Source organism: Ptychodera flava, chromosome 1 (assembly GCF_041260155.1).
Source record: "Ptychodera flava strain L36383 chromosome 1, AS_Pfla_20210202, whole genome shotgun sequence".
NCBI lineage: Eukaryota > Metazoa > Hemichordata > Enteropneusta > Ptychoderidae > Ptychodera > Ptychodera flava.
This window is the reverse complement of record NC_091928.1, coordinates 11,850,732-11,922,820: the sequence shown is the minus strand read 5'-3', so window position 1 is coordinate 11,922,820 and position 72,089 is coordinate 11,850,732. Positions and strand designations below refer to the sequence as shown.

The window sequence follows — 72,089 nt, the reverse complement described above, 5'->3', positions numbered from 1 at the left end:
TGCTTTCTTCAAAAATCAAAAAATGCAATTTTCCCAACAGAGTTAACAAAGGAATGGCAGCCATATTGAATTTTTTAATATTGGTAAATTGTGTTCGGTTACTCTTGGACACGAACTTTGTGAGGTGAACCCTGATTTTTAATCTCGGTGGGTACATGTATAAGAGAATGGTTGAAATTTTCATTGAGAAAACTTTTAACAAAAGTGTCAGTCTTTCACTTTCAAGGCGAATACTACCTTAATGGAATTGCTAACACCTACTCTGTACAGCCTGCACTCACAAAGTAGCAGAGGGACAAGACTTCTGAGGATATTATCATATTTCTATTTTAGATGTACGGATGCTCATGTACATCAGTCACAATCAATAGACCAGTACATCACCTCAACGTATCCTGTGTTTTTTGGAAATCTAGAGGGAACAGTGCAGAACTGCCGTTCATCCTTCAGTCGTCTAAATCCCGGCAGGTGATGCTGTCCTAGACTGTATGAACACTGGAGATGATGACCGGGTTCCGCTTCGTGAAGCGTCAGTGACATCACTTCATATGATGGCCTTGGAGGCAATTAACACAACATATTAACATGACTAGGCCTCACATAATGAAAGCCTACAATTTCATTATACATGCATTACATCAGATATTGTAAATGCAGTATCTGTGGCAGCAACATCTAAATATAGGGTGTTTCCTAAGCATGATAATACACCCACTGTTCTATTTTGTAAATCTACCGTATACGCTGGCCTTGGAAGCAATTAAACGTACACTAGCTGTAACTTTTTCTAATATTTTCACTATTTTTGTAGTGTATGAAAACAGCAAGTTCTTGTTCTACTCCCCAAAGCATGTTGGAAAACTTATAGACTACACAAATACACTGAGAAAGACACATAGTGAGACACTGCCACATACTGAGACACTGAGGCATTCAGACAGACACATACTGAGATACTGACACACTAAGACACATACATTTATGGAGACACTGACACACTCAGAGTGCCACAGACAAAGACACTGAGAGCATCAGAGGAGAAAGAAGAGACTTGAAGATAATTATACCATGCCAGGTCATATTGATGAAAACTATGTCAACTGTATCAGCTTACCTGGCTTTAGGGTCTGAACAGTTGATATTAACTATTCCAGGTCTGTTCCCAGAGGGTGATGGTCCAACATAATAAGCATTAACTAAAGCCTTGTCACCAGCCTCTATTCCCTGGACTCTGAAAAAAAAAATCATCAATATGTTTCCATCATGTTAGATTGGCACAGGATCTGATAACAATTGTGTGACATTCCTCTAGAAATGTTTTGAAAATTCAAACTCTGCATACACATGTATTGCTTATGGGAGAAAAACATTTGAAAATGGGCATGTTTTTCATTTTCAAACTATTTTTCTTATTGCAAAACATGTTGTTCAAGACTTCACGGAAATGCATAAAAGCACCATGACATCTTTGTGGAATCTGACAGGCATTAAGTTCTAACAAGTTGGAATTTTTTATACATTCTCATGAGACAGTGGACATAGTAAGAAAGAGTGTGGGAGTGTCTTCCCTTCTCGTTATTATTTTCTAAGATGAGAAAGTGTCATTCCAAACTCACTGAATTTTTTATGAGAAATGCACCCCAGTTCAAAATTCAGAAGAGCAAAGGTGTGAAACCTTGAACATCTGGAAAATTTACAATTCAAAATCTTTGAAGAAAGATGGAAATTACAACACCTGCAAAATTTCATGTTTTATGAAACACTGAATAATGCACTGCACAAAGTTTTAACCCTTTGAGTGCCGTATTTTTTCCCACCAAAATTTAAGTACAACATTTTACCAGTTTTTGCGAATTTTTCTTTAATTGTCTTGATAATTTTGGACCAAATAGACATATTTTATTTGCTACAGTTTTTTATCAAAATTTTGGCAAAAATCTGGAAAAAATTTACTACAAACTGTATATTTTAGAAAGATGACAAAAATTGACTTTGGCACTCAAAGAGTTAAACATCTGTCAACCCTCTCACCCCTATTTCCTAGTGTAAAGATCAAACTTTGCCATAGAGAATAATGGGATTTGACCAAACCATAGTGGTCAAGGGGTTAATAATATCAAGGTGTCAGTAGACTTGCCCACAGACATCTGCTGACATTCTGGCATTGTTTATGCAAAGTGCGAGATTTTAGTATATCATTTTTCTGATTCATGCCAAAAATTTGAAAGACAGAGAGTCAAATTCGCTGTTGCTGAAACTGGCCTTTGTCCAATTTGAAATCCTTCTAACCATTGATACATGTACGTGTTTCTATGCAAAGCGCAAATTACAGTGCTTTGTGATGAACGATCACCAACACCAGAAATGAGACAGAATGTCTAAAGTGAGGAGTTGCCAATACCGTAACTATCGTCTGGCAGTAACATCGTTCCATCACGAAGAAATCATCTCTGCTAAAGTTGAAACATTGTCTGGGACTTTCAGCAGGATGCGTGTGTTGTTTTGACTACCTTGTGACCTCCTTCCAGACAATGCTTCAACTTTGGAGAGTTGATTTCTTTGTTGTTGACTGATATTACCACCTAGACAACAGTTACACTTGACAGTGTTGTAACTCCTCAAGTCTGGTACTATGTCAATTTCCCGTATTGCCAATGGTTCAATGCAAACTACTGTTGATCTGGTTTTGCTTACCTACTGTATTATCCCACAACAAACCAATATCCAGGGTCCATACACTTAGCGTCACTTAAAGTTCAGGTACTTTCAAGGACTTTGTCAACATTTTCAAGGACTCTATGACATCATGAATACCATTTTCCAGATTACAATATTTAATGGTGACTGATCATCTTGTTGTTTTTGAAACTCATGGGCGGATTACATCAATTTTCCATGAATTTCCAGGATTCAATTTCATTTTCAAGGGCTTTGCCAGGACTTTCCCAGAGGCTTTAAAATTCTTCCAAAGGTCACTCAATTGCTTTCAAAGATTGTATAGACCCTGTATATTTCAATATATTTTCAATATACTGAGCGACGCGACTTATACCTGCGTAACTTAAAGCGTCAAAGCATGGGAGACTACAAAATGTTTGTTGTTTTCACAACATCGCATAAACACCTACGTGAAGTTTTCCAAATAGAAAAGCAGTTTCTTGAGAAACTTATACATTGTATATTAAAGGGCAAGTAATGCTAACTTTTGATAATTTTTTCACTATTTTTGTTTTTGACATTTAAAAAAAAATAATGCAAACATTATCAAAAAGATAGCATTAAAACTACAAATTATTACAGTTTCATAAGAAAAACTTCAGCACACATAAGGAATTAAACTGACTTACTGTAACTCTATTCTAGGTATGTTCTTAAAAAACTTTGGCAGCTGCTTGCGAATTCTTTCCAAGGCTTCCCTGAAACTGCCAAGATATTGCTCCTGTTTGCCATCATGTCATGAAAAAAGAGCAAATTCATAAAATTTAGAAGTCTGCTGTTGCTGTATTTCAAGTAGACAAGAGATAAATAACTACTAAAGAATTTGTAAGGATCTAGTAACTATTTCTTCAGACAATTTTCATTTCACCTAAACAAAACATAATACAAGTTCATGGTTGATTTTAAGAAAGTCGTGTATTATTTTCTTTGATATTATGAAATTCAAAAAAATCATTCAGATTTTTCCCTTTTACCGATAAATGATGTTTTCAGAAAGTGATAAAAACCTTAAAAGTTTATGCCTTACCTCATTGTCAAAATAGAACTGCTTATCCCTCTTTAGGTATTCATAGAATTCTTGAAGAGTGCCGTCAAAGCCAACCTCTTTCATTATCTTTGGGAAAAACAGCAGCAGTTTAAGATTTAAAATTTTACTGAAATATTTTGTTTGTTTGTTTGTTTGTTGTTTGTCTAGGCAACAACATACTGGTATAACAAACTCCAAGCTACAATGCAAATTCTAATGAAATGATGGGAAAATGAATATACTGGTAATTTTACAGCAATTAAAAAATATTTCAATATTGAATATTCTTGTCATTTTGAATGTTTTTGATGAAATTCCTTATACACAAGTCATACTATATAGGGCTACAGGAGTGATGTCATCTTCTAATGTGATATACAAGCCTTACCTTTTGCATTTCACTCTGTAACCTTTTGACCTCTCTGTGACCTATGTCATGCACCTTCTGAGGGGTGACATCACAGGTCAAATAAAACGTCAGAGCTGCCTGATAGTAGGCTGCGCCATTCGTGATGGAAGAGCGGGAAACGTCGCACTTGGCATTTGGAATATACTCCTGTGATTAAAAATGCAGAGATTTTTCGTCAGTCAATAATATGCATGTACATGTACGTATGATGGTGTCTAACACTGGGCATTTGGAATTGGGGAATTGAAGATACAGCATTTGGGTTAGTTGGAACATTGTATCATACAATTCATGTACAATGACATATCACACTGGGCACCCCTGCAGTAGGCATACATGTATGCTCTGTGGATGAAAAAGCAGAGATACCAAGCAAGTCAGTCAGTCAGTAACCACATAAGATACATGGATATGCAAAAATTGAAGTGATCATCCACCCTTATCCTTCATAAGGCTTGTCACTTTCCAATTTGTAGAGTCAGTAAAAAGCAGCATTGAGCCAAAACCTACATATACTTTGACTTACTAAGCATGGTATTTATTCAGGGCATGTTATGCTTCACTGACAGGTTTTAAGCAACTTGACCTGTTGATGGCATGTGAACTTGGCATAAACTTTTCAAAGTTGTTGGTCAAGCTATTCGATATCAGATCAATCAAGCACTGCTTCATGGAATCATTCACTAAAACCTGTCATAATAGTTTATATTTGCTGCTAAGTTTGTCAACTGAAATGAGGATAAAAAGTAGCACTCACTTCTTTCAGGAAGTGTACAAATTTTTGAAATGAAGCTTGGACATTATCCTTGATCAGCCGAACACCCGTCTTTTGGATTTCCAGTTTCCTGTCAGGGGGTCACAGAGGCAATATTAAGAAGTGAAATAAAGTACAGCAATTGTTTAGTCAATGAAACAGTAGAGCCTCAGCAATGCTAACTTTCAATGATTTTTTCATTATTTTTATTTTATAAATCAATTGCAACTTTGTATTCTACTCCTCAAAGAATGTTAAAACACCCAATATTTAGTTTCTCAACTTAATTATTGTACAAATGTGTGTAAAATGCAATTTTATTGTTTACATTTGAGTTGTAGTCCAGACCAGAAGTCAGTTTTCAACGATAACAATGCACTTTACAACCATAGGGGCTGAGTTGACAAGCTGGATACTGTGTACATCAACATTCTTTCGGGAGAAGAACAAGGAATTATGGTTCATATTCAAAACAAGCGACCTAGCGGCCGATATAGCTCCACTGCTGTGTTTACGTAGAGAATAACTATTTTTGACACATGTTGATGAAGAAGGTGGAAATCTCTGATAGCTCATTTCAGTGGCCAGGGAAAAGTGGCTAAAATAGCTGCAAAAATATACAAGTGAAGATTCATCATAATTTGAACATATCACATCGGATCATTCCTAAGAACATGTCCACAAAAGCTATCTGACGAGTAGTTTTTTGAGAATAAAATTTTCTGACCAAAAATGGCAATAACTGCCCCTAAAAATAAAAATAACGCAATTATACGGTGTCGCTCAAAGATCAACAATAATAAATGTTGTTTCTATCTGTTCAGTGCAGGAAAATTCTATGTTGATGTTATGACAATGATTTCTGCACAGTACAACCAGAAAAACAACAAGAAATATTTAAACAAGAAAAACAAGAATGACAAAAGTAAATAAGGTCTGAAACTTTAGGTACTGGAGGTCAACTTTAGCAACATGCATAGCAACATGCATAGCAACTTTAGCAACATGCATAGCAGAAAGGCAGCTAGCCCCTCTTAGTCTTCCCTCCTCTACTGTCTATGGTTTGAGCAGGTCTGTTAATATGTAACAGCTCGTAAACAATGACAGGAAATGACTCAAGGTCAGTAGAGTTAGCCTATTTAAAGTCACTGGCATGCCATCACTCCTGCACATTTGCAGGATTTCCCTTTTTCTTACCTCATTTGCATATTTTTGATACAGACATGTTCATTTTAACAACATCACATCTCAACCCCTGCATCTACCTGTACACCAAGTACTGAGATGGTAGCTTTGGCGGTAAGGGAGCCTTTGTGTGTGACGGACATACATCCGCACATACATACCCACATACATACATACAGACGCCACAGACTCATCATATAAGCCCTTTTTGGTATTTAAATACAAAACCAAATATGAGCTAAAAATTGCAGATTTCACCATAATTTCAATATATCATACATTACAATAATCCCCTGGAACCTGTATACCAAATATCAAAGCTATCGAATTGCAGTTTTTGAGAAACACATTTTTTGAACAAAAAAGGCAAAAATTGCCCCCAAAATACAAAATTGCAGATTTCATCATAATTTCAAAATATCAAATTTAGTTATTCTGTAGGAACCTGCATATTGAATTTCAAAGCTATCAGATCAGTACTTTTTGAGAAACACATTTTTGGACCAAAATTGGAAAAATTGCCCCAAAAATACAAAATTACAGATTTCGTCATTATTTCAATAAATATAATAGTCGCGCCAGCGGCTTACTGACTACGCATGCACATATTCATAATATACTATGCGAGTAACCGGAAGTGTACCCTACTTTCATGGGCGCTGCCATGTTTTTTTGAGTACTCGTAAATAAACAAATACGAAACATGCAAATTATTATTTTATAACATGCCATTTATAAAATGTATCTCTTTTATTGGCCAGTAAATGTTATTATCCACCTTGTCGCTGATACAAAATATCGTTAATATAACGCATAAAAACTGGAAAAAGGGAGAAAAAAATTGTCGTGCATATGAACGGGGGGGGGGGGGGGGGCATACGCAAAGAATGCTGGGATTGAATTTTAGAAAAGCGCCCCCTGTGTCAATATCTAGATTAGAAATTTGCCCGTTTTTGGGGGAACGCTATAGTTTTCAGCTTGCAAGTGGAAGGTGGGCAGTGCGGTTACCATTGCAATGATAATGATGGCATAATGCGTCCCTTGTTTAACACAATAGGCTGTTATCATGGTAAAAATTGCCAATTATTGTCTAACATTTTTACACATTAATACAGAAAATCTATACCTGCACTGCTGCAGGGTTTGACGTCGTGTACATATGTGAACTGCTTTCATCAGAGGGAAACTGGGCATAGTTGTCATACAAACGTATATAAAGTAAAAATTAATTCTATTTTATCATGAATCAATACAAATAACATTGCAAATCTTAACCCCTGGCGCGACACCAAGGGCTAAGCCCTATATAATATTTTAATTCATCTATAGAAAAATCTGTATACCAAATTTAAAAGGTATCAGATGAGTAGTTTTGGAAATACACATTTTTTTAACAAAAATGGCAAAAATTGCCCCAAAAATACGAAATTACAGATTTCATCAGAAATTCAATGTAACTATATTACTTAGTTCATCTATAGAAACAAATTTCAAAGCTATCAGACCAGTACTTTTTGAGAAACACATTTTTTGACCAAAAATGGCAATTTGCCTTAAAAATGCAAATTTGCATATTTCTGCACAATTTGAACAAACCTGAAATAGATCATCCCTAGGGACCTATGTACCAAATATCAAAGCTATCTGACTGGTAGTTTTGAAGAAGATTTTTAAAGATTTTTTTACCAAAAACAACAAAAATTACCTTAAAAATACAAATACGCAAATTTCACCACGATTTGAACAAATCTGACTATACGGTAGTCACCCTAAGTAAACTGCACATCAAATTTCAAAGCAATCGGACAAGTGGTTTCAGAGAAGATTTTTTTACCCAAAACAGCAAAAACTGCCCCCAAAATACAAATAAGCAAATTTCACCACGATTTGAACAAACTTATGTGAGGTCACCCCAAGTGAACTGCATATAAAATTTCAATGCAATCAGACTTGCGGTTTAAGAGGAGAAGGCAATTGACGAACGACGGAAAATCAATCTATCTGATAAGCTCCGCGTCGCTGACAGCGGAGCTAATAAAAATGGTGAAATTACCACCAAAAGTTGGCATTACTGGGGCTTTAATGTATAAACACTGATAATAGCTACTCATCCACCGTGCACACAGATGCAAGCAATTCAATGACAAGTAACCATGTAGTTGATAGTATATCTTAGAAATTGTAGCTCCATACAAGTAGAATCTGATGAGCAAAGAAACTTGGTGAGGCCATGGCTGAATTTTCTCCTTGAAAATTATCAATATTCTTGTCAGAATGACCCCATTTATGACTAAGGAAAATACTTATCCAAGTATTTTTGCAACCAGTGGAAATATTACCATACGCAATGAACTTTGTGACAAATTAAAGGGGCAGGGCTGTAAACTATTTTATACCGGTATTTACATTGTGTAGAACCACAGCTCCTGGAAAAACTAGATTCTGTGATGACGTTAACACAGGAGGCATGTCTCTCTCATACTTTGTCCTTGATAACTGTATTTGCGAATTACGTATACAGTATGTCTCCATTCTAAATGGTCAAGAAAAAGTGCTTTATGAGTGCCAGGTGATAATTATGGAATCAAAATGTCGCTGTATGTACATGAAATACACATCTCATTGATCAAGTAGAGATGAAATGCATTCAGCAGGGTGTAACTTTGCAATTTGCACGTGAGAATGTTCACCCCTTATTCCCTGCAAGTACCCCGGTAGGTCCACAATCATCATTGGTAATAACAGGTTTGGACCAAACCGTAGCAGTGAAAGTGTTGAACCATGGGAAACATGCCTCATTGAATGATTGCTCTTAAAGAACTGTGTTCATAAATTCTGACATCAGAAAATGTTGATCATATGCCTATGTGTGAGTGGGTGGGTGGGTGACTAGATAGGCAGGTAGGAATGAATGGTTGTCATGTTTGTATGAATACTGCATGAGTGTATGTATGTATGTATGTATGAATGTACAGTTGTGTTGTATGTATGTACAATATACTGTAGGTATGTATGTATGTATGTATTCCGTCCGCCTATCTGCCTTTCTGGTTGTCATGTATATATCGGTATGTATGAATGTATGTATGTCTGTCTGTCTGTCAGTCAGTCACTTCGTATGTACCGGTACATGTACGTATGTGTCCACATAAAAAACTTGAAGACTGCTGCAAGACGTGTCTTCACGTATTTAGTTATGTGTGGCTGACAAAAGTTGTGTGTGGTTAATGAAATGAAGACCAAATCAGCCACACTGAGAAAGTGTGGCTACTGATTTGAAATTCTACAGCTGACCCTTACTACAGTTACTAGAACACAAAGACAGAAACTGCGTACATACCTATCTTCAGATACACTGCGTAGGTCCTTTAGTCTCAGGAATGGCTTGTAGAAAGAAGTGGACTCCACACTTTTCTGTACAAACTCGCCAACACGTCTTGCACAAGGTTCCTTTAAATATTGATGATAATATCAATAATTCCATTGAATGACTTTTTTCTGAATTAATTTCCAAATGCAAACATGAAGAAAGAAATTTATTTGATATAGTTTTTGCCTTTTGTGCCCCTTTTCTGCTGAGCACACAAATAAAGATGTGCAATTTCTAGAAATTGAGACGCATGGAAGCTTTGAGGTTTTCCATTTATTGTCAGGTTTGACTCTGGCGACAACTCCATTGAGACCTACATGTACATACCGTATTCCTCCGATTCTAAGACCCCCTTTTCAGAACCAAAGATGACGAAAAACATATGGGGGGTCTATTAAACGGATGTCACCGCGAAATCGAACGTCGAAGTTAATTTATGCTAATTTATGCAATGTTATGCAAATTTTTATGCCAATGATTTTTTGATTCACGCTACAGACAACTCATACTTTGTGATATCGACTCATGGCCATGCTGCCTAGATACTGGCAGTCGAATCTGTACAAGTACAAATTAATGGAGATCCACAAGTCTTGAAATATAACGTATTTGCCATACCTTCTTTTACTAAACAATTCGATAGCAATAAATCTTTGTATTTCGTGAACAGATAATCACCACAAAACTTTGTACGACAAGTACGTTCCTCAGCAGCAGCTAGCTCCCCATAGCATGGCCACAAAGGTCAGACAATGAGTGAAGGGAAAGTCCCTGAAGTTCCGCTGGCTGTGATTGGTCAATTTACGCAATAGGTCAAAGGTGTCAGTGCATGAGGTCAAGGTAAAATTCTGTTCAGTGGGATGGTGTCTGTCCGATGTTTTCTATGTACGATTTTCATTTACTGTACTCCTTCAAATAAACAATCAATTACACGTCGTGAGTTTTATTATTTTGCTCCTAGTTTCAAAAAGTCTAACCGTATCTCGAAACGAAATGTGATCTTACGAACAGGCAGGCTCGAACAGGTAAAGTGTTGAGGCATCAGCTGGCCGAGACGAAAGATTGCTGCGCCAATCTGCTTTATATTTGATGTGTTGATTTTTTGGCAATACACCCTGAAGTTTTTTTATTACTTGTATCGATGACCGAAATGTCTCCTGATGTGGAATTCAGTCATCTATGATCAACTGTTCGGAATATGGTACGATCATGCACGTTTTTGTTCTAACTGTAAGTGTATAGGGCCGTTTAAGCTTATGAAGTTGGTTATTTTTCCCTCGCAAGACTTCGAAAGCGTGCATAATCTTGAAAATCTGTTACACTATCGTTCTACTCATTGCTGGGACTAGTTCAGGAAAGGACACAAACAAATGCCGTCCAAACAATAAATACCTTCATTATATGAGAAAAACTACAAAATTGATGAAACATAAACGGAATTCAAAGAATTCAAATTCAAAGAATTTTCAGTTCATGCGCGGAAGAAACTTTGGATATCGCGTTTCGTTTGTCAACACAATAATTGCCCTCTTCATCTAAGTCAAACCAGTCGAAGTCGATATCGTCGTCATTAAGTCTTTTTGAAAGATTTTACGATGCCAATGATATTTCTATTTTCACTGGTTGCTTATACGGTAAAGTTGAACGTAAGAGAAAACTTGCAGCGCTTCACAATGATCACAAAGGAAAACTTACGTGATAGAAATCTGTTGAATTTTTTTTTACTTTAATGGTAAATTTGAACGTAAGAGAAAACGTGCAGCTATTCACAATGATCACAAAAGATACCTTACCTGATAGAAAACTGTTGAAAAATCTTTATAAGCACACCATTTAAAGAGCAACTTTTTCATGTGCCGTAGTCTTTTGCCTCAGTAGTATGAAAACAAAAGTGTAAAAGTTGAGCGAAGCAAGTTCAAAGCTCGTGTCATTCACACGTCCCAAATTTTCTATTGATAACGGCAACATAAGGATTTCCCGACATCGTTACAAGATCCTATAAAAATGCGTCGATTTATCGTAGACTTTATTTTCTGAAAAGTCAAAAGACAGTGCACGGTCGTCATGGGCAAGAAAAAAAGTAATTATTAAAAACATTCTCGCTGTCGGCATGCCTAACTACCGTCGCAATCAGCTAGAACTTGGTTTGCCGTATGAACTTCGCCGAGATGCAGACAACATACACGATCGAAATGCTGTAGCCGTTGTTCAAGATGGTTGCAAAGTTGAAAGTTTGAAGCGAGATGCAGCACCCATACCGGGCACGGTTACTTTCGAATATCATCGATCGTGACGTGTCAGTCAACAAAAATACTACTTGAAGGCAAAGAAGAAAGCATTCATCCATTCTCCAAGAGTTGGCATGGCAGAGAAATGTCACGTCAGTGTTTTGGCAAATAATGCGGCTGTACCTCTGCTAAAGCAATCAGTCCGAGGTACTGTTTTCACCGTACATATTCAGTAAAATAAACCTGGGGGGTCTTATAAATGGGCGGGGTCTTAGAATCGGAGGAATACGGTATATATATGACAGTCTTGTACTCATTGGTGTGTATGCGTGTGTCTATCTTCATACAAGTGTTAAAACTCATACAGATTAGAGTGGGCTCAAAATGATGGTAATTGAGATGACATTTTACTCACAATGACCAGTGGATGGGCAGTTATTCCTTCTCGTATCCCATGTTGCATCAGGATTATGAAATCATCTATCTGATGACAGAAAACCAAAGGGAAATAACCGATAATCACTCTACATAGCTATCCAATATCTGAACACATAACTAAAAACTTATATCAAAAACTTCACATCAAAAGTCTGTACTTCGTAATGAGTGTGAGTCCTGACTTTTATGTGTTGGATGATTTGTATCGTACTTGTTCGTAAGCTGATGCAAGACATTAAAGTCATAGTTCAGTTCCTACTAATTTCTGAGATTAAATGACTTCAAAAGCTGCTGCTACATAACTTTGAAGCCATGTTTTCTGTGATTTAGTCTCAAAACCTAATAATCCTCTTTCTACCAGGCTCCATAGACAAACCATAGAAAAAAACACAACCCGGGAAAAAGAGGAATAATTACATGTACATGGTTGATCAATTGCTCCCATAATGCATCACCCAATGTCTGGAGGTATTCGAATGGGATTTAGACTTTGTTGAGAGGGGGAAGGGGGGGGGGGGGGGGCTGGATGAAAGTCCTGAAGTGCAGTCTGGGTACCTGAGACTAAACCCCTTCAGAAAATGGCAAATAATCACTTCGGCACTTTACAAATCATTACTAACCTGTTCTGGTAATTTCCTTAATCTTGAGAAGAGTTTTTCATAGTCATCTTCACAGCAGTAGTTCATGCTATTAACAAGTCTTTCAACATAGATGAGTAGGTTTTCCATTCCACCTATAGGTATGTAATAGCTGTGAAAAATTCAAGTGCAACTAGTTTTTAGAAATATTTAACCCCATATTTCACAGATGCATTGTTTCATAGCTATTAGTAACGGGACATTTCAGTTATAGTTGAAAGATTTTTGAGGTTTTTTGTTGCAAAATGTTAACTATGTTTGTTGTTCTACTCCCCAAGGCATGTGGAGATACACAATAAACTGTGTTGCTGTTGTTGAAAAATCAAAACTGGTCCCGACTGGAATTCAATTGTAAATAACAACAGTGCATTTCATATTAATCTAAGATGATGTTTTAACCCTTTGAGTGCTGTAATTTTTCGCACCAAAATTTTAGTGCAACATTTTAACAATTTTTAAGATTATTTCTGTAATTTGTTTGATAATTTTGGACCAAACGGACATCACATTACATTGGCTACAGGTTTTCATCAAAATTTTGGCAAAAATCTGAAAAATTTTGACTGGGGTACATTTTTTAAAGGCGGCAAAAGTTGACTTTGGCGCTCAAAGGGTTAATGATAAGCTACATACAGTATGTGTTGGGAAATAGAGTAAGAATTTGCAATGGAAATACATGTACAATACAAAAATAGTGTAATTTAGTCAAAATGATAGGTACACAAATCTCAGAAATGACAGTGTAACAATCACAGTGTTTGTAATGTGTGCTACACTGATTATCTTGACACTCTTTAGATTTCAATGCTGATCTTGAATGACTTGATCTGAAAAGTATTACTCGATACATAGAAAGCTGTGATACTATACCTACCCTTTCAAGTCAAAGCCCTTTAAGTACACTTCAAGTTCGTTTTTCAGAAGTGCAAGGTTGATGACGTCATCTTCATTCTGCTCATTGCCCTCCAAGTCACTCACCTGTTGCAGAAATCTTTGACAAACTTGCTGGTGATAAATATTACAAACAGCCCATTAATTTATTGGCAGGAGTTATGAAGATTAAAGCAGAACTGTAGGCCCTTTATCTTTCAGGAGACCAGTATCTGCTGCTTTTGATGACTTTTTCATAATTTTCATTTTTTATTTAAACCATACTTCCTTGTTCTACTCCCCAAAGCATGTTGAGACACTCAGCACTCAGCTTGTTAACTCAACCTGTACATTATATGTATAGACTGCATTATTATATAATTGACAAACATGGTCTAGTCCAGACTAAAATACAAATGTCAACAATGACAGTGCACTTTACACATACCAGTAGGTATAAATTGAGCAGTCAGTGTATCAACATAAAATGGAGTGGAACAAAAACTTTAAGTTGAGATACAAACAAAAATGGTGAAAAAAACATCAAAAGTTAAAGCTACTTGCCTTTTAATACTAAAACTTATTGCTGTAATTATTATCAATAATGATGACAAAAACAATCACACTCAGAAAGGTATGAACAGATAATGCTGGGACATGCTACTGTCAACTGCGAGGGCGGTGTGTGGGTGAATTACAATTGGTTTCAGTGTGATTTGTGCTCAACACTCTGCCATTAATAGGATGAGCTTTGCTATCACATTGACAATGTTCCAAGAAAAAATTCAATTTAGATACTCTGAAATATCTCCATGAAACTGGTGGGCTAGTGGCTTTGCTGTAATAGACATGTTGGAAGTCATTAGAGGCAGGGTTACAGCATAGGGTGTACGTGTATGGGCCGATGGTTGGGTTACACTGTTGCTGCAGGGTTTTGGGATGGAACCTTCCATTTCAAACCATATAGCTGCATAGCTTTAACACCACTTTGTATCTACAAAATGTTTGGGAAAATTAAAGTCCCAGTAAGGCTGCATTCACTGACACCTGTGGAAGGGTGGGGATGGTGGGAGAATTTCAAGGGGGAGAGACTCGAAAAAATTTACAACATGTAAGGGGGGATCTGAAAAAAATTGACATTGCAAAGGGGAGGGGACTTGAAAATTTATTGACTATCAAATTCCTCTTCAAATACCATACCTTCTGGCACTTTCATTTCCTGCCATTTCCATTTTTGGCATATTAAACAATCTATTGATGATCTACGAGCAGCCACCTTGAGGCAAAAGAATTACATGTAGGTTGTCCCCATTTCTACTCACCCAACCCCTCTATTGTGCAAAACTGTCTCTATAATGACTAAATGTTTCAACCATAGCCTTTCAATAACAATTTGGGATATTTGATAACATTCTCCCGTTGACAATATATTGGGTCTAGGTCAGAATCAAACATTCATGTCATGTACCGTATGTACATTTTTTTCAGGATTTTGACAGAATACAAACTATTTAGAATAGTGCATAGTGTCATCAATAACAACTGGAAGCTTCAGGTCAAACAACCTTTGAATAACAATTCGGGAGATGATAACCTATGTGTTATTTGTAGTTTCCTCATAGACTAGAATGTATAGTGAATCAACATTTTCGGTAAAATTCCAAAATCAAATATCTTACACACATGTGCACTTGTAACCACCTTTAAGTTAGTCTAATCAAGAACATAAATATTAATCATCAAATATCTATAAATACACAGATTTAGCTCGTTTTTTATTGTGAGAAAATCATTCATAGTTTCCTCATAGACTACATAGTACATTGACAATGTTTAGTGGATCAATATTTTTGGTGAAATTCCAAAATCAAATTTCTTGTACACATGTGCACTTGTAAACACGCCATGCTAATCAAGCACATTTATATCAGTTTTAAAACATCTATAAATCAACAGATATTGCTAGTTTTATATTGGAAAATACACGATCATAGTTTTCTCATAGACTACCATGTACCGGTATAGTGAATCAACATTATTGATGAAATCCAAAAGACAAATTTTTGTACACACACTCACTTTTTACCTGCCACTTCAAGCAAAGTATATTTACATGAATTATCACACACATAGAAATGTAGAGATACAGCTTGTTTTTATGGGAAAAATGTTATTAGTTTGCCCTATAGAATCCCTTGATATTTTTGGATGAAGCACTATATTGGCTACATTTTTCCTTCCTTTTGAGGCGGGACGTCAAAATTTTAGCAAATTAGAAGGGGGACTTGAACACACTGCGAATTTGTTAGGGGGTATTTGAAAAAATCTGAGAACTCTTTTTGAATCTCTCTATCCCCCCCTACTCTAGAGATGCTTGTGAATGCAATCTAATCAGTGCTAACTTTTAACCTTTTCATCTTTGAAATTACATGTTCTTAATATCACACACATTCGTTGTGAAATGTTGTCAGGGTTCATACACTTCAAGTAAATCAAAATTCCAGGACTTTCCAGGAGTTTTTTTGCTATTTTCCAGGAGTATTTGTGGTTGAAAAATGCCATTTTCCAGGAGTGTTTGCATGATAAAGCATGCAATTTTAATAAACATGATAATGTTTTCTAAAGTTTTCATTGTCCACAAAACTTCAGCCTATAGTATAAGACATCATTTTGCTGACAAATACAGTCAATGACGAGTTGACAGGTTTTGATGGTGACGACATCCTGAATAACATTGCTGATGACTGAGACAGTTGTGAGTTGCGAGTGTGGTGTCGGGAAAGATAAACTCTGGGAAGGCTTAGAATTAGTCGATGACTTTACATTTGATGAAGATCGGGCAAAGAAATCATTAATATTTTATTTACTTGCTCCTGTTTTTTTTCCTACCAGAGCTCGATGTTTTGCTCCTTTAGCATGGCTTTTCATAACCCAGAGTACGATGCTGTGTGTTCCCGGTGTTATAAAGCCTCTCAGTCCAACTACAGTCCTGCTAAGGTCCATAGACATGCGGTCCCAATTTGGACCGCACACGAAAAACCACTTTTCTAACTACTTTCGGCCGAAATCAACTCGATTCCAATCTATGCCTACCCGAATCACTCAACCGCTCACAGACTGCGACATAGAATTGTTTGCATGACGTCCAAAACCATTAGTTTGCTGGCGATGCATGGTCAAGGGCCCAAAGGACGGCGACATCTCGCATGAATTTACCAATTGGCGAGCCACGGGAACACGGAGCATCATACGCAGGGCTAGGCTTTTCGATACATCGAAAGTCTTTTCACAAAGTTTGCATCAGCTTGCATCTTGCCGCGAATTTATCTTGTGCCTGCTCCATCCTATGTATTGGGGCTGTTTCAACCAATGATCGCTGAATAAACACTTTCCAGGAGGCATTGCTGAGACTGATGACCCGAACAAGCTTTAAATTTCAACACGGTCCCTCCACAAGTAAAGCTACTCATGCATACTTCAATGTCACTGTACATGCGTGCAAAACCGTGGATCATGGAATACACAACATGGTCTCGCCCAGGCTAGTACAAGGGTACCCCTTTACGACATTATAAGAAACACTACTACGCTTTCCAAATTTTGTCTCAGGAGGGCTCCCCATCTGTCGCAAAACATCTTTTCACATTTTACGATTTTGACGTTCGACAATTCTACTGTTTGACTCTCGCCTTTACGATCTGGCCGTTCTCGACCATGTGCGATTGTAACTAGCAATTTTCCAGGAGTTTCCAGGAGTAAATTTTGATTTTCCAGGAGTTTCCAGGACTTTCCAGGAGTGGTTTTAAATTCCAGGACTTTCCAGGACTTTCCAGGAGCGTGCGAACCCTGAACATCAGTGATCCAAGAAATGCCTTGAAATAGCGAAATACAAACGCCAAGAACTGTCAACTTTGTGCGGGTTGTTGGAACCTGAACGGATATTATGGAGCGTTCATTTATTATGGCCGGGGGTGGGCCAGCAAAATCCAGGGGGGGTGTCACCTCAAATTTGCACCAAATTAGTATCTGATAGGAATTCCCTCACCTGTACAAGCAGTAGCAACTTGCCATAGCACTGTTTTGGCAAGCTAGATGGTTCTTTTTAAGATCAGCTTCAATCAAGCTAGGGGGTCTTGACTATATACAGAGGTCAGCATGTGTAGACATTCTAAAGCAGGGTCAAGCTGGCTACAAACGATCGGAGGTGTTGTTTGGGAATGCCCCTGAAGAAATCTTGAGAAAAATCTTCTTTGAAAGGCAAGGATACAGTGTTTGAATGAAATTGTCGGGTTGCTCTTTAAGGCGAAGTGATGAGCTTCAAGCAAACCAAAATACACGACGTGCAGACAATTCCGTTTGATGCTCAGCGTTGAGCCACGTTTCCCGGGGCCATGTTACTGGCATGTACAGTACAATTTGATTCTCCGTAGCAGGTAAACTGTTTCATTTTAAGTTGGTGATCAATAAAGTTTGCTTCACTGTCCAATTTGTTTGGGTAAAAGTTAGTTTATTTTTGAAATGATCGAGGCTTGTTCATTCTTATCGAATGAGTGGCCCGGCGTCCCATTAGTTTTGTAGCGATAAACTTTCCTAGACAACTATGGAAAAATTGCACTAGTCTGCAGGACTACCTCAAGAGACATTTTTACAAGTCCTCTTGAAAATTTACTAGCCTCAGGCTAGTGGGCTAGCGCTTATGTCGAGCCCTGCCCTAATCTAATCAAGAAAATTGATATCAATAATCGAGAGTACATATTTATAAATACATTGGTTTACCTATTTTTGTATTGGAAAAAAAATTATTCATACTTTCCTCATAGACTCCCATGTATAGTGGATGAACATTTTCAGTGAAATTCCATAATCAGATTTCTTGTGCACATAATATGCACCTTTAACCATCATATTCTTATCAAGTACAATTCTGTTAATTATTGAACGTCTGTATATGCACAAGTATACCAGTTTTTTCATTGGAAAAAAAAATTATTCACAATTTTATCATTGACTCCCATGTATAGTGGATGAACATTTTTGGTGAAATTTTAAGGTCAAACTTTTTGTCCACATGCCAGTTGTAACAACCCTATTTCATTCAAGTACATTTATGTAAATTATCAAATATCTATAAATGCATAGATATAGTTTTGCATTGAGAAAGATTTACATAGATTCCTCATACGTGTATGAGAATATATATGTATACCATGTATAGTGAATCAACATTATCAACAGCTGATTTTTAATTAAATCCAAATACAAAAATATGTACACACACGCTTGCGCAAAAATATTGCGATCCACTATTTCTGTCCAACCCCTTTGAGGGGTAATTTCAAAATTATAGCAAGTCAGAATGGGAAATCTGAGCATTAACACCTTTTGAGTTTGTAAGGAAGGTCATTTGAAAAAATCTAAGCTCTTTTTTGGGGGGATTCTATCGCTCTATACCCCTGAGGTGTTTGTGTGTGCAGCTAATTTACTCAAGCAATGGGGGGGGGGGGTGGTCATAAGATTTTTGTCATCTTGAAAGGGGGTCCATCAATTTTTTGGTACAATGGGTAGGGGGTTCACTTATTTTGACTGATGCGCAGGAAGAATTTGCCGGCCCACCCCCGGCCATAATAACTGAACGCCCCCTTACGAATGTATGCACACAGCGAGTCACCTTATATTACATCACGCGTGGTGACTTTTACCATGGACAGGGCAGGGTACGTGGGCAGCAAACAGTGAAACACTATGTAATGAAGGGCAAAGGGCACTCGATAGTCCAACTTTTCCAGCAGATTTTCCTCTTAATAGTAATACCAATGATTCAGTGTAAAGTAGGACACCTTTATTCAGAATACGAAAAACCATAAATATACTACCGGTACCGGATAACAGTGTCAGTGACCATGGAGGTACATGTACCAGACTGGTACCTCCATGCAGCGACATAGCTTCTACCACAGGCTCTTGACTCAATGCAGGCGAACCGCTAGCCGTCACTGATTCACTGATACAATAAAAATCAGTGACGGCTAGCGGTTCGCCTGCATTGAGTCAAGAGCCTGTGGCTTCTACCTCATTGGCATAGACAATATAAACTCAAGCGCAAAGGCCATAGGTGCCTGGTATTGCAGTGTGACACGGTTCCTCCACAAAGGAGGGACCGTGCAGTGCAGTGTGTGTGGTATACATAAACATGATAAACGCTGCTGTGTCCGGCTCCATGATGTACAATACACTGGCAATTCGAGGCACAGGCACTTGACCCGTATCTTCCCGATCGGTACTGATTCACAGTATCCAGAAAGAGTCTCTTTAATTAATCTGAATCAGTAACGATCGCAGAGCGACGGGTCAAGTGCCTGTGATTCCAGGCACCTGTGGCAAAGGCCGGCGATAGTACACACCTGTATTCACACAGACACCCTCCCTCAACCTCAACCTGTCTACAGCATGACTCACCTTCCTCTCTTGGTAAGCCTCAAGACTGTGACAGTCGAGTTGGTCGTCATAATCGTGACATCCAATTAGCGTTGCAAATTCTGGATAGTCCCGAAGCCTCCACTGCCAGTAGTTATCAGCAAGTTGTCGTACGGGAGTGACTCCTCGACCGGAGTTCGAAGCGCCGGTCATGACCGATGTGACCGGGCTACTCAGATTTGTAAATCCTCTCCCATTTCTACCGCTGGCTGCGCTATGCTAACGAAAAGGGTCGACAAAGAAGAAACACTTGGAAACTCTGTGATAAAATCCTCATTTTGTTCATCATCTTATAAGTGAAATATAATGTATTCATCCATGAGGAGGGATAAAATTTTAATTGCATGACAAAGGATTGAAGGGAAACTTTAATTCCATCGAGAGTAACCGAATTTCGAATATTCCAAACTTTATATTATATTTTCAAGCCTTGTAAGACTTGAAGGAGAAAAATGCATCCTGAATGCATTCATATGACGATCTTTGTAATTAAACAGCTAATTATTTGGTTTTTTTTTTCAGACAAGAAACATTGTAATTTTAATGCATTCACAGTAATGTATATTTGTTTTATTTGTGACTATGTTGAAATAAATTTATCTTTTTCAAAAAAAAGAGCATATGAAATTCTGGTCAACTGCGCATAACCTGCTTGCAGCGAGACAAGTTAAACATTAGGCCGAACAAAAAAATTGTGCTGTTCCGATAACCCGACCTAACCTATTTTTACCTGCCGATCCTGAGCTTTTTAGAGCTACGTAAACACGGAAGTAAAAAAAAAGAAAGAAAAAACCGTAAAATCACGCGTTCGTTACTTGGCATTTGAACGAGGATGTGTTTTATGGTTTTGTCCCTTTTACATTTATGATACAATTTTCTGGAAATGTTGTGGCCAGTGTTCGACCGCCCTGAACCCCTGAAAAATGGATATTTAAAAATAAAAATATTTTGGAAAAAAATTCCTGCCGACCTACCTACCCTATTTTTGAAAACCGTGGCATGTTATCGGAACAGCACAATTTGTTTATTTTGTTTTGGTCTAAAGTTAAAACATTTTACGGTCTGTACAAAATTCAAATTCAAAAATAAAAGTGTAAAATATAGGCCTAAATCTCACTATGCTTGGCTAAACAGACACCGTTGCATAAAGTTTGGATGCATTAAGTCAAAGTTCACATTTTGTCAGCAGTATTTTTCAAAATTGACAGAGCATTCATATTTCAAATTTTTTTAACAAACTTTAATTTTAAAATAGTCATGATGCGCATGTTTTCAGATGACACGAAACAATACATGTTAATTTGTTTTTTTGCCTTTTCTGCCAGCCGCCACATTTCTCCTAGCCTCATACACCCTGAGATCACTTCTTGGACTACAGCAAATTTCTTGTGTACACAATATTTCAACAATCCGACACCATAGCATTGATGCAGTGCCACATGATCTTCTGAATGTACATACAGGATTATTGGAAAATCAACCCTTTTGTAAGTTTTTCACCATATATTTTTGACAGTAATACATAATATTTTATTTTCAACATTAAAAAACTATTCGCTGAAAAGCAACTTGAAGATGAGACGGCCATAAATTTATTTTCAAAAAAGTTTATAGTAGATGTAAGCACTGTAAAAAGTTATGTAGAACATTTAAAAAATTTAGAAAGGGTAAAATTGATGAGAATGAACATAGAAAAAGGAGAGCAGAAAAGAAGAGAGGATAAAAAATACGAGGACTATGACTGATTAAAGTTGCTCTTGAAATTCTTGAGGCACCGTGTCCTAGTGGTTAGGGCAACGGATTCACTGTCAGAGGGTGGTGAGTTCGAGACCCGGTTCAAGACCCGGTAGGTCCAGAGTAACGGACTCACTATCGGAGGATGGTGAGTTCGAGACTCCAGCACGGTGTTGTGCCCTTGAGCAAGGCACTTTACTCCTCAGTGCTCCACTGGGGGAGTTAGTGGGTATTACCTCATCCTGTAATTGGAGCTAAAACGCCTGTTGGACGATGGACTGAAAAAAAAAGTAAATACAAGAAAGGAGAACCTTCAAAATTTAAACGTAAAAGAATTAGATAATACCTTGATAAATTACCAAAACAAAAAAAATTGAAAGCTGAAAAAGTTCAAATTATAACCGCACATATACATGCACAACCTTCATTCAATTTAAGAAAACTGTCAGGGAAAGATATTGTAACAACTTATGTCACAGATGAGTCAGAGTCAGATAGCAGTGACTCTGAATTGGAAACCTGTGTCAATGGAGTCATTGAGAGTGATGATGATGGTGTTGGTTCTGAATATGATAGTGACACAGACACTGGCACTGACAAAATCCCAGAGAACCAACGTGACCATGTTACTTTAAGAAGTGGCAGAGTAGCAAGTCGTTTTGTTTTGAATTAAGGTGGAGCTGCATGTTGCCAACACAGTTTTTTTCAAAGCAATATTTCTCATCAAAGATGACAAGGAAACCCCCTCATACTATATATTTTCAAAAAGCAGAGACTCTAAAATTTAGTATGGTAGCAGTAGTTTACTCGAAGGATGAAGTGGGTGTATATTTGGGGTAAAAACCTCAATTTTGGTATTAATGATAAAAATTAATTTAAGTAAAAAACTTGACGCTATTTTCTGAAATGTAATATTTCACTTGAAAGGAGAGTATATGTAGAAAAAAACAACTATTTTATTTCCTCATTTTAAAATTGTAGGAGTTTAAAGACTGACAGTATAATAATTGATTAAAATCATGATCAGCAAAATTAAAATGCCTCTTATTCAAAATGCCTCTTATTAAAAATGTAAGAGCTTTATTGCCAAACAAAACCAATTGATAGTCGTTTTGTTATAGCATTTAAAAAAAATGTGAAATTTCAGAAAATTTGACCCAGCCGGAGTGGAGTTAAATTCTTTGGAAATTTTGAAATTGGGAGGCAAAAGAAGCCAAGAAATCAGGTGATTTGCATACATTTGCATAAATTAACACTTCTTTATCATGCAACTTTCAACTGCTTTACAAGCTACAAGGTAAACCCAACCTGTAATTTTTAGCATTTGTTCAATGTTCATCTCTGTGTATCAACATTTGTTTGTTATTCTATCACTACATAGAACACCCAATGCTGTATTTAGCAACATACCAGTGTGAACATAAATGACCATTGTTATTGTTGATAAATGAATTCTAGTCTGGACTTGATCTGAGATCTCTTTTCAACAAAAACAACCCTGACTGTTCACTGTATGGTTTGTGTTGACATGCTAAATACTGGACATTTCATGACGCTTCAGGGAGGAGAACAAGATACTGCAGTAGATGCATAAAACAAACCACTGTGAATATTACCGAATTTGGCAGCTAAAGGAGTTTAACTAAACATGTTGAGTTTATCTGTCACCCAGGTAGCGTCTATGGTTCTCTTTTGTAGAGATCAGAAATTCTGGGCAAATATTGAATTGATGTTTTTTTTCCTTGGCCCCCCCCTAAAAGATTGTGGTATTTTTGTCTGGCCCCCCTAAATTTTCTTGGGAAAAATGGGTGCCCCCCCTGAAAATCCTCCACCCCTGGAAGTAAATTTTTAACCGTCCCTTAGCCGATGCTAAAAGTTTCATCAGTTGCTTGACAGCATTACTTGTGGATTTTTGTATATTCGATTCTTTCTGTTCGCAGATAAATTCGTCAATTTCGGGAGGTGACGACCAGACTCGCTTTACATGTAGGCTACTTAGTAGAAGCTGAACAGTTTTTAGTTTTACGGGATTGAGAAACAGAGAAACTGTCACGATCATCATAATCAATATGTGTAGATTTTTGTCACATGTATATGAATAATTAATTCCGCCAAAATTCTTCAGAACCTAAGTTTACTCTATTTTCGTCTTGGAGCTAGGCGATAATACTGCCGACAAAAAGTCGTTAACCTACCAGTACAACGGCAGTAGAAAAGAGTTCTGACCGTATATACTTCAGAAGTAGGGGAATACGGAAATCCTGTAAACCTTATTACTATTGTGTGATGTCACACTGGGGCAATAACAGGGTCTATGTATGTGATATATATATATATATATATATATATATATATATATATATATATATATATATATATATATATATATATATATATATATAATTTTTTGGGTATATTTTAAACATTCAGTCATTCAGTGGTTTAATGAAATTGTTGTTATGTCACTTAAAAGTGTCAATTCGAAAGTTTGAATACAGTATTTTGAATGAGCTGTGAATGTACGCCACTCTTTTTATGCACAAATACATGTCCAGAACTGTTGTAAGAAAAATGTGATTGTGATTCTTAGTGCATGTTGCGTTCTAATACTGAATTCTCATAGAGGAAACAGAAATTGTCAGGAACTTGTCATGCTTTTCATATGAACTGCAGATTTCATAATGATTAGTACACTTTGCAAAACAGACTTTTCAATTTACAGACATCAAGATATTTCTGGTATATATCTCTGATATGTTAATTTACTGCGCTCGAAGGGCGCGCCGAAAAATATTAAACATCCAGATATCTCAGATATATATATATATATATATATATATATATATATATATATATATATATATATATATATATATATATATATATATATATACATCTGATGTATGAAAGTCATTCAGCTGAAGGGCATGCTGAAAAATATTGTTTGATATTTTAAAGAAATGCGCCCGAAGGACAGATATATGTATGTCTGAAACACGAGATCGGGGCTCTGAAAAATATGTCTTATTATCATTAAAGTTACGTGCCCGAAGGGCGCGCCGAAAAATCTTAAACATACATATATCTCAGATATATGTATGTCTGATATATTAAAGTTTTGCACTAGGACGGGGCTCTGACCAGTCCCTCATTCCCGCTAATTTTTAAAAGTATCTTGTGCAAATTATCATAACCAAGCCCTCCCCCAGTATATTTGGTCACACTGAGATAAATGTTACACCTTAATTCCAATTCGATACAGTTATTTCTGCCATAGTAATGAAAAGATACTGGGCCACGCCCCAAATGAAATGGGAAAATTGAAATTGAAAAAACAGAAATGTGCATTGTTGGAAATAGAGTTTGTCAGAGGGAAATTTGAATGGCCGCAAAGTGCCATCCTCAGTATACACACCTATACATATACAGTATACATACCTGTTTCCTACGTTTCAATCTCAGCCCAAATATTTTAAATTTAGAAATAGGCCTAAAAGTTAATAATTAAGATGATAAAACCATTTGAAAATTGAAAATTAGTTCTATTTCGATTTTGTTTTTTGAAAATTCAAATCGGTTTATTGGTTGGCCAAAATGTGCCACGGTTTATAATACTTGACGTTGACAGTTTTGTTTTAACATCTTCTGAAATTCTGTCATTAGACTTGTCAGTGCAATCTGTCCATGTCGTAATCATACAAGAGAACTATATTATTTCTTGGTCAACACACAAGAGATGATATTCATATATCTCCAGAGTGTGTTCACTTATCTAAAATCAGTAAACTATTCAAAAAGGCAAATGTAACTGAAAATTAATTTCAAGAGGCTTTTTGAAAGACTAGAAGGGTGCACGGAAATGAAAAAGTTATATCCCAAAAGGTTCTTGCTGATACTGTGATATTTTTTTTCCTTCCACATTAGCTTGTCAGTTTTTTTTCATAAGTCATCTAAGGCAGAATTTTGTTTTCCCTTGTATCTGCTGGGAAATTTTTTTTTCGAAAATCTTCCAGACCCCCCAGGATATCAAATGGTCCACCCCTTAGTGGGAAGAAACCAGTTGAGGACTTGGGACAAATAACCAGTCAGTTACTACACTGACTGTCCTTTGACCATATGTATAGATGGAAATTAGCAAACCTACATAAAAAGAGAAAGAAGTGATCACATTTTTTTTAACACTCACAGTTCTGGTCTATTAAAAAGACACAATACCGAACTCTCCGTCTAAAGACTTCAGCAAGTAAAGGTTGCAATATTTTTAATTAAGCAGAGAATGTTAGAGGTAGTTCGCGGGTCGAATATGAAAGTCTTACATTTCCGCTCAAACTTTTCGCGAGTAAACTTGCAAGCATTCTCTTTCAAAATCAGGAATGAAGATCGAGGGGTCACCGTGCAAATGAGGAAAATTATTTTAAACACCAATTTGGAATATTGGATAGTGAATTAATGTCGATTTAATCTGCAAATATGATCTCATCACACACTTGTTTTTATGAGTATTTTGTAATATTGAAACATTCAGCTATATGGCACCTAATACTTTTGAGAAATTTGAAAAATATGGAAATCCAATTATCCAAAATTAGTTCGAATTCCAATTGTGTTTTACCGTCCTCAAGGCGTCTTCCACATTATGACTACAATATAAAGAGCATGAATTGTATAATATAGTTTTCCATATGTACATGTCGAATCCTTGTCAGCAGTGATTATGAGAGGAAATTTAGCTGCGAGTATATTTTCTCAATTTTTCGTCAATAAACGTACTTACATGTAAGTTGGTACGAAAAAAGGGAAAAAGTAATATTGTCTATAGATTTTATTATCAGTGTCAATCTTTAGATGTACAGAAAACAGATAAAAAGACCGACTGTCATGAACAACGTTGATCCTGCTGATCTACGAGTGGAGTTTTTGGAACGCTGAAAAGTGCCTTCATTATAGGTCGGGTGGGTTTCTCATGTATCTCAGTTAAAAACTTCGAGGGTGCTTGACACTTGTTTTTTATGTCATAGCACTGGGTCTGTCTGTTTCGGTCACTGGACGAAAATATCATGGACAAAAACGACAATTTTCCGTACTGTTTTAAATTTCTCTCTACTGTTTCGAATTTCTCCGTACTGTTTAAATTTTCTCTGAACGGAGAATTGTCTACGTAGGTGGCAGACCATTAATTCATTATTGCCATGGTTTCATGTATCGTGTCTAAAACCAGGGTCGAATATATGCATGGTCATCCATTCATTCAGTATTTTTCAACAAGTGAAACAATATAAGTAGTATCTTGCATCAAACAAAATTCATGAAAAATGGCCTACTTTATCCCATTAATTAAAAAATAACCATCGATGATCCGTAATAGAAATAGTAAGATCTCCTAAAATATACATCACATTCGACATACTAAATACTCTGTCAGGTTGAAGATAAATTTCCCAGTCTTAGTTTTTAGAAAATAGAAAATTTAATTTTTCTCCATCCTGTAAACACAGGGATGACGGCCATTTTGAAATTCAAATATTCATAGTTTAATATCACCATACATAGTGAATTGACATTTCGGTGAAATTCCAAAATCAAGTTTCTTACAAAACCTAAGACTTGTAACCACTCTAGTCTAATCAAGAACAATATAATGTAAATAATCAAGCATACATAAATGCACAGATTTATCGAATTTTGTACTGAAAAAAATTATTCATGGTGTCATCATAGACCGCTATGCACAGTGAATCAACATTTCAGTGAAATTCCAAAATCAAATTTCTTGCACAATCATGGACTTGTAACCACTCTAGTATAATCAAGACCATTAATATCAATAATCAAGATACTTCCCAATTCAAACAAAGTACATTTAAATACATTATCAAACATATATACTATACAGATATAGCATATTTTGTGGGGGTAAATTGTCAATAATTTGCCTGATTGACTCCATGTACTATAATTTGATATTTTTGGATGAAGCACTAAATCAGCTACATCTTGCCCTCTTATAGTTGCACAAAATATGGTGACCCTCCCTCAAATGTATGAAATACAATATCGCTTCAAAAATTCTTGCGTGATAAATTGCGACTGTCCCTCCAAAAACACCAGCCCTCCCCTCTGTAATTTTTCCCTAACATAACAATTGAACCAATTGTTATGTAAATTAGTTCCTGGGGAGAATACCACAGTGGTTGGGGGGGGGGGTCAAGTTTTAAAATGTCCGACAAGGGGGAGGGTCACATTTTAGATAGGAGGATAGGGGGGAGGGTCACATTGTACGGTACAGGTGTGCGCGAAATTCCCCGGCCCACCCCTGTAATTACTGGAGGCTCCCTAACTGTGTACAAATCTAAGTAGCCTGTCGTCACTGTCATGGCTAGCGTTCCTAATTCCGGCCGAGGAGTCAATCCCGTACAACAACTTGCTGATGACTATTGGCAGTGGAGGCTTCGAGACTATCCAGAATTTGCAACGCTAATTGGATGTCACGATTATGACGACCAACTCGACTGTCACAGTCTTGAGGCGTACCAAGAGAGGAAGGTGAGTCATCCAAAATCACAGACAGAAGAAGAGGGGTTTCTATGTGCAAATACAAATGTGTACCAGATATAGGTACACAATCGCCGGCCTAAATAGCCATGGCGTTCATAGTATTCCCTGAGAAGCTGTGTAACTGCAGTGATTCTGTACCCGTCGTATATTTATGGTATTTCGTATTCTGAAATCATTTACTGTGCAAGCTCCGGTTTCATGAAGATATTTCATTTCAAAGTAATTACATTATTTTTTTTCTTGGATCAATATTTAGGACCAAACGGACATCATGTTTTATTTGCCACATTTTTTTCTCAACATTTTGGCAAAAATCTGAGAAAAATCGACTGGGGTTTATTTTATAAAGAGGACAAAAATAGACTTTGGCGCTCAAAGGTTAAGCCCTCGTATTACAATATTGCAATATTCCCATGGGGCCAGACTCGATTAGCTATAAGCTACTGCTTCCGATATTGCCAGTGTTATTTATAAATGCATAATTGGATTTATTACATGTTTTTGTAAACAACTTAAATTGGCTATAAAGTATAAATATAATAGCAAAATAGGGACTGTGTTTATGATAAAGTTTTCACAGAAGGAACGCAAATCACACTTACAACAAAAATCGCCCACACCTTGCCCTCGAGCACGAACGCGTACCAGCATTCTCTGTTCGTACGTTTTTAGCTCTAATTTGGTATACTAAAGAGAGGTTACTATACCTTATAGGTGAATCAGTTCATTGGCACCGTTTGCACGTCTGCGTGTATGTGACAGCTTATCTCAATAGGTGAATCAGTTCATTTGCATGTTATTTACATATGTGTGTGTGTATGTATGTATGGAAGCTTAAACAGCGGTAGAGGGGAAGTAGCTCTGCGTGGCAGGGCTGTGTGTTACCGGCGTAGTGGGAGGCCGTAAAACGCCGGTAACACATGTGGTGGGAGGCCGTATAACGCTGGTAACAGACAGCCCTGCCACGCGCACAGCTAAGGGGCTGAAGGGGGAAGAATCCTCTACTATCTATGATGGAAGTCTGTATGTCAATCTACATCACAAACTCCTAAACCGCAGCAGCCACCGTCTTTTAGTATTTGGTATATAGGTGAATCCAGGGGTGGAGATGTGAATTTGTTCAAATTAACATGTCACTGTCAAAAATATGCAAATGAGGCAAAAAAAGGAAAAAATCCTGCAAATTGCTAAAACTCTGTAACCGTAGGTCAGATTTGATGGAAACTTGGTATGCAGGTTCCTGGGTATTCTAAGTTGCCGAGGTGTGTGCAAATAGGGGTGATATTTGCAGGCTTGTATTTTTGGGGATTTTTTCAATTTTTAGTAAAAAAATCTTCTCTTAAACAGCTCGTCTGATTGCTTTGAAGGTTGGTAGCCATTTTCCTCTAGATGACCTCAGTCAAGTTTGTACAAATTGTTGTGAAATTTTCATATTTGCAATAGTGGGCAATTTTCCCAGAATTTTTCTCCAGAATCTTTTCATCTGAAAGCTTTAATATTTGGTATACAGGTTCATAAGGTTGATCAAAATTTGATCTATTCAAAGTCTTGTGAAATCTGCAATTTTGTATTCTTTTGGCAATTTTTGTTATTTTCAGTGGTCAAAAATGTTTCTAAAAAACTACGTGTCAAATAGCTTTGATATTTGGTATACTTGTTCCTAGTGTTGAAATTAGGATGAAATCTGCCATTTTGTATTTTTGGCAAATTTTTGTCATTTTTAGTAAAAAAATATGTTTCTCAAAAACACTTTTCTGAAAGCTTCGATATTGAGTAGATATGTTCCTGCAGATGATCTTAATTGACATGTTTAAAGTATATCTTCTTTAATTACATATTTTTGAAGCTATTTCTACCTTTTTGGTTAGGCAAACCTGAAGTGCTCAACTGTAAATTAGTATTTTGTTGAAAAGAAGTCTACGTTACTAAAAATTCCAATGAGTGCTAACAAAAGTGAAAACGTGGTGAAAATCTTAATTAACACTGGTCAGACAAGGCGGCTAACATACCATATTGTACAAAAATTATGCATGAAAGTTGCCATGAGTGAATCTAAAAGAACTGGTGGTATACAGATCTTGTAAACAACTTGTTTTTCATTTACAAGATGCAGAATAACATAAGTGTATTCACAAAAAGTGTCATCTTTATAGACAGTAAACTTTGCTGCTGAATCCAGCATGGTCAGTTTGTTAATCACCAACAATCACCAACTCTTACATCTGTGCTATTTTGTTTATTTTTCACCAAATAATGACCTGATTACCCCATGAAGGCTGGGCAACTATTCCTCTTTAAATTTGCTTAGAAGGGCTTTTATAAACAGAAACAAGGTACATATCTGATCTGTTTGGAAGTTCCCCATTTGTCTATGATACTTCTATGCTTGTTTAACATGGTGGCAGTTTGGGACATACTATTATCATGTAGGTGAGGCAGCATCATTAACAATAGAAGCTCTGAAGAATGTCAATTGTTACATATATTACCTTAGTCGTCAATTGTGCAATCATAGACTGTCATAGTGGAGAGACCAAATATTGTCTACATTAATTTTATGCAATACAATATTATAAAGAACACTTTTACTTTGGTTGTGGAGATTTTATTACTAATCATAATGTACTGGGTTGTACGGTATTGTGTAAATGTGAGTGATAAATGGCTTGCAACAGTTGCCAACCATTTCATACTTCAATGGACGGTTCATCAAAATTTGTTCAAATGCACTTGACTATGAATATCACAAGCTAAGGTCCATACAAGCTATTGGATATCGTGTACACACTCATTCTGGCTTGCCACATGTAATCAATGTGAGTAAAGTGTCATTGACGCTATTTTTTGTGTTTGAGAAGTGCTAGCTGCAAGCTCAGCCTTTGAAGATATACAAAACTCTCCATTACACTCTTCACGTGAAAAAATAATAACCAGGTGGATTCTTCAGTAGACGTTTTCAAAACAGTCTCTGTCGTGTCAAGCAATTTTGGTATTTTGATACAGAGTATACTTCCCCTAGACCATTTCTACTTAATTTCAAGTTTTGATGATTTCATTTCTATAAGTGATCCATATATTTCTTGAAGAATGCTGTTTATTTTATAGCATAGCAATAATGCTGTTTGTTGAAAGCCTTACCATCTGAACTAAGGTTAGCTTATTCTTATGAAAATGGTAGATGTCCTATAAAACGTTCCCTTTCAAGTTGTTTTATTCACAGATTGATCCTTTTAAAAACATTTTTGGATACTTCTCATTTTACATCCCGCTTTTCTCATGTTTATCTCGCAATTTTATTTTTGAAGTGGTGGAAAGCACATTCCTAAATTGTAACTTGCTCTATAAGAAGTAAATATTAATTATTGTTATTGTTGTTATTATTGTTATATTATTATCATTGGCATCATTGTTAATAATTATTACAGAAATAGTTCAATTGTTTATAATTGTAAGATTTCCTCAAATCAAAGACTGGGTATTAAAAGGCCAGTAGCTTTAACTTTTGATTTTTTTCACAATTTTTGTTTGTATCTCAACTTGAAGTTTTTGTTCTACTCCATTAAGCATGTTGAAACACTGACTGCTCAGGTTATACCTATTTAAGTGCACTGTCATTGTTGACATTTGTGTTGTAGTCTGGACTAGACCGTGTTTGTCAATGATAATAATGCAGTCTATACATATAATGTACAGGTTGTGTTAACAAGCTGAGTGCTGAGTGTCTCAACATGCTTTGGGGAGTAGAACAAGGAAGTATGGTTTAAATCAAAAATGAAAATTATGAAAAAGTCATCAAAAGCAGCAGATACTGGTCTCCTGAAAGATAAAGGGCCTACAGTTCTGCTTTAATCTTCATAACTCCTGCCAATAAGTTAATTGGCTGTTTGTAATATTTATCACCAGCGAGTTTGTCAAAGATTTCTGCAACAGGTGAGTGACTTGGAGGGCAATGAGCAGAATGAAGATGACGTGATCAACCTTGCACTTCTGAAAAATGAACTTGAAGTGTACTTAAAGGGCTTTGACTTGAAAGGGTAGGTATAATATCACAGCTTTCTATGTATCGAGTAATGCTTTTAGGATCAAGTCATTCAAGATCAGCATAAAATTCGAGGTGTCCGCAATGTGGCTGACATCACAAAACACTGTCATTTTGATGTACACCGTCACTTTTGTGATATACACACCATTGTGACTCACAATCTTTGTACTGCATTAAATTTTGGACTATTTAACAACACATACTATTGAGCTTTATTAACACAGCATCTATAAATATGAAATGCACTGATGTTATCTACAAGTGAATTCTAGTCCAGATGAGGTTATTCATGCCAACGATAACAACGTATTTTACACACATACAGACTTATTTGACAAGCTGAATACTGTGTATCTTCACATGCCTAATTGAAGTAGAACAAGAAACGTATAGTCAACATTTTGCAACCAAAGACTCAAAATTCTTTCAAATTTAACTGAATTGTTCCATAGCTATGAAACAATACCTCTGTGAGTTAATTGGCTTTAAGTTTTCTAAAACTGGTTGCACTTGAATTTTTTACAGCTATTATTTACCTATAGGTGGTATAGAAAACCTACTCATCTATGTTGAAAGACTTGTTAATAGCATGAACTACTGCTGTGAAGATGACTATGAAAAACTCTTCTCAAGATTAAGGAAATAACCAGCACAGGTTAGTGATGATTTTCGAAGTGATTTCATGAAGACATTTTCTAAAGAGGTTTAGTCTTGTCACCCAGACTGCACTTAGAGGCTCTCATTCAGCCACCCCTACGAAGTGATGGGAAATCCATTCAAATATCCCCGACAAGATGGAATGATAAGGACAGGAGTGTTGCATCATGGGAGAAACTGATATATGATAGAATTATTAGGTTTTGAGACTAAGTCACAGAAAACATGGCTTCAAAGTTATGTAGCAGTGGCTTTTGAAGTCAATTAATCTCAATTAATTATACTATGAATTGCACCAGCTTATGAACAAGTAACGTAACGATACAATTCATCCAAGACATAAAAGTCAGAACTTGTACTCAATACTAAGTGCAAACTTCGGAAGCCACTTCTACATGCCTTGAAGGTATAATTTCTGAGCCTTTGTCTCAAAAGATAATACATGTAGTTACATCATAGATCAGTTGCTCTCATGATGCATTGCTTCAGTTGTATCGCACACATTTTGCTCAGAGATTTTCTACTGAGATTTCCCCAGACTGTGAGGGATGACTGGATGAGAGCCCCAAAGCAGAGTCTCTATAACCAAGACTAGAAGAGGTTTTGCTTTAAAGGTATACAGTCACCTGTAATCTGAATATGCCCATATATTGTCAAAGGGGCATTCCTTCGTATTCACATTGGCCCAAAAAGGCAGCCACCCTCTTCAAATCTGTGATTGTTAGATTTTCTCTTTCCTTGGATGGCAAAATTGGAACAGGTGACAGTATACTTTAATCTTAATTAATGTAATAAGCACCTCAAAGAGAAGAACTTAAACTTTTGCTCAAACTGTCCTTAAGGAAACTCTCAACCATTCTCTTCTCAAATCAATAATAAAATTCGGGGACATCACACAAAGTTAGGTATTAGTGAAACAAATTACATAACATCTACCGATTATTTGAAATACAAAATGGTCATCATCCCTGTGTTAACTCAGGGGGTCCAAGAATAAATTTTTTATTTTTAGAAAACTGAGGCAATGAAAATTTTCCTTACTCAAAAAACTATAAAATGAGCGCCAACAAGTGGAAGATAACTAAAGAATTGTAAAAACTTGAGAGTTTGAATCTGTGTCCCGGAGGTGCAATTTGTAACCGTCAGTAATGTACATGAGTGTTTTTTCTGTCGATAAGATTAGGTAAGTGTTTCAAGCACTGTTAAAAGTTAGATTTTGTACATGATGTGCTACATGCTTATTTCATGTACACTAATGTGAAGTTTTTGAGATCAGGTATGCATCCAGATATTTGATAGCTATGTGTGTTGAACAGCCAACGATTATTTCTGTTCGGTTTTCTGTCATCAGATTGATGATTTCATAATCCTGATGCAACATGGGATACAAGAAGGAATCACTGCCCATCCAATGGTCATTGTGAGTACAATGTCATTTAAAGTACTATCATTTTCAGCCCACTCTGATCCGCAAGAGCTTTTACACTTGCATAATGATGGATAGAGGTGGGGGGGGGGACACACACGCATCTATGAGTTCAAGATGGTCGGGGTCAACCCTGACTAGATTGCAAACTCTACAGCTCCAAATGGCTAAATCAAAGAAAATCAGTAACTTTATTTGTTTGATCAGCAGAAGATTGAAGTAGAAGAGAAAAAAATATATCAAATAAATTTCACTCTTCTTGTATACATTTGGAGATTAATTAAAAAGTTATTTAATGCATTTTTTGTTAATATATTATATTTTTTTATTATTCAATATTTATAGGAACCATGTATAAGACGTTTTGGTGAGTTTATACAGAAAAGTGTGGAGTCTACACCATTCTACAAGCCATTCCTAAGACTAAAGAACCTAAGCAATATAACTGAAGATAAGTATGTACCCAGTTTCTGTCTATTATACTGGTAACTGTGGTATGACAATCATTTCCTGTAGGCTGAAAGATTTGTTGTATCTCTACACGCCTTCAAACTGGATTTGGTCTTTCACATGCAGCGGAGAGATGAAAGCAGTCATGTCTACAGCTGCTTCTGGTCACAAAAATATGTAAGAGGGCATAGCGAGAGAGTGCCCTTGAACAACGGCTCTTTCAATCTTTATTTCCTTGTGTCATAATTTATAAGCACAGATTTTAAGGGACCGTCAATAAAGGCATGTTCTCTATGTCAAGATCTGAAGTTCACTGTATTTTATAAAGTGTGATGCATCTTCCCGTTGGGCTAACCCTTTAAACACCATCGTTTGGTCCAAACCCAGTATTGCCAATGATGACTTTGGATCTACGTACATGGAATAAGGGGTGAGCAGGTTCATTTTTGCTAATTACAAAGATACACCTGCGTGATACATTTTGTGTCCATGTGATCAGTTTTATGTACGTACAACAATTACCAACACAATTAAGGCATTCAGGCACTTTTTCTCGACAGTTTCCACAATGGAGACATAATACTGGTATGTAAAACCTAAAGCACAGTTATAGTGGACAAAGTACGAGAGATACATATGCCTTCTGTGTTGATAGTGACATTTACCAAAGCGTTGATAGCGTACCCTGAAAATCAGAAAATCTATAGTTTTATATTTTCTTTGAGCTGTTAACAGCCCCTGTTCTTTTACCGGTAAGGTAGAATAAGCCTTTTGGACAGATATTTGGACTCCGAACTTTTACAATTCTTCTCTACTACTTATAGGGGTTCATTTTAAAGCTCTTGCATAAGAAACTTTTCACCGTCTTAGTTTTTTCGAAAATCGAAAATTTCATTCTTCTCCGTACACTTAACACAAAGATGGCCGACATTTTGAATTTCAAATATTGAGAACCTTGGGTAATTTAAATTTGTTTCTTTAGTACCAAACTTTGTACTCAATTTTATTCTTGATTTTGAAAGAGAACGGTTGAAATATTCCATGAGGAAATATGGGCAAAAGTTTAAGTCTTTCACTTTCAGGGTGCATACTACCTGAATTTGTCACAATTTCATTGAGCATGATAATTTTTCATCGGTTGCAAAAATGTTCTGCTAAGCATTTTTCCTTAGTTATATGTCGAGTCATACTTACAAGAATATTGATATTATTCAAGGAGAAGATTCAATAGTGGCCTGACCTCAGTTCTTTGGCTTATCAGATTCTTTCAGTAAATATATGCAGCTATAACTTTCATCAACTACATGGTCATTTTCAGTGAATGCTTTACATTTTTGTGCAGTACGTGCTTAAGTAGCTATCAACAGTGTTTACGCCCAGTATTAGGGTTGTTTCATTGACTGAACAATTGCTGTACTTTTATTTGGTTTCTTGTCTTGCTATTTTCTCTGTGACCTCCTTTCAGGAAATTGGAAATCCAAAAGACGGGTGTTCAGCTGATCAAGGATAATCTGCAAGCTACGTTTAAAAAATTTGTAAGCTTCCTGAAAGAAGTTAGTGCCCCTTTTTATCCTTGTCTTTAGCTCTCTTGTTTTTAGCTCTCATAAATGGAAACTGGGAGGTTATACGGTGTAAAAATGTATGTATGTAATATGTCTATCTGCCTGTATCGTATGCCTGTCTGTCTGTCTGTCTATCTGTCTGTCTCGTCTGTCTGTCTGTCTGTCTGTCTATCTGTCTGTCTGTCTATCCGTCTGTCTGTATGTATGTATATCTATCTGCCTGTATCGTATGCCTGTATGTCTGTCTGTCTGTCTGTCTGTCTGTCTGTCTGTCTGTCTGTCTATCTGTCTGTCTGTCTGTCTGTATGTATGTATGTATGTATGTATGTATGTATGTATGTATGTATGTATGTATGTATGTATGTATGTATGTATGTATGTATGTATGTGTGTGTGTGTGTGTGTGTGCGTGCGTGCGTGCGTATGTATGCATGCATGCATGCATGCATGCATGCATGTATCTAGTATGTATGTATGTATGTCCATATCAGAACTTTGAACGACTGCATGTGTTGACCTAATTTTTGATGAAGTGATGCCAAACAGTTAGATAACGTAGATGTGCTGTTGTTCAAATGAACCTGTCAGCCTCAACAAGCTGCTTATTTTACTCTGTTGTTGTGACAATTTTATTATTTTTAAGACAAACCTCAAATTTTTTTTATTTACCGAATGACTACTTTATCATACAACATTTTAATGCCTTTTCACTTTTTAACAAGTTATGTACAGAACGTACTTTGAGATCTTTTGACATGGAAAGTCTTTTTTAAGAAATAAATATTATTATTATTATTGTTATGATAAATATTGAAACGATGTAGAAAAAAAGGTGAAAATGGTCAAAAATCAAGAAATCAGATACTACTCATCTGATCATTGTAATGCTTGGTTTTTAGGTCTTTGAGGGCACACTTATTAGTCCTACTAATTTAATGCTGATATTGGCTGTTTTTTCCCTACTTTTTTGTCCGTTTTGTAAAACAATCTTTAACTCTAAAACCAATGGTCCAATTGCTTTAAAATTTGCTTTAAATGTTCCTAGGGATGACGAAAAATAGGATTCATTGAAAGTATGGTGGAATTTGTATATTTGTATTTTTGCGGTAATTTTTGCCATTTTTGGTCAAAAAATCTTTTTTTTAAATGCTTAATCCTATTGCTTTTAAATTAGGTTTCCAAATGTTCCGAAATGCTGCCGGTTACATATTACCTGAAGATGACTCAGTGTACTGAAAGTGAAATTTGTGTATTTGTTTTTTTTGGCAATTGATTTTTACCATTTTAGATAAAAAATATATTTCTCTTCAACTGATAATTGCATTACTTTTAAAATTCTCGAGGCAGATTTCTTGGGGTGACCTGAAGAAGATATGGTGAAATTATGATGAAAGTTTCATATTAGTAATTTTTGAAGATTTTTTGCTTTATATGGTCAAAAAATACCCTTCTCTGAAACCTATCTAGTGGTGTCCAAATTTGCATAGTTGTATTTTTAGATCATTTTCAAATTGCCGTTTTTGGTCAAAAATGTCTGTGAAACCATTTGTCCTATTCCTTTTAAATTTGGTACACAGGTGAAATGTACTAGGTCATTCATCCAAATTCAAGTACTGTCTATGTGAATGGTAAAGTTATTAGAAGCAAGTCTGTTTCAAGCTGATGTATTATTTATAGGAATGCAATCATAAAGCTCCATGAGGAAAAATTGGATTTTAAGTGAATGTTACATACATTGTTATTAATTAACTGTAATTGAATGTAATCAACTCTTGTTTATACAATTATCAGTAGTTACACGTTTATATAATTATTAGTAAACACACGTTTCTCTACTGTCTCTGGTTTTAGAGCTGATACAATCCATTTATCCAATGAATAAATCCATCTCATTGCAATATTCATTTTGATAAAATTTATTGCTCCACAGTGAGAGCTGTTTTGACACATAGTTAAACAAAATTATGTCTGAACCCTGGACAAATGAATATTGCATGTACTTTTCACAAAATGCCTGTTTTTATGATCAATTGCCTTTACACATATCTTTATATTACTTCACTAGGCATCTCTACATTTTCAAACCAGGAGCATATCCCCACTGCCGTCATGCCGAGTGTGACATTTCATGACACATTAATTGTACAATACTGACTGACTAAAAATACTAAACCCTCAGTTCTTAAATTACAAATGCCCAGCGTGATATAACATATATATATATTAATATTCTCCACTCACCAAAAGTCACTGCATTTTTAATCACAGGATTATATTCCAAATGCCAAGTGTGGCATTTCACGCTCTTCCATTACAAATGGTACAAACTACTATCAGGCAGCTCTGACGTTTTATTTGACCTGTGATGTTACCCCTAAGGAGGTGCATGACATAGGTCATAGAGAGGTCAAAAGGTTACGGGGTGAAATGCAAAAGGTAAGACTGGTATATCCTATCAGAAGATGGCATTCATGACGGGAAACTCCTAATATAGCACACAAAAACCCGAGGAGAACAAAGGTTTGCTTTGGTTTTTAAATCCTAATTAAAGTTGTTTGCCAGCTAATGTAAGCTTTTTGCAATATATGATACGAGATAGTGATTACACGAGTGTGTAGGGAAGAGGTCCGTGCCTTATAGCATACACTCAACTCATACAGATAATCTTTGAATATTGACTAATTTTCACAGAATAAGATCTATAAATATACTACAAGACATCAAATTAATAAAACTAGGAACACATTCCGATGTCCTGAAATGATAATGCTGTCAAGCAGAGGTTAAAAATACGAGAAGAGGTGAGGCTACTTGCCATAAAGTAGTACCGGCCAGGCTATTGGCATCTGAAGTTGTTGACGCAATGCTATATGTACCATAATGTCTGATTATATCTGATACTATTACTTTAGATAGCATATCAGTGCAGACAGAGCCCAAAAATGCACCGTTCTGTCTCGTAATGTTGCCACTCAATCCTGTGGCCTTCTTTATACAGTACATTTTACTTGTGTATATGGAAAAATAATCGCAATCATACCAATCAATAATCCAATGACACTAGGTCAGAACTCGTAAGACAATAGTTGTAAACATAGACACAAAACAGCACAGAACAGACAGTAAATAGACGGTACACAAACAAAGTCATATTCATGAAAGAAAGATATATGGACCTCTGGCCAGAAGACCAAGAAGTGATGTCAGGTGTTTCGAAAATAGTAAGCGCATCCTGCCCCACATGTGGCACCCCAATGTCACCGATGCTATCAGCGATCATTTGTCGAAGAGAGATATTGTATTTATCTACCAGCTTGCGATACCTGCCAAAAACATTACAGTCACAACGACGAGAATATTAAATGTGAAAATATTTTAAAATTGTTTCAAATATACTAGTATATTCATTTTCCGATCATTTCTTGAAAATTTGCATTGTAGCTCAGTTTGCTAAACCGATATGTTGCCTAAACGTTAAAAATATTTCAGTAAAATTTTAAATCTTAATAATTGCTGCTGTTTTTGCCCAAGATAATGAAAAAGGTGGACTTTGAGGGCACTCTTCAAGAATTCTATGAATACTTGCAGAGGGATAAACAGTTTTACTTCGATAATGAGGTAAGGCATCAACTTTAGGGTTTTTTCATCACTTTCTGAAAAATATCGTTTATTGGTGAAAGGGAAAAATCAGTGATTTTTGAATTTCATTATACCAAAGGAAATAATACATGACTTTCTGAAAATCAGCCATGGACTTGTGTTATGTTTCGATAAAATGAAATTTGTCTAAGGAAACAGTTGTCGGATCCAAACAAATCTGTTAGTGGTTAAGTTCTACTTACATCTATGTATATATTATAAAAGCCGTGTGTATGTGTTGGCACCTGTCATTCAATTAGTATAGGCATGTCAGCTTCCAAGTATGGTTGTCAGTTGCAGTAACAAACATAGTATTACTCAATGACTTAAAGGCCTTTGTTGGTATCAGATTGTCTAATCAGAAAATTTACCCATCGGAAAACAAAAGGCTATCACACCTTCATAATCCTGTTATAGACTAGAACTAAGGCATTTCCAGGGATCGCGAACAGTGCCTTTAAACACGGGAAATTATTTTGTTTTGATCTAAATCCTCTTCCTTAACCAAGCTTAAACTGTGTTGATGTGATCCACAGAGTACAATGTAACAATATTTTATCGCTTTTCATTTTTTATAACATCGAGAGAAATTTAGGCCACGATGTTGTCTTTGAGGAAAGGTTTGTCATTGAGTAAAACTCGAGCAAGTGGAAAACAGTGCATGTCACAAAATTAGTAAAATTTGTTGGTATGAGTGTGGAGTTTTCTCTGATATACTTGCAGGTACATCCAAAAAGCAAAAAATGTGGCCAACAGATAAATATGAAAATAAATGTTGACTGAGTGAATTGAAGTAAAAAAACCTCCCCCGGATGAAAAAATTCTCTATTTCAACTTATGTGAAAATTTGAGAAGGTCACTAATAGCTGTCATGTTTGCACTTGTGCGGGAGTGGACTTCTAAGTTTTATGTTTTTTTTCTTTTTTCATGACCTGCTGGCAAACAGGAGCAATATCTTGGCAGTTTTAGGGAAACCTTGGAAAGAATTCGCAAGCAGCTGCCAAAGTATTTTAAGAACATACCAAGAATAGAGTTACAGTAAGTCAGTTTAATTCCTGATGTGCACTGACGTGTTTCTGAAGAAACTGTATTAATTTGTAGTTTTAAGGGACGAGTTATGCTAGCCTTTGTGTGATTTTTTCATTATTTTTATTTTATATATCAATTGCAAGTTCTCACTCTACTCCCAAAAGAATATGGTGAAACCCACTATTTAGGTTGTCAACATAACGTCTACATGTATATGAGTAAAATGCACTCTTATTGTTCACATTTGAATTCTAGTCCGGACCAGAATTCAATTGTCAACAATAACAATGCAGTTTACACATGTGCAGGCTGAATTGACAAGCTGAATACAGAGTATATGAACATTCTTTGGGGAATAGAACAAGAAATAATATGAGGTTATTACACTGCAAAGGGTAAGATTGATGCAGGGTATTGCCTGACGCGAAACGGAGGGTGATGCATGGCGCCAATGTCCGAGTTCATCCTTAGCGGTATTTTCATGATAACCTTATTATTATACATCTTACATTCATGACTGAGGTATCACATTGTCAGAGTAGTGACCGTTTTCGTGGAATAAAATGTCATGTATGTCAACAATTTTTATTCTGATTCATAGCACAAGTGTGGAATGTTACACTATCTCGGACTTATGCTTCTACAACTTCTTAATGTGTGTGCAGCGCACACGTATGTATAGAGCGCCTGCGAGACATATTCTGGCACTCGTCCAATTAGTCCCTGAAAACCGTTTAACAGTAAACGTGCAAATAAAGCAGCAGGGAATGGGGCGCCTTGAAACCGTATGTTTTACGGAACAGGCGTTCCGTACGGCTTTTTAGCAGACACAAAATTCTATCGTTCTCGATGGTAGATGTATAATGATGGTTGAAAGTAAAGAAACAAAAAATGAAGAAATAATCCAAACTTAGAAGTACTAGCCGATTATCTTACAAGTACTTTTGTAAGTTTCTCAAGAAAATGCTTTTCTATTTGGAGAAATTCAGATTTTTTTATGATGTTCTAAAAACAACAAATGTTCTATAGTCTACATGAACAACATCTTTTGCAATGAGGAAAATAGTTTGCGATTGAAAAAACATTCAATATTTTTACCGGTTTTTAGTCTATGATAAGCAATATGTATATGTGGAGTTTTAATTAGTCCCCATGGACACCGTCCGGGGGGACCTAAAGGTTTGGTCATGTCTGCACGTGCGTGGTGCGTCCGTTCACGCAGATATCTTAGAGATGCCTGGAGCGACTTCACTCAAACTTAGTACAAGGATTACTCCTTATGTCAAACATATGCACATCAATTTGTTTTGCAGTCCAATCCAATATGGCCGTGTGACATCTTTTTATTGAAAAGGCGGGGACTATGTAATTGACAATGATTTTTTAAGAGCTCTGTTTCTTGAGTGGCTGCCCCTAAATTTAATGAAACTTTATAAAGATGTTCGTCACACAGAGCTCTGATAGCACATAATGAGATATGTCAGTATATTTGCATATTTGATTATATTTTTGTAATTCGGCTGACATGTCTAGAAAACCTGCAGCCAATTTTATGAAACTTTGTGCAGATCTTAAGCTCATAGTCTCACACAACTTTACAAAGAAACTTAGCAGTGTCATGCGAATTAAGTACTAATTTGCATATCTAATGAACTTTCCCAATTAGTGGGCTATCTTCTGAACCACTCCTTGAAATTTGATGAAACTAGGTACAGATGTAAACACTCAGAACTGTAATGCTGTTGAAAGACATTAGGCTGTTTCGTGTCACTTAATTGCTAATTTGCATATTTGATAGTAATTAATGTGATATGTCTAGAAATGTTGCATCAAATTGGATGAAACCCGGTACAGTTGTTGATATTTTGGTGATATAATGGCGTTCATTGATATGTAGTAGTATTATGTCAATTTACTGCTGAGTTGCATATTTAAGAAATTTTCATAATTAGACCGACATGTTAAGAAATTGTTAATCAAACTTCATGAAACTACAGATTTTGAACTCACACTGATTTAGCATTGAATAAAAATACGATGCAGTATAATGTTAATCAATATTTAATTTACATAATCAGGTAATAAACTTTCCTAATTAGAGTGATAATAAAACACTTCATCCAATTACATGAAACTCAGATACCGGGTATGTTGATCTCACAGTGTTGTTATACAATTCATTGACACTTGGCGGTATCATTTGCGAAATGGGGTACACATGATAATCAGTCAGTGTTATAGTAGAACGCAAAAATGTTTGGCAAAATCCTGTCGCTTAATGAACAAATTCTATCCTCTCCAGGGACTTGTAATCAAAGTACTCATTAACAACTAGGGACTGTGTCATCAATGATGAGTTGTTTTTGAAAAATTCTTAGAAGAATGTCACATGATTGTTATCATATCCTGTACTGGATCTCACATGAAAGAAACATACGATGATTTTGTTCAGGGTCAGAGGAATTGATGCTGGTTACAAGGCTTTGATTAATGCTTATTATGTTGGACCATCACCCTCTGGGAACAGACCTGGAATAGTTAATATCAACTGTTCAGACCCTAAAACTAGGTAAGCTGAAATACATTTTCCAGCCTCTTCCTTCTCCCCTGCTGCACTCAGTGTCTTAGTATATGTGTCAGTCTTCAGGTGTGCCAGTGTCCCGGTAATTGTCTGTCATAGTGTGTCAGTGTTTAAGTATGTGTCAGTCTTAATGTGTCAGTGTCAGATATATATTTATTCACCGTTTCGCAAAACATTGCGTCAAATATGTGCTTTGGCGAACAGGCCAAACAAGTTTTTGTACATTGGTCAGAAACTAATGACAATATTGGTTAGGATATTACATCTGTCAAATTAGTACAGAATATTGAAGATGAAAAGCATAGAGAGCGCCCTGGGGCGACGGATTATTCAGTCTCCTATAGGAACTGTGTCAAAAACTTCAATAGAGGATGTCATTATCATGCTTAGGGGATTAGAACTATGGCACACTCCAGCTGTCTCAGACGGTGCTTTGCATTATCTGATGCAGTAGCTTGCATTATGGAATTGTAGACTTTATAATGTGGTGCCCAGTCATGTCCTTATGTTGTGTTAATTGCCTCCAAGGCCGTCATATGAAGTGATGTCACTGACGCTTCACGAAGCGGAACCCGGTCACCATCTCCAGTGTTCATACAGTCTAGTACAGGACCACCTGCCGGGATTTAGAAGACTGAAGGATGAACGGCAGTTCTGCACTGTTCCCTCTAGATTTCCAAAAAACACAGGATACATTGAGGTGATGTACTGGTCTATTGATTGTGACTGATGTACATGTGCATGCATGCATCTAAAATAGAAATATGATAATATCCTCAGAAGTCTTGTCCCTCTGTTACTTTGTGAGTGTAGGCTGTGCAGAGTGGGTGTGAACATGCAATTCTATTAAGGTGGTATGTGCTTCAAAAGTGAAAGACTTTAACTTTGGCTCAAACTGTCCTCAATAAAAATTTCAACCATTCTCTTACCAAATTAAAAATCTTGGTTCACCTTACGAAGTTTGATTCCAGAGTAACGAATTACCTAACATTTACCAATATTTGAAATTCGCAATAGCCGCCATCCCTGTGTTAACTCTGTTATGAAAATGACATTGTTTGATTTTCAAACGAACTATGGAGGTGAACATTTTTGTTACTCCATGAACTGTTAAATGAGCCCCGACAAGTGGTAAATCAGAAAAGAATGGCAATAGTTTGAGAATCCATCGTTCCTGAGGTACATTCTATCTCAGTTAACTAATCTAACAACCTATATTATAGCCCAAACAAGAGACTATGTACCTTAGCGTATGTAGTCCCTTGTTTGGGCTATAATAGTTTTATTGCATGCCTCTCGTAAATATTTTTCACTCTAAATTTTTGGTTTACATACAAATGACAATTATAAGCTTTATATCCATTTTAGATGAAAATCTTGAAAAATGGAACAATTTCATCATAAAATGGTGCATTTAAGGTTCCAAGACAAGAAATTGACCATTTTAAACTAACAATTATCTAGTGGTTAATAACCTCACAACCCCTGTAAATTATATATTGACGGAAAGCCTGGATATAGGGAAACATTTTGGTTACCATAGTGTCACCATTATTTACATAACTATCACAAGACAAGTAATTTGCATAACCTTTCAAAAATCAATTTTCCCTATGTTTTGTTTCAATGCTTTGAGATATGTTGCTGAAATTTGTGTAAGTGCAAGCTGTTCTAAGTATCTTCTAAAGTGTGTCTCAGAATTTTTTAAACCTTCTTAAACAATTTTTATGCCACGAAAACTTTCAGAGCGGTGAATTTAACCCTAGTTGATTTCTTTAAAATTGTGCTCTAATAAAAACTAAACAAGATATAAAAAAACTGAGACATACTTTGGAAGAGCGTTGTAACAGCTTGCATTCCAGCAAGTTTGAGTCAGATAATTTGAATTATTCAGACAAAACATAGGGAAAACCGATATTTTAAAGGTTATGCAAATTACCTGTCACATGATAGTTATGTAAACAATGGTGACACTGTGGCTACCCAGATATTCCCCTACCGGTATATCTAGGCTTTCAGAAAATGTATAATTTATGGGGGTTCTGAGCTTATTAACCTCCAGAGAATTTTTAGATTAAGAGGTAAATTTCTTGTCTTGGAACCTTAAACATTTACAATTGCTGTTATATGGTTTATAGAATTTTTTTCAGATAAATAAAAAAAAATAGTAATTCCTGTGTAAAACATGTAATTTTATCATTTTTCAATTCCAAAGTTGTCAAGTTGAAAATAGCTCTGGTTCACGTTAGGTCAAGTGATGACTATGCGGTCTGCGACGTCATCAATAAATTACCATTGAATCCAACTGTATGAAGCACGCAACGTTCGATAAACGAGGCATGTAATAAAATCAGTGGTCATCCAGTCTGACTTAAAGGTATACTGTCACCTGTTCCAATTTACCACAAAGTTACCATGGAAAGAGAAAATCTAAGCAATCACAGATGTTAAACCCGTGGCCGCTTTTTAAAAAACAACGCCCTCACGTTGGTATTTTGAACACTAAGGAATGCCTCTTTGACCATATATGGGCATATTTAGATTACAGGTGACTGAATACCTTTGCAAGTCTGCTTTGCATGGCTTACAAGCTCGATGAGATATTCTCAAATACATTTTTAAAAACATCGATTGCTTTTAAATTATCATGATGAGAGGTATGGCCTAAGTTTATTAGATCTACGGTAGTGGATGGAGATGAAGCATATATTGACAGATTTTATATGATATTGTTACTCTTCACAACTCTTAGCATTACCACCAGGACATGTACACATCTGCAGAACTTTTTTTTAAATTTCAAATAATGTGTTTTGTTCTTCATCTTTTCAGGGGTGGGGCATGTATTGTGAATTTCTTGGTGAAGAGATGGGCATGTATGAAGGTGACTCGTACAGTCTGTAAGTATGTGCTGGTGAAAGCAATGACTGACTTACGGTAGAACAATTGCCTCAGGGACAGACATTTGGACTCTCAGCTTTACAATTCTTTTCCGATATACCATTTGTGCATTCCGTGTAATATCTTTGGCGCTTAAAATGTTGACCTCAGCATACAACACACTGTCTTACATATTTAATATGTTGTCCTATGCTTATACAATGTTGTCCTTGGTATTCGACATGTCATCCCGGGCGTTTAACATATTGTCCTCAGCATTAGATTCTGAAAGATTGAAATAGGAAAAGCCTCTTCTGGAACCATCTCCAAATTTGCCACAAGAATTAGAATAAGGATGCGCTATGTCGAAAAATTGACCTTTTAACCTCTGGTTGAATTTTCAGATTTGGTCGGTATTGTCAGGAACTAGTACGTGCCTGCCGATGTGTCACAGACACGGGTTTAAATTTCTTCGACTGGAGCAAGGAGAGAGTAGCTGAATTCTTCCATGAAAACACAACTTTTCCTGATGATTTGATAGAAGCAGACATAATCAGATATATGAAGTCTCCTGGTCAGGTGAGGTAGTAAAAAGCTTCTCAGATGAAAACCATGCTCTTTGAATTATTTCACCTGTGGTTTCTTTTTCTTTCATCCAATCCATACCATGTGTCATCTCATTTGATTCAAATGTGTTTGAGAATAACAAGCACCTACTATCTCTTTGGTTGTTACTTTGCTAGTCCCCATGGACATCATCGCAGGGAACTTATATATGTACCGTAGGTTTGGTCATTTCCGTGGGGCCATCTGTTTACGCAAATTTCTCAGATATGCGTGGAGCAATTTTGTTCTAACTTGGTACGTACAAGGATTATTCCATATGTCATACTTATTCACGGTGATTTGTTTTTTGATCTGATCCGATATGGCAGCGTGAAGGTCATTTTGTTATGTTGTTATCGGTGCCTCCATTCACACAAATTTCTCAGCGTTGCAGGGAGCGATTTCATTCAAAATTTGTACATGGATTACTCCCTGTGTCATGCATATGCATGTTGATTTGTTTCGTGATCTGATCTAATATGGCCACGTGACGGCTATATTGTGTTTCCTGTTTTTGATGTCCGTCCATAGGGGCTTGAGGATCCATCCAAAGGGGCTCGAGCATGGCCAATTAAAAGAATGAAGAATAATACTGTCCATGCGCAGAGAATCAAAAAGCAACTTTGCACTCCATAGTGTACTTGGCTTGGCCTCGTACATTATGTCGTGCAAAGTTTGCTTTCGTCCATTGTTGGTCTGGTGGGGGTACATTTTTCCTATTATTTTATAGTTTTGGCAATGCCGGTGAATTTTTAGGTTTATAGGTGTAGAAAACGAATGGAAATGGAAAATTAAACTGATGTTGGAACCAGTGAACATCGTCCGGCATGATCGGCCTTGAATCTGTATACCGTATACATTTACACACACTCCATTGCACTGCACATGCTCATTCAACACAAAATATTTACGGTTCTTTCACGGTTCGAGTCTAAGTAAAAAACAATGTATTTTTGAATTAAATAAAAAGGAATTGCATCCCTACCATCGATATCGAACTTGAAACATCAACTTTGAATATCATACCATTCACAATACATGGTGAAATGGTGAAATGCCAGGCATAAAGAAAACGGAATGTTTACGCATCGACATCAGTGAAGTGCATGGTATCAGCCGATTGATGCGATCAGTATAATGTCGTAGTAGTGCAGTATTCAATTACAAAATGTTTAAATTTCACAATTGTTGTAATAGGATCAAAAGACGTTTGGCAACATTCTGTTGAGTAATTTCTACCTTTTGTAATTAGCGTGGCAGTCAAGATTGGCTTTACATTTTCACCACCAAAGAACTCATTCTTGGCCATTAAAACCCATCTGTATCGCAGTACTTTAAATTACAGACCCAAATCATAAACGGAACTCTATCCTCAGTCTCTGAGGAATAGTAATCAAAGTACCAATTAATAAGTTAGGACTGTGACCTCATAAATGCCTTGAATTTTTTTCTTCTGTTAATTTTCTATATATCCCTGATGATTTCTACATTCATTAATGTAGTGTAATTGTCTTTTTGACTGTATAATAGCTGCTGAAGAAACCTGTGTTTACATCCTTCTACTTTCTCTGTGAAAATTGTTGCCTGACAGAAATCTACTAAATTTACGACATTGCAGTTCCTTTGTATAGAAAGAGTTTATATGAATTAGAAAGCTTGGTAGACTTCTTTTTCCTTAAAGTGTTTCCGTTTGCAATAAGCATGTCCAGTAGTAATAACCTAACAGAAAGAATGTTACATCAGTAGAAAATCACAGAGCAGCATTCACCATCAGCTGTCGGTGTTTCCGTTTGCAAAAGGCATGCCCAACAGTGTCAGCCTAACAAAAAATTTTCATTAGGCATGTTAAATAAAATTCTTTGTTTTCCGTCTGAGTGCTGATAGGTTTTCTTTGAAAAATGAGAAAACAAACATAATGTTAACACTATTACAAATAAAAACATTATTTTTCCAAAAGCCAAATAAAAAAAGCTTATGTTCATACACTTGTGGTTTTTTCTGTGTTTGTCTTTTTTCCTTGCTGGCTGGTAGATTTTTCAAAATCTAAGGTGGGTAAACAAATAATCTTCTTTATACGGCCTCAGTAGAAAATCACAGAGCAGATTTGACTGTAAGCTGCCATGACCCATGATAAAAATCTTCCCTCAAGATTTTAACAGATTTTAATGTGCTTTTTCTTTGCAAATCATAGGCATGCTCCTACACAATAAGTTTGATGAAGTTCAAGGAACTCAGACAGAGGGCACAGGATAAACTTGGTATGTGAATATGGAGGGAATGATTAAAATTCACATGAGAACAAAACACACTGCATCATAGCTCAGAACTCCCTCCACTAAATAAACATTTGGAGGTGTGAAAATCTGAGGACGAATTATGATTTGAACTCGTCCCTTAATTCCTTGAATAGGATGGTGCCAGTGTAACCTGGTTTCCCCTGATGGCCTGTAAACAGGTCTACAATCACCATTGGTGGCAAAGAGTTGGGTAAACCATGGCAATGAAAGGGCTAAACTACCGAGTTTTTGAACAGCAAATGTTTCAAAGCAAATGGTGCCATAAACCTTGACATGTGCTCAACAAGTGCAAATATGCCCATTTTAGATGCTGAATACTGGGTATTTTACCATGCTTTTAGAGAGAGATTGCAAAATTGCTATGAATATAACTACCGAATGAATATTGAAGAACATTTTTAAATGAACTAATACATGCTTTTGGCGTCCAAATATATATGCAACGGTGCAGAGTGTCTCAAAGTAAGATAACCATACACACTGAAGCCTTACAACCTGTACTCTCATTTCTATGCAAATCTGACCCAAAATAAATAACCATTTATTTATGATTTTACTCCTAGATTGGTTGTTCACATATTTTATTAATTTATTTTGAATTAATTGTGTGTGTTTCTTACTCTTTAAGTGAACATAAAACAAATTTGACTACCACCAACAAATGTTGAAATATCCAACTTCATAAAGGTTTCCTTTCCCTTTTCTGTAATTTGTCGAAATATTGTGATAGACTGGTGTCTACAGAACTTGTAGATCCACATAGAAATGCATGTTTACTCTACGGTAGCAATTGTATACATCTATATGTCATCTACTCTGCAGGTGAGAAATTTGACATCAAAGAGTTTCATGATGTCGTCCTATCGTGTGGACTGGTACCGCTGACAGTTTTGGAGTTGATAGTCAACAGATACATTGAGAAGACATTGAAGACAAGTCACTGATCATGGCTGAATCCTTGGGGGTTTTGGAGGGGAATTTTCCGTGAATTTTCCTGGAATTTCCCACACTGTTGATATGTATATTACCCAAATCATATCTAAGTTAGGTTCTGCCCTTTTGATCATTTTGGTCCCCACATATATGGCCATATGGTTGATGGAGGGAGGTATACTCCTATGAACAGGACCATACATTTGTAGGGATCGATGGTGTCCAATTGTTTTCATGACCTCTATGTGACCGTACAAACTAGATTGTTCATTAGTGTAAATCGACAATTGTGATAATCTGTCAATGTGTAACAGAGGAACATTCCCTGAATTCTGTACCTAAACAGAAAGTACATGCACATGTAACTCTAACTTTTGATAATGCTGTTTTCATTTATCTTTAATGTCAACGAGTTTCTAGTTGTATGCATCCCAGAGCATATCATTTAGATTAGATACACATACATACAGTATTCAGTATGTTAAATGATCCTGCACATGTACATGTGTGAACTGCTTTGTTGTTGTTGACAAGTGACCTCTAGTCCACACTATAGACAATATATTCAAACATAAACAAAAAAGTGCATATAACACATATTTAACGCTGTTAAAGTACTAGTTAGTGTGTCAAAGTGCATAGTGTGGTTAAAACACAAAAAATAGAGGAAAAATCTTGAACAGTTTCTGCTACTGTCTCTGTATTTGCTAGCTTGATGATTTTTCAAGGAGAAGGTTGTAATATTTTTGAGCAATAACTTGAAGTTTGAATACCTATTGACCGTACTAATCATTTGCTGAAACAATACATTTTATCTTAACAATGCATATACGGTAGCATTGTATTAGGAGCCGTGGATAATTACAAAGTGCGCACGGATGTGGATAATTAAAACACCCCCTCTTGAACGAAAGTTTAGAAATGAATATTGAAACAGTGTATCCAAAGTGATTGTCAGTTTATTTTAGTAGTACGCTGAACCGCATGTATGTAAAAGGAATGCTGTTATAGCCCCAACTGTAATGTCGTGTTAATCTTGGTACCATGGTTATTCATAGACAAGCATGGTTAACCATGGTTGTCTTAACCATGGGTGTCGATAATGCGACAATAGTGATTGACAAAAGTAAAGAGACCCTTGCCAAAATTGACCATGGTGACCATATTTGACCATATTCACAGCCAAATTTGAGCCACCATTGCCAAAATTGACATGGTTATCTGATTGACCATGTTCACAACCAAATTTGAGCCACCATTGCCAAAATTGACATGGTTATCTGAATTGACCATGGTCATAGCAGATTTTTAAAATTTCTGAGAGTTACAAACGTGACAATGGTGACCATATTGACCATGGTCATAGCAGATTTTTAAAATTTCTGAGTTACAAACGTGACAATGGTGACCATGTTTGACCATGGTCATAGCAGATTTTAAAAAATTCTAAGAGTTACAAACGTGACACTGGTGACCATGTTTGACCATGGTCACAGCAGATTTTTAAAATTTCTGAGAGTTAGAAACGTGACAATGGTGACAATGCTTGACCATGGTCAGGGCAGAATTGATGATAATGGTGACAGTGTTTCATCATAGTCATGATAAGGGTATAATTATCACCAAGTTTTACCATTGTAATGGCAACCTACTATGACCCTAAGATGATGTCACCTGAATTTTGAATATTTATCATATTTGCCATGATGTTGTCAGACGTAGGTTCTTGAACATACTTTTTACACTTGCAATAAAGCTGTTATCTTGTTAAACTTTCCACTTGAGTCAGTCAGTCATTAATAGTTAATAAAATGCTTTATCTGCCAGTTTTGACGATTTTCCAGTGTTTCGTCCTAGTGTATGACAGACAATTACAGTTGTTCAGATGACATTTAGACCCATGACCTCATACGTAAGAGACTGATTTGTTATTAACTAAGTCTAAACAAAAATTAAACTGAAAAATTCGACTAAGTAGCAGTCTAGATTATCCACGCTTTGGTGGCAATCTTAATGTAAGGAATTGTGACACGCTGTATGCCCAAAGTTATACATGGGTGATAAGATTACCAGAGAAAAAATTGCTTCATAATGACACCATTTCTTGCAAAACTTAGATGTTCAGTATTGTAATTAAATATTTTATTTGCTTCAAATCCATAGGATAAGCTAAATTTTCCAGAAAATAAGCCACTTTTGACTAAAGGCAGAAGCCGTAGTGTGAAAATATGGTGGTTTCACTGAGAGTTACACAGACGTTACTAGAGAGTATACGAGCCTAACCTTGCCAAACATTTGTAAAATGAGATATTGCATATACTACTCTACAATGATAACAACTGACACACCAATTGAATCCTTACCTATTACTATAAGGCTGATTTGCAATGATGCGTATCACAATATTACTTAAAAACCCATAACCAGAGAAATTTGGTAGTCTTGTGACGTACCGGTATGTCATACTATTTACATTGGAAATACAAGATTAACTATGGTATGATCAACTTTTATGATATAATGACCTACATCACAAAATGTAAAGCAGTTCTAAGCTTTGTCCAATTGCATAAACCATATTGGTATCACTATTTAACAAGAAATATTCTATGCTATGTCATCATTTGTTTTATGGATAATATGGTTGGTACGCCTTATAATTCAACTATAATCTTTACAATAGGATCTCTGAAATCCTATCTCTACTCCGAGGACCTTCTTCAAGACTGTGATAGAAGATGCATTCGTTTTTGTCAGTTTTGGGTCATTTTGTTTGAATTTTGAATTGAGTATTCCACTGGCAACTAAACAGTTTTCAGCATTTTTAAGAGATTTCCAAATCTTGCCCTTATTTTGCAGGGTCCTGAAATAAGACTGTGCCTGTAAATAAGACCAATTACCACAGTCAACTGCACTGGTTTGGGCTTGTGCATCCTTTTTATCAAAAGCTGTCTTTTTTCATCTCCTGATCCAGAACAGACTGGAGTAAACCAGCATTCCAATCAAACAAAGAGAGGAACCCACTGATATACGTAATAAACAAGGTGATATCTGATGTTATGCACATTAACCACATGATCCACGACCATAGATATTTTCAAAATCTCTATGGAAAACAAGATGTTTTTCAGCAAGTTCTAAATTGTGTAAACTCATTTATCTCGCAAAAAATATGGATAGCTTCAGAAAGACAAGCAAAGTGTTTGAGATACTGTTGCGGTAGAATAACATTTAAACATAGCAGGCTATAAAATAAAAGCCACGATGGAAGTTCGGTGGCTTTAAGATGGTTGTACTGTTTTTCTTGAGCCCTCGCACTTCATTAAAAGCCAATAATACTTACTGTATGAGCATGAATTATTGCGTGTATTTTAGCTGAATAGTGCAAATACAGATGAATACAGTCAAGAATCAATTGCTTGTATTCAGCAAGCCTGTATTCATGCGGATTCATATGGACTCACATGTATTATTCTATAATACAGGCAAGTCATTAATGTGAATTTAGCTGTATTATTGCGTTTTCATGCAGTGTCGGAAGTCTTTCAAATATAGTCAGGGGTTGAATATGCTGAAGTCTCTTTGATACTTCTTTAATGCGTTTTCCTATAAAAAATGGCTGTTGAGATTGTGTTGTGGAAGACTATTTATACATGGTTTTTAGTTACACCCAGCAAGACACCATGCATGTAATCAGGGACTATTCCAGCTACAAGATCCAATTCTGGATACAGGGCTAAACCATTTTGTCCGCATATTCCATCAACTCTGTTGAACAAAGTTGCTACAGGCAGCTGCACATATCATCCCTCCTGTTGTACGTATGTCTTCCCTTTGACCTGGTGGACAATGTGGATAGCATCGAGCGTGTTCTTTTCCTTGCTATACGACGACACCTTTTCCCTTCACGTTACACATCCAGACTCTCTTTTATGCATGGTCACGTTCAGTACTTACGCTTTTGCTTGTAGGTCCATGGAACCAAGAATAATGACAACCTTAACATTTTTTGGCAGTTTACATCATGAAGATCAACCATTAGTCCATTGTTTTAAAGTTTCCCATTTCCACACCACTGGCACCCATGTACTCTCTGAAAGGAGGCACATTTTTCCCGGCCAAATACTAGCCATTATTATATTAGCACAAGAAAACGTGTGTCCTTGGGGTAGTTAATTTATCTAAAGAAAAACTGGCCACAGCTTCACACTTGTGGATGTGCACAGTGGCACCCTGTCTGTGTTGAAAATTGCGCTTATATTATTTTCTCTGAACAAAAATTGACCAGTTTGTGAAAGTTTGCAATAGAACTCTACATCTGTAATGTCAACTATTTCATTTTGTTGATTATTGCTTTTTGTATGAAGTTTAGACTTTTCAATTAGGCTTGACACTATTTTTCTTCAAATATGCTGTTCATTTGAGCACCAATATCAGCTACAATAAAGTAACATACATGTATTTGTTGAAGATTTGCTTTCATTTGGCTAGAATATGGGCCTTTGTAACGCAGCCCTTCACATTCATTTTCATCACACTGGAAAATATCAGGATCACTCGGATACAGATGGTTGCAAAGTACACAGTAGTGTTGAACTGTTTAGTTTGTTTTACTGCAATTTTCCATAGGTTGTCATACTTCATAATGTTTTTCAAAACTGGTGATTCTGGACAAAGCACGTCCAAAAGCTTCAGTAGGTCCTTTGATGAAGAACCAGACAAACTGGCGCGAAAAATATAACTGAGAATACAAGTATGTTATACTTCTGTGTCAGTCAGTTCAGGTCCATCAGATTTCAATGATTCATCTCCAGAACTGTCATTTGAATCTTCAGTGTCATTCTCAGTTTGTCTCTCAATGTCACTCCAGGAACTGTCAGATGAAATATCAGATGATGGACATGTGCTGTCACTGGGCTCATCATTAGACAGTTTCAGGAATGTCAGAAGCCATAGTATGGTCTTCTCTGCTACAATTTACCTGCAAAGACTGCTCAGTATCATCAGAGGTGTTATCCATTTCGGTGTTTGCACGACCCCGTGTGCTTAAAGTAGGACTGCCAATATTATCTCTTTCATGTTCATTTCCCACCATTTCACTGTCAAAGAGTGGCCCACCACGTTGTCCAGAACTTCCATCAGGACGTTTGTCTGAAGCTTTCGCTAAGGCTGATCGTCTTCTCATAAGGGTGCGTTTTGGAATGGGAATGGTCGGGTCTATCAAGTACAATTTCCTCACTGGTTTTACTGGACCTGTCAAAAGGGTAAGATGATAATAGTATAGTATTGATCTTGGCCTGTTCATTTCCCACATCCCTGCTGCGAATGAGAGATACATATTTTGTGCTAAGACTGACTGTTTAACCATCAAATTGATAGGTGATTGCATATGTGTGCCATTGTTGGTTCCCTTATTGCAAAACAAAGTGTGCCTGCATAAGTTAGTAAGTTAGATAAAAACTTAAATAAAATTGATGACAACATATCATGGATACGTAATTACCGGCAGTGTATAATATAGAAATAACGGACGATGCGCTGACCATTAACGTTTATTTATGGGCAAGGGCGAAGGAAAGCCAAAAAAACCTTTGGCTTTCCTTGAGCCCGCGCGGAGTCTGTTCTTCAATTATAGTATCAACGAACCCCGAAAAAGCGTCAAAAGTTACGAAAATTTCCCGTGCGAACGACAACGGGGCCCAAGAACTTGTTAGTGATAGTGCGCCCGCTGCAAAAATTTTGCAAATCCGGAAATTTAAAAAAAACAAAAAAACCATCTAAACTTAGCCCACAAATGCTCCGTTTTATCTTGTGATTGATTATGATCTTTGTACAAATCACAATTTTCGTTTTATTCGTAAAGTTACTGTGTTTGCGATATTATTCATATTAACAGGCATGAAAACAAACCATTACTGTGTATTTGTGGGCAGTCAGGTGGTCCAGCTCGAACAATTAAAACAATGGAAAGGGCATGGTAATATAACAAAGCTTCAGCAATTTAAGCAGGCTATGATCAAAGCAAAATTTACATTACTTGATATGTGGTCTAGGGTTTTGATTTTTACTTATGGTATTTTAGTCCTTTTCATGACTGAACTGCAGCAGATAATAAAACGCTTGAGCACATTGGCAATGAAAAAGCGTACATTATAGTGTGAATGTTGCAAAACTGACCGATTATCTGTTGTTTTCAATATAGAAATAGAGAAATGACTTACTTTTTTTATGAGCACTGACAAGATGAGACAAAATCCTTTCTCTCCGTGACAGTGTCCGACCACAAATCTTGCACAGGTATTCCTTTTTTTGTCCTGTATCTAGTATTTCATAGCATGACTCTTTGTGTTCCATTTTATCTTTAAAACAAACAAAACATATGGAGTCAGACACTAACAAAATGTTCACATCATTATCGAAAGTGTTTATCAATTATGTAAAGGGGCTTTGCAATTGTTCCTGAGCAAAGAAATTTATTACAGCATACCAACAAAAAATCACCTTACAAAATTTACAGTTAAACTTATCAAATATTGAACTCATGATAAAAATGTTTTTTTTTTTGAAATCATAATCATAACTTATTAATAATCATAATCATTACAATGGGGTTTCCAGAAGACTTGCTCAAAATACACTACATTGTTTGTAAAAAAAGCGAGATTTATTACTCTGTAACATACATATCAATAATTTATCTATATTCATAATTAATTTTTGATCATAGCTGGAAAAATCAACACAAATAATGTCTAATTAGCCTGTGCTGGCGTCCGCCATTTTGATTTCGATACCACGACATACCAGATATGAACTGAAAATGCTCACATGTTTAATTATATATTGCAGTTATGTGTGAATTTGAACCTTTGCCCCATATTTGCAACTTCATTGAAAATATTATGATCAACATAATGAACAATATTCACCACATTAATTATAAAAGGCCATGAAGTATACAAATATGTAATTAGCTGAAATAAAACTATTAAATTTCTTTGACTGCTGTCATCGTATCACCACTTTATATAGTAAGTGTAATAGCAAGTGTAATTACCTGTGGCCAAGTCCTTCAAGCTATATATACCAAACTGTGAAAGCTCATTAGATATGCAAATTATAAATAAGCTGACATGAAAATGTGAAATGACTTTCAATATTGTATTGACCTGGTATAATCATCAATGTACATAGCATGTTTTGCCAACTTTGATCATTAATTAAATCCCAGTTTATATCCGTAATTAGAAAAGATAATTGAAAATGCAAATAAGGAATTGGCTGTTGTATCATAGTATCGTTAATATATATAACAAGTTGCGTCAACTTTGGTCTAGTCTATTCAGATAAATATACCTAATTAAGAAAGTTCATTAAATATGCAAATAAGGAATTGGCTGAAGGAAAAATGCTTAATGATTTTCAATAATGTTGCATCATAGAATCTTCAATATATGTATCAAGTTTCATGAACTTTGGTCCCGTCAATTCAGATATATATCCCTAATTTGCAAAGTTTATTAAATATGCAAAATAGGAATCGGCTGAAGTAAAATGCTTAATAATTTTCAATAATGTTGTATCATAGTATCTTCAATATATGTAGCAAGTTTTGTCAACTTTGTTCAAGTAAATTCAGATATATATCCCTAATTAGGAAAGTTCATTAAAGATGCACATTAACAGCTATCTTTCATATCATCCCTTAATGGTTCCCACTGCTAATATATCTTGGTGTGTCAACATTTATTTGTAGCAAGTCTCATCAAATTATGTGCAGTCGTTCTCAATGTGTAGCCCTTTTTTCTAAAATCAGTAATTATGCAAATGAGCAAAAAGTAAGCAAGCCACACCCACTAAAAACTTATCAGTTCTTGCCATTTGCAAACTAAATCTATATACCAAATTTGATTTTGATCTGATGAGCCGTTTTTGAGATATCGAGCGCACAGACAGACAGACGCACAGACAGACAGACATCGCTGCGACATATGCTGACGTGTGTGAACACGTGAGCAAAAAAATCGATAAAAACCTTCTGCCCATTGATAATTATTGTTTTCCATTGACATTTTAGTATCAAGTATGAATAATTTAAGCACCTCCGAAAAGAGAATGGCTTGGAAACGTGAATGAACATTGTTTTCAAATCCCTAACGTTAACTTGGAAACGCAAATCAGCTGATAGTACATTTGTGTCTGCCGTTTGTGCAACGTCAATGCCTATGTTGAATGGCACCTCCCCCACACAACAAGTGGAGTAACCAAGATCTACACCCCCTCCCCAGCCCACGGACAATGCCAAAACTTTTGCCAGCGGTGGTAAGATATTCCGTTACTATAAATTGGGTATTCTACGATCCAGAGTGAGGTGCACAACTCGTGCGGCGCGGAAGCTGACTCCACAGGTCAACAAAGCAGCTGGCATTGCAGCGCGTAAGTCGGAAAGGAAAACGCTACGTTAACGTTTCTCCCAAATTTTACGGAGCTCCTAAAAAGGACCTAACTGAACTAACTTGGTTTTGCCTCCTCAGTTCAATTGTTAAGGCATCTTCATAGCTTTTAGAAAATCCCCAAAATAGAATTTCACTGTCAGCTTGCGAGGTTCATTTTGACGAACAAGTTGGACAATGTTCCGACGTGAACACGTACGTACAGCCACAGTCACCTGTGGTCTATTCCGCTCCCCGTCTATGCCCCACAGACGTGTGTAAATATGCCTGCGAAGAAGAGTTTATACACGTCCATGGGGCACAGCGGAAAAGACCACAGGTGATTGTGGTACAGCACTTCATTATAATATATAACGCTGAATGCACGAGTTCCCTTACACATAACGTACAACAAAGTCAAGGGTATAGTATTATGACCCATCGTTGATCGAATACTTAAGGTAAAATACCTTCTCAATCCAACGTCTTCGACCGAGACCAAGCCAGTCTGTATCCCTACGGGCAGTTCGCTGTGTTAGTGGCCGCGTCCACAAACAGATCAGAATATTCGGCCCAGTAGACGCGAATTCACAAACTTGTGTATCCTCTTCGGTTAATTAGGTAAAACGGCACATGAATGAGGTTGTCAATCGTATTATCCATAAACATTATACGTATGCCAGGTACTCTAAAACTTTGCACTTCGTGCAAAAAACTTTCCTTCAGAGAAGTGACACCAGTGTGCGGTACCACGTAGATAACAGTGATTGTTCTGTACGAGGGGCGAGGCAGTTCACGTATACATAATAAGTCAAAGGTCGCAAATTCCCGCCTTCACGCGCAAGACTATAAAAGTAATTAGTGAAGAGGTTACATATCTGTTTCATTCCTATTTAAATGGCATAGTTTCGCAGTTCCGATGAAGTATTTGATGTTTTCAATATCGTAGTAAATTTCCTTCACACTGTATTTTTATTTAGAATTCCATATGGTCATGACACTGAAGGACCTATCTTTGAACTATTTTTTGTAATAAGTGTAGGTAACAGTAGCAAATCACAGTAATACGGCAAGATTGCTGGAAGGAAAATTTTGTCACTGCTTGGTACTTGAAATCGTGAACGCTTTCGCAATTTGTAAATTTATTAATATCACCCGACCATAATGAAATATGCAACGATTGCATGGGATGAGGAAGAAGAGTGTCGTTTCTTTAGCATGTCTAGACGAGAGTACGGAACCTCGGAAACCTCACTCACAGTGTCGTGAATTACAGCATGTAGCCTAGACTCGTCGAGCTCTACAAGGCAAACCGGACACTCAATCAAATTCCACTGTACCTTATTGATTTATATTACATAACACGACATAATAATGTATTCTTGTTGTTTACATTGTTATTCAGTCATTTTAAGTTCGAACCAGTGGTGTGATAGTGTTACACGTATTCCTGTGGGAAACTAACACGACATGAACCAGGCCATTCTAGCGAATCACAACGCGGCCCCGCCAAAATTGCTTTGTCCGACCGAGTCTATAAAAGGCCGAACAAAAAAAATGTGCTGTTCCGATGTCGTTTTTATTGGAAATGCTGAGGCTAGTCTGTATGGAAATGACCAAAAATACATATGTATTGAACCTTGAAGTGTTGCTAAGGGATTACTTTTTAGTTTTTACCGATGGCTCGTCAGTTTTGCCTGCTTCTTATGAACTCAAGGTCAACATCCAGTAATATTCACTGTCGCCCACTGCAAATTAGTTTGTGGGGGAGTTGATGAACTGGTCTTGCGAAAACTATACGCAAATGTTCTTTCCTACTGTTGCCGCCGATTGAAACTTATCTTCACCGTTTCTACATATGATCCACAAAACCAGTTGCTGTTTCACCACAATGTCTTAGTTTTCCGCGAACTATGCCGGTGATTACTTTTGGTTGCCTTTTGACGAACAATTTTTCTCCCCTGAGTATTGTGCATTCTTTCGGTGGATTACTCCAAGACAATAAATGAAAGTATGACAATCAACTATTGGTTTATTTATTTCTGTTTCGACTGGCATTTATGACTGTTATTGGGTAATATTTTGCACCATAAATTTGTATAGAATGGCAGTTTGCAGCACATTGTTTGCAAAACAAAAATGAACACATGTCATATTTCTTTGGATTTATTGTATTTCGGTCTGGTGTTTATGTTGATCTGCAAACCTTCGGATGTATTAGAGAAGAAATGTGTGCGTTAAACAATGAAATAAAACTTGAATGACAAGCGCTGAATATGTTGTACCATGTATTATCATGGATCTACCTGCTTCAAGTGTAATGTGGAATTCTTCTCTATTTTTCTTTTTCACCCTGGATTATCAGAAAATGCATAACAGTACCTGAAGCTAGGGATTTTCGGTAAGTAAGTAAGTAAACTTTTAACACTGTCTATAACTTTTGTTTTCGGCAGAAGAGAGACAACAACTGTGCAGAAACTTGATGAAGCACCATATACAAGCAGTGCTTTTTCTAAAAGCAGCCATCAATCACCACAGCCACCTCAGAAAAATACCGCAATTATACGGTGTCGCTCAAATTTGATCAGAATTGGTACATACCAGTATGGGTACCAAAGATCAACAATAAATGTTGTTTCTATCTGTGAGTGCAGGAAAATTCTACGTTGATGTTATGACAATGATTTCTGCACAGTACAACCAGAAAAACAACAAGAAATATTTAAACCAGAAAAACAAGAATGACAAAAGTAATTAAGGTCTGAAACTTTAGGTACTGGAGGTCAACTTTAGCAACATGCATAGCAGAAAGGCAGCTAGCCCCCCTTAGTTTGACCGTAGACGATCTTCCTCCCCTCTACTGACGGTCTTCCTCCCCTCTACTGTCTATGGTTTGAGCAGGTCTGTTAATATGTAACAATTCATAAACAATGACAGGAAGTGACTCAAGTCAGTGGAGTAAGCCTGTTTCAAGCCTGTTTCAGAATTTCGCTTTTTCTTACCTCATTTGCACATTTTTGACACTGATGTGTTCATTTGAACAAATTCACATCTCAACCCCTACATCTACCTGTACACCAAATACTGAGACGGTAGCTTTGGCGGTATGGGAGCCTTTGTGTGTGACGGACATACATCCGCACATACCCACAAATATACAGACACTTTAGTCTAGTCGGAAGGTAGGGTTCCCATGCACCCCATGGATGTATTTTTTAACCTACATTTTTGTAATCCTTAGGGTCTATATTTAATGAATTTTGATGTTCCCAAAATCAAATCGTGTCCCATGGGGTTCATTTGGCGCCATCTTTGCCGCCATCTTGGCCGCCATCTTGGATTTCAACAATGGGGTAGGGGTCACGTATTTACCGCTCGACGGAAACAGAAAAAATAAAATACTATAAACGTTACATTTTTAGAAAGCCAAGATCATGGCCTTTTCATTGATATATAACTTAATAGGGATAAATTAATATTCAAACGTCGATTAGACTTTATATCGGCCATTGACCGTAAATCGTAAAATTTGCTAAATTTCACACCAAATAATTAAGTTCCCGTTCCTCTAAACAATTTTTTCATTAGGTATTTATATATTTTTTCTAAGCACTCAGTGCAATAAACAAGAAAAACAACATTAAAAGTATGTGTCTTGAGATTTAGTGGGTGCATGAGCTTGTTTTCTTATTACGCGGTATGCCATATATCCGTGTGTAACATAAGGGGTAGGGGTAATGTTTCCCTTCTGTTTCGAATCAGAATGATGAAACCATAAAAATGTTACATTTTTAAAAGTGCTGCATCAGACCTTTCTAAAAATATATAGATTTATGGGGAAAAGTTGCATATTTAAAAGTTGCAAAGCTTAAACCTTTCGGTTTGTGTCGATTTTAAGTGATTTTTTACGAACGAAATTACAACATATGGGGTAGGGGTAATGTTTCCCTTTCTGCCTCGAGCCATGAATTATGAAACCATATAAATGTTATACTGTTTGAAAGCTCGGAAATAGGCCTTTCCGAACATGTATAGTTTTATTGGAAAAGTCCATATTTTCAGTTACAAAGCTTATGTCTTTCAGTTTGTGTCGATTTTAGTGATTTTGTAAGAACGAAATTACAACATAGGGGTAGGGGTAATGTTTCCCTTTCTGCCTCGAGCCATGAATTATGAAACCATATAAATGTTATACAGTTTGAAAGCTTTGAACTAGGCCTTTCCAAACATGTATAGTTTTATTGGGAAAAGTCCTATTTTAAAGATACAAAGCTTATGCCTTTCAGTTGTGTCAATTTTAAGTGATTTTTTAAGAACGAAATTACAACATATGGGGTTAGGGTAATGTTTCCCTTACTGCCTCGAGCAATGAATTATGAAACCATATAAATGTTATACAGTTTGAAAGCTTTGAACTAGGCCTTCCAAACATGTATAGTCTTATTGGCAAAGTCCATATTTTACAGTTACAAAGCTTATGCCTTTCAGTTTGTGTCAATTTTAAGTGATTTTTTTAAACAAAATTATAATATAAGGGGTAGGGGTAATGTTTCCCGTTCTGCCTTGAACCATGAATTATGAAACCATATAAATGTTATACTGTTTGAAAGCTCTGAAATATGCCTTTCATAACGTGTATAGTTTTATTGGGGAAAACTTGCATATTTGAAAGTTATAAAGCTTAAGCCTTTCAGTTTGTGTCAATTTTAGGTGATTTTTGAACAATATGCACAAAACAGTTAGTCCGTTGGCCAGGTATCGAAATCATCCCCTCTAAGGCATTTTACCCACTATGATTTTCTGTTAGCTAGTATTCTCAGCTGTCATAATCTGCTTATTTTCCATTTAACTGATGGTGTGTGGGAGTGTAACGACTTGTTTGTGAAGGGCTGTCACGCCCTCAGTAGTAAAATAGGAATGGTTTAGGGGTAACATATTTACCGCTAGTCGGAAACAAAAACAAAAAAGTACCATAAACAATACATTCTTAGAAAGGCCAGATATAAGCTTTTTACTTTTTTGATAATTATTCGACTTTAGACGGCGCAAATATTCCGTATGTACATGGCGGTCAGTAGCCGAATCATTCACATAATGAACGTTGATATGGCCTGAAACTTCGGTAAATTCATTCAAGCAAACTCTTGTTTGATTAAGTTGATAGTTTTCCTTTCTTTTTTATTTCGAGTATTTGCCATGGCATGACTGAAACGAACCTGAAAACGAAGACTGTACGTATCTATATTAGTCCGAGCCTGAGCGTGATCTGAGAGCGAACAGATCCGCAGATAATGCGAACGATCGCAACTGTTACCAACAGACTCATTATGCAGAGCCATGTCCCAAAACGCCCAACCAAACTTGGCACTAATCATGATCCCAGTCCATTTCGAGCCGGGCTTTAAGGGAAGTGCGGTGGCCTTTGAAAGACCCTTTGGTTTGGTTTTGTACCGTAGTATAGGAAGAAACCCGACCTATCGTCGTTGCTGTGAATGTTTGTGTTGTTTTTAGCCTCTTTTTTGCCTATTTGAAGAATCGTCTTTGCAGCCTTCCATCCTGCGTTCTGTGTAGCGAGTGTCTTCGATCGCTCTCTTAAGTTTGTGATGTACAACTGTCTTGAGTCCCGATGCTTTATTGGGTGTAGAGGTAAATAGTTAGAGATCAGGGTGATAAATTGGTTGCCGCAGTGTCTTTCCAGGCGTTGCCACTTTTGAAGGAATTCAACACTCGGTATTTTGGCCTGGTAAGTATTCTTTAAGGTGTACCTGTAGGCTACGTGGTACTGAATAGGGCCCACTTACGTTTCAACTCATTCGATACTCTTGGCTTTCGCTTATACCCCGTTGTACGAGTAACTGGGATCGGAAATGGGAAAGGCTTAATTAATATCCATATTGCTAATATTAATTCTCGTTTGGCTTACAGATGGCCACCTCTACTTGTTTGGGTGAAAATTTGACTTTCAATTGGACAAAACATTGAGTATGACTTTCTTCTGTGTGTTATTTAGGCCTATAAATAATATGAAAATTGCATACATGTTGTTGTCAAATATCTCAAATCTTAGATTGTAAGAGATAGGCTTAGGCTTCCCTGTAATCATACAAATGACTTAAATGGGAATTTATTGGAGTAGATTACAGTAATCGAAGAGAATGGTTGACACTATACAAAGACTTATTTCGGATCTGCGCAGAAAGAACAGCACAGAATACTTGCCGGATGTATGACTGTTCATGTATAGTACAGGCAGTACTATACAAAATGGAATGTAAAACATACAAATCAAAGACGTGGCAAATTTTCTCAACTTTTCACAAAGTTTATATTCCATCATTACTATCAGGATTAGGATTTTCCCAATCTATAAATAAGCTATTACTTGATTACACCTTGATTCAGCATGACAAATATTTTGCATTTGCCACGCAACCGGCCATGCCCGTCCCTGGGATCGCGAACAATGCCTTTAACGAAGCTTTTGAACGCTTTTTGTGAATTGTGTAAGAATGTCCTCTCTGTGGAGTATAATGTGTGAAGCCGTTGTCTAGCTCGCTTGACTCTGATGATTATGTTGACTTATTTTTTCTCAGCTGCTGGTGGCTGATCTAGCTCGAAAGTTAGATCAATCTAGTCTCTCTGATTCGATCATGCTGGTGGGAATGGTATCTTCAAGCATTGACCCTAAAACGTCCGTTTGTAGGGTCTTTGCTTCAAAGACGTCAGGGTCTAACATTGGTTAAATGTCATCAATGATAAGAAACTAATGATAGATTCACTCACAAGGCATTTTAAACATTGAGGTGTCAATGGGAATATAAGCCTTTTTAGTCATTTTCTGAGGTTTGTCTCGCCTTCTTATTGCTTGGTGTAGAGAGTGTTTGTTCGCCTTCTGTTTACTATTTAGTTGCGTAATTTGAATGCGTTCTGTGACATTTGGCTTTTCGGGTTTTAGTTCCAGAATTATTTGCCATTTAATTTTAGTACCCAGTCGAAAATGTAATCCTCATTGGGAGTATATAGTGTTCTGCGTTGTAAAATAATTTCGAAAAATTGGTTATGATCTCTTGTTTTCTGGTAAGGAAGGTAAAGTGTTGTCGATCCATCTTATCTTAGTATGGAGAACCTATATTGTGGATTAATGGTGATTGGTTTTGAGCGATAAAAGATTCTCTCGTGTTCTTGTGTGGTATTAAAAGTAACACTATTAATAGTGAGCTCTGATTTGCCCAGACGGTCACGTGACTGTGCATATATTTACGATATACTGTAAAGTTGGCCATTCCTATCTCCAAAGTGGGTTTCTTTCACATTGTTTTTATTTTCATCACAAGTTTCAATATACTGATATAATATAGCGATAAACAACCCCTATAAGTTGGGTACACCACTCGAGCCCGGTTTTGACCGTTTCACTCCTTATACACACGACTGAAGTTCGTGCGTATATGTTGTTTACCGGTCGAAACCGTGTGGTATCCTTTCAAAGTGGTACTTTATTGCTTATATATCTCTCGCGATACAATTAGAGAAAAGGGATTGATTGTTGCTGCTGTCAAATCAACTTAGCATGACGACTATGACATCCACTTTAGTGTTTGTGGGTTTGGAATATATAATTTTTGACATAGCTTTTAACTTTCTTTCCCTAATTTGAGTTATTGAAATGAGTAAAACGTCTTTTATTAACCACCATTTTAACTTTTTAGTGCTATTTAATGCCTAGAGAGTATTTTTCTATGTTCCTTTTAACGAGTAAATGTCAGTAAAGTAACACAAACGTTTGAGTTTAGGCATTGTCACTGCATAATTTTTGAGTTTACCCCATCAATCCATATCTTGTTGGAAAAACAACTGCGTTAGTGTTTCAGAGATATGATATTTATGTGGCTTCCTTATTCGCTGCGTTTGGTAGGAGAGGAAACATTATCCCTTAAATGTATATTATAGAGGGATGTACGGCATACCATATATATCGACGCACCCCATAAGTCTCAAGAAGATACACTCTTTTAATGTTTTTTACTTCTCTATTGCATTAAGTTCTTTCAAATGATATATAAATACCTTGTAAAAATTGTTTGGAGGAACATGAACTTAATTATTGGGTTTGAAATTAAACAAAAAACAATTGGAACTATTTTGTGATTATAAGATCTTGAGCATTTTGTTGTAATCTATTTAAAAATCACGAATCTAACAGTGTTTTTGTGTGAAGATGAGGGCAAATTTTATAAATTATTGATAATTGCACAATCATCAAATACATCTATGACAAATTATACATTTTTGTCTAGCTTTTCGCACTCTCAGGAAAGGAGAACCCATTAAATGTAACTGATTTGTCAATTTTGTTTATGTTTAAGTGAAAATACAAATTTCCTTTCCAAGGCTGATTTGTAGGCATTTGCTTTTCTCACCGAACGATGCATGATAAAATTTTAAATTTTCGATGGTAAAATGGCCTTCTACCTCTACCCAATCAGTTCTGCTGTAGTGTATGTTTTTTTGGAGATCTCTCTTTGAAATGATGTGGTAGATGTTAAGAAAATGACTTGTACATTTATTTATTTCATATACAAAGAAATGAGACCTGGTAAATTTGATAAAACTACCCTTTTCTTGTGCTTGTGCTAATTAATGCTGAAAAATTTTAAAAAATCACTGAATTATTTCAGCCCTGCTATTAAAAATGAACTCTTTTTGGTAGATGCAAAGAAATGTAATCAATATCATCTGTCTGTTGAAACCTTAAAATATTAACGGCAAAAACCAACAGTTTTTGTCTGGAATCTTTAGGGACTGTGCAGAGATGTCTTTGCAGCTTTCCGAGGAGACTCTAAATCTTTTAGAGACCACACTGACATGACCTTGAAACTTTCAGGGACCACCCAGATGAGTCCTTAAAACTTTCAGGGACCACCCAGATGAGTCCTTGAAACTTTCAGGGACCACCCAGATGTGACCCTGAATCGTTCAAGGACTATCCTGGTGTGACCTCGAAACTTTCAGGGACCTCCCGGATGATGAGTCCTTGAAACTTTCAGGGACCACCCAGATGAGTCCTTGGAACTTTCAGGGACCACCCAGATGTGACCCTGAATCGTTCAAGGACTATCCTGGTGTGACCTCGAAACTTTCAGGGACCTCCCGGATGAGTCCTTGAAACTTTCAGGGACCACCCAGATGAGTCCTTGAAACTTTCAGGGACCACCCAGGTGTGACCCTGAATCGTTCAAGGACTATCCTAGTGTGACCTCGAAACTTTCAGGGACCACCCGGATGAGTCCTTGAAACTTTCAGGGACCACCCAGATGAGACCCTTAACCTTTCAAGGACTATCCTGATGTGACCTTCGCTCGTCAGCTTGTGCATTCACAAGCATTACTTGGTAAAGCTGACAGGCAGACGAATCACTTAAAAGACTTGGTCCAACTTCCTGCACATACAGCGTCAATATTCATGACGGTCGAAGCTAAGATTATGTAATGGCTTAACACAGCGTCCTCATCGCTCCCATGTGTGACTGGTTGGCCGGCTCCAAAACACGTCTTTGCATATTTATCACGCGACGAGATCTACAAGGCATGTTCTTCCCGGCATAAATGTGATAAACTGGGCAGTGGCTGAACCTTCAGTCGACTTAGACGAGCAAGCCTTGACGATTAATGGTAATTTACTAGCTGGTTGAAGTATGCTGTTACTAGCCGACGCGCCGATGGTCTGAACAGTAAACAATTAATTATTCGCAAACAATCAGTTCATAATGGCACATTCCATTTAACCTACAGGGGCATCTAGGATTGTGCGATTGAGTAAGGTCCCGGGTAAGGTACATGTTGCTCTTTTATTCTGTAAAGTTTCCCCACTATTTAAAATACTATGGTTGTATCTTACAGTCTTCATGATTAATTTGGAGATATAGTCAATGATTACTTTGCTCATTAAGCGAGACACTGAATCGTACACAAACTAATATGGTCCCTGCTAATTTACATAGTAAAAGTCACGGGTCACATTGTTGTGAGGCTCTGCATTGTTTCAAGTCGAGTGTGTAAACAGCGTGATGTTCGAATGGATTTTGACTACTGCACTAATTCCTTCGTCGGGAAATGTTGCCGATTCTGAATGTAGGACGTCCATTACCTTAATTATTTAATGACAGGACTACATGGAAAGCACGGAATACTGGATATCTCCGACGAATTTGATGTCTGTTACCACGGTCCTTTGTGGAGTGACACTACGCTGTTCCCGATCTCGACAATGATGTCAGCAACTGTGATTGTAGCGTGAACACGACTAAGACTATGAGTCCTTGAAACTTTCAGAGACCAACCTGAGGTGTCCCCGAATTTTTCAAGGACTATCCTAATGTGACTTTGAATCTTTCAAATACCGCCATTGCAAGACGAGTCTTTGAAACATTCAAGGACCACCCTTATGTGTCCCTGGATCTTTTATAGACCACTCTGATGTGACCTTGAAACTTCCAGGGACCACCCGGATGAGTCCTTGAAACTTTCAGGGACCACCCGGATGAGTCCTGAAACTTTCAGGGACCAACCTGAGGTGCCCCTGAATTTTTCAAGGACTATCCTAATGTGACCTTGAAACTTTCAGGGACCACCCAGATGAGTCCTTGAAACTTTCGGGGACCACCCTGATGTGTCCCTTAATCTTTTTAAGGGACCACTCAGATATGACCCCTAAACATTTTTAAGGACTGGCCTAAAGAGGCACTTTGAAATAGTAAAGAACCAATCAGATATGATCCCGAAACCTTCAAATGCATCCAGGTCCTCTAAACAATACAGCAATCATCAAGTTTTGACCTCTAATCTTGACATTTTCAAGAATGTGTATCAATGAGATGAATTATCCTTAAAAAATTGTCAAAAAGGATAAATTTACAATTTTTGAAAAGCAGATGGCTTTAAATACTACAATTTTTTAAATGCTACTTTAACATTTAATTCAATAATTACAGATTTGATGTTTTCACTAGAAAAATTGACAATTACTAAATGCTTTGAGTAAACCCTCTCTTAGCGAGCACATTCTGTGACTTTTACTGTTCATCTTATAATCACAAAATAGTTCCAATTGTGTTATTTTACAATTTACATTTCATGTCCGATATAAAATCTAATCGATGTTTGAATATCGATTTATCCCCATTTAGTTGTATACCAATGGTAAGGGATTATCTGCCTTTCTAAGAATGTATTGTTTATGGTACTTTTTTTGTTTTTGTTTCCGACTAGCGGTAAATATGTTTCCCCAACCCATTCCTATTTTACTACTGAGGGCGTGACAGCCCTTCACAAACAAGTCGTTACACTCTCACACACCATCAGTTAAATGGAAAATAAGCAGATTATAACAGCTGAGAATACTAGCCGACAGAAAATCATAGTGTGTAAAATGCCTTAGAGGGGATGATTTCGATACCTGGCCAACGGACAAACTGTTTTGAGCATATTATTCAAAAAATCACTTAAAATTGACACAAACTGAAAGGCTTAAGCTTTGTAACTTTCTAATATGCAACTTTTCCCAATAAAACTATACACGTTATGAAAGGCATATTTCAGAGCTTTCAAACAGTATAACATTTATATGGTTTCATAATTCATTGTTCAAGGCAGAACGGGAAACATTACCCCTACCCTTATATTATAATTTTGTTTAAAAAAATCACTTAAAATTGACACAAACTGAAAGGCATAAGCTTTGTAACTTTAAAATAGGACTTTTCCCGATAAAACTATACATGTTTGGAAAGGCCTAGTTCAAAGCTTTCAAACAGTATAACATTTATATGGTTTTATAATTCATGGCTCGAGGCAGAAAGGGAAACATTACCCCTACCCCATATGTTGTAATTTCGTTCTTAAAAAATCACTTAAAATTGACACAAACTGAAAGGCATAAGCTTTGAAACTTTAAAATATGGACTTTTCCCGATAAAACTATACATGTTTGGAAAGGCCTATTTCAGACCTTTCAAACAGTATAACATTTATATGGTTTCATAATTCATGGCTCGAGGCAGAAAGGGAAGCATTACCCCTACCCCATATGTTGTAATTTCGTTCTTAAAAAATCACTTAAAATCGACACAAACCGAAAGGTTTAAGCTTTGCAACTTTTAAATATGCAACATTTCCTCATAAATCTATATATTTTTAGAAAGGTCTGATGCAGCACTTTTAAAAAATGTAACACTTTTATGGTTTCATCATTCATGATTCGAAACAGAAGGGGAAACATTACCCCTACCCCTTATGTTACACACGGATATATGGCATACCGCGTAATAAGAAAACAAGCTCATGCACCCACTAAATCTCAAGACACATACTTTTAATGTTGTTTTTCTTGTTTATTGCACTGAGTGCTTCCAAAAATATATATAAATACCTAATGAAAAATTGTTTGGAGGAACGGGAACTTAATTATTGGGTGTGAAATTTAGCAAATTTTACGATTTACGGTCAATGGCCGATATAAAGTCTAATCGACGTTTGAATATTAATTTATCCCTATTAAGTTATATATCAATGAAAAGGCCATGATCTTGGCTTTTTAAAAATGTAACGTTTATAGTATTTTATTGTTTCTGTTTCCGTCGAGCGGTAAATACGTGACCCCTACCCCATTGTTGAAATCCAAGATGGCGGCCAGATTGCGGCAAAGATGGCGCCAAATGAACCCCATGGGACACGATTTGATTTTGGGAACATCAAAATTCATTAAATATAGACCCTAAGGATTACAAATATGTAGGTTAAAAAAAAACATCCATTGGGTGCATGGGAACCCTACCTTCTGACCCGACAAGACTCATCATATAAGCTCTTTTTGGTATTTTCATATAAAACCAAATATGAGCTAAAAAAGGCCCAAGCAATGCTAAGCCCACGTTCAAGTTATACTAGTGGCTCAAAGTGAGTCGCTTTAATTTTCCTTACTTATAAGGAGACATTGTTGCAACTTTATTTTTCAAACCTTCGGATTTTCCAGATAAATGTTAGTTGATTTATACATGTCAACTTTCACTCCTTTGTAGCTCTGTTGCTGTTTAACAAGAAAATACTCAGGAGCAAAATAACCAGGGTGTACCAAATGATATGGCAAGCAAAAAACTCC

At 36.5% G+C, this 72,089-nt stretch overlaps 2 protein-coding genes and 1 long non-coding RNA gene across 3 annotated transcripts in view; 1 reads left to right on the top strand and 2 right to left on the bottom strand.

Moving 5' to 3' along the window:
* The window catches only part of LOC139130184 (uncharacterized), a 30,363-nt gene extending 10,070 nt beyond the window's left edge, over positions 1-20,293 (bottom strand). The window contains exons 1-11 of the mRNA XM_070695927.1: positions 20,094-20,293; positions 13,642-13,772; positions 12,750-12,879; positions 12,107-12,175; positions 9,434-9,543; positions 4,912-4,999; positions 4,134-4,301; positions 3,746-3,832; positions 3,348-3,439; positions 1,115-1,231; positions 385-556 (exon numbers count right to left, since the gene is read on the bottom strand). Coding sequence (XP_070552028.1) covers positions 385-556; positions 1,115-1,231; positions 3,348-3,439; positions 3,746-3,832; positions 4,134-4,301; positions 4,912-4,999; positions 9,434-9,543; positions 12,107-12,175; positions 12,750-12,879; positions 13,642-13,772; positions 20,094-20,264 — 1,335 coding nt within the window. The 5' untranslated portion in view covers positions 20,265-20,293. The remainder of the gene's footprint in view (positions 1-384; positions 557-1,114; positions 1,232-3,347; positions 3,440-3,745; positions 3,833-4,133; positions 4,302-4,911; positions 5,000-9,433; positions 9,544-12,106; positions 12,176-12,749; positions 12,880-13,641; positions 13,773-20,093) is intronic.
* Positions 20,294-28,236: 7,943 nt separating this feature from the next.
* Positions 28,237-51,669, top strand: LOC139130173 (uncharacterized). The gene is made up of 15 exons (XM_070695916.1): positions 28,237-28,388; positions 32,304-32,434; positions 32,968-33,097; positions 34,451-34,519; positions 34,871-34,980; positions 36,441-36,528; positions 38,806-38,973; positions 40,069-40,155; positions 41,123-41,214; positions 43,658-43,774; positions 44,315-44,486; positions 46,619-46,686; positions 47,071-47,245; positions 49,464-49,530; positions 50,392-51,669. The coding sequence occupies exons 4-15, from the start codon at positions 34,472-34,474 to the stop codon at positions 50,511-50,513; spliced, it is 1,314 nt and encodes a 437-aa protein (XP_070552017.1). The 5' UTR covers positions 28,237-28,388; positions 32,304-32,434; positions 32,968-33,097; positions 34,451-34,471; the 3' UTR covers positions 50,514-51,669.
* Positions 51,670-55,547: 3,878 nt separating this feature from the next.
* On the bottom strand, positions 55,548-59,719 carry LOC139130168 (uncharacterized). Its single transcript, XR_011551809.1, has 3 exons — positions 59,405-59,719; positions 56,724-56,861; positions 55,548-55,755 (listed from the first exon to the last, which is right to left on the bottom strand). It is a non-coding gene; the product is annotated as an uncharacterized lncRNA (long non-coding RNA).
* Positions 59,720-72,089: the final 12,370 nt, after the last annotated feature.

Coding starts and splice junctions, on each gene's coding strand:
- LOC139130173 (XM_070695916.1), top strand. CDS start 34,472: ATGCAACATGGGATACAAGAAGGAATCACTGCCCATCCAATGGTCATT. Junction 34,981..36,440: donor AGCAATATAACTGAAGATAA/GTATGTACCCAG, acceptor ACCTCCTTTCAG/GAAATTGGAAATCCAAAAGA. Junction 38,974..40,068: donor TACGGGGTGAAATGCAAAAG/GTAAGACTGGTA, acceptor TTTTTGCCCAAG/ATAATGAAAAAGGTGGACTT.